Raw genomic sequence first — 72089 nt, forward strand, 5'->3', positions numbered from 1 at the left:
CAAGGCGTAGATTGAAATTAAATTTCCTCTTCCTTTATCTGCTGGGTCTTAGGTTGTTTCCACATGGGAACCTCTACCTGGTTTCCAAAAGCACCTGTTCACAGAAACTGAAGCTGATTGTAAATAAACAAAAATCCTTTCTAATTTGAAATGAGACATTGTTTGAATTCTAATATATAAAAGTCATTACTCTAAATGCATTCATAGTGAAAATAGGAAAACATACAATCACTACTTTTTTCACCAACTTATCACATACTGAACATTTTGTTTTACAGCCATGTTTGTAGAAATAGACAAACAAATGTAAATGAGTGTCCTATATGTTAGTGTGCGTGCTTGGACGTGTGTGTTTCTATTATTTCTAACTTAGAGCTGCCAACAGTAGATGCGAATGCTGTTGAGGATTTGTATGTACCAGCAAGATTGTCCCATCCACGCAACTCCAGGACATGGGGCACACTGTAACTCCATCTGACAAGTGAGAAAATTAAGGCACAGAGAGTTCAAGATTTACACCCAGACACTTGGGATTCAGAGTCCAAGAACTTAACCCTCCACAACCCTAACTTCCCAGTGTTAGTTACCTCTCCTGTGGTTTATGTGAAATCAGGAAACATGGCACCTATGACACACATGACACACTGGAATAGGTCTGAGCACACCCAACAGTCATGCGACTTGTTACACTATCGCCACCAGAGTGTCTTAAACCAAATGAGTCTGAATCTGCTAATCTTTGAAGGAGAAATAACCTGGGCATCTTCACTGGCTGTGGCTCCCCTGGGGCTCGTGCCCCAAAGAAGGCGTCATAAGGACGATCTCAGGGAAAGAAGTAGAAATGTGGAATTGACCATTATTACAATCACTGCTGGATGGGAAGGCTCAGGTGTCATGCTGTCCCTTACCCTGGGCTCTCAGTTAGATTGCAGCAAATGAAAGAACACAGAGGCCGAAGTAGACTTTTCATTCCTTTTATTGTGCCTATTTTGAAAGACACTACGAATTGCAGGTGGCAAGGATGGCGGCTTCCAGGCAGTCATCTGGTGAAAGAGCCCCAGTAGAAGCTGCATGCTGGCTGTGCGCAGAGGCAATGGGGACCGCGTGGCTGAGGAGCTGGTGGACATTAAAGAGAGAGCGGTGCTGAAGCCCCTGTGGATGGTCCCCTAGCCCCACCCCCGAGTCATTTGTTCTTGCTGCAGAGTGAAAATTTCTGTTTGCCCAGTGGTGTGTAAACTCATTCTTCAGTAATGACACAATAGAAAAAGACACATGTGAACTGGAATAACCCAGTCTCAGAAAGAAGTCCCACTAGATCCTCAACAGAAAATTTTAGCGACAATAGCCAATGGAAAAAAGTGGACCCTTCGTGCCACCACGTGTTAGGAACTCTTCCCATTGCCACAGAGCGCGGGTCTCCCAAGCAGACAGATGGCAATGATGGCAGAGTAGACCAGGGTCTTCACAAGGAGAAGGAGGTAGGTGTAGTAGGCAGACGTGTTCGTGAGCTGCAGCTGCAGGGTGTCTAAAAGAAGCATTTTATTAACTTCATGTGTTGTTTTGAAAGGCTAGGACTTATTAATGGGAGAGAGGTGACAGTATGCATTTCTGATGACTTGGTTGAAGTGACACTCTCACACCAGCAAAACCAGATAGTAAACACCACCACCACCACCACCACCACCGAGACAACTCAGAACCGAGTTTGCAGGTCAAGTCAGTCAAACACCTGTGAAATTCACCTAGAATTTTCCAAAGTATTAAAAGTAACGTTGTGTTTATAATGAATGAATCCAATGGGAAAAAAGCATTGGTGATAAATAGCTCTTAGCATTTCTTCATCCCTGCCATGCCTCTAAGTACGAATAAGGGGCAATATCCATTAAGTACAAATTAAATGTCATTTATTTTGAGAACTTTGTGTGCAAAGCTTAAATCTTATTTAATTTTCAATAACCTATGAAATTATTATTTCATTCCCATTTTACAAATAAACTGAGGACAGAGAGAGAAGCCATTTGCCTGATTTCATGCAACTAGTAAGTACTAGAAACCAGGGTTCAATCCCAGCAACACGGCATTTAAAGACACTTTCTCAGCTGCTCTGAGATGTAATTCTGCATCTCCATGTGCAATAAATACCCAAGGCATCAAAATGATTAAACAACAATGTAAAGTCGGGTAATGATGATATTGAAGATGATGGAGATGATGATGATAATTAGAGTCCATAAGTCCCTGATATTGAACATGGAGAGTGGATCACCAGGGCTAGAACCAATGATCCTCATCATTTCCTTTCTACATATGTGGGGAGAAGAGCCAGGAGCTAGTACTTATCAGGTAACCACTAAATGAGATATCACGTATGTCACGTTATATGTTAGATGTTATTGTTAGGTGTTATTTGTGTCATTTTTGGTGGGTTCAGAAAATGTAAATACTTTATCCATATCCATGCAACTGATAATTAAAAGAGTAGAGTTTAAGTCCAGTCTGGGGCACCAGAAGCCTTGCACTCACACCCCCTCCCCACGTGTGCACCTGTCACAGGGTCTTGGCTTTGGGAATTAGAGGAAGAATAAAAACTGAGTAAGTACATGAACTCTCGATTCAGATGGTCTGAGTTGAAGATGTAGACCTCACTGTGTGGCATGGAGACTTAAATAATTTTAGCTCATTGCCTTCATGTGTAAAACGGGAATAAAATCCTTCACAGTGAGTATTAAGAGAATTAAACAAAATGTACTCACAGTGCAGCACAACGCCTTCTGTACACAAAGCTCTCAGTGTCGGTTCATGTTATCAAATATGAGCAAAAACAGAAACTTAAAAAAATCTACAAGGAACTTGGTATCATGTTTCCTCAGTCAGTGGAAACAAAGGTCACAGAAATGAATGAAGCTCATTGTTGGAAGAATTCAGAGCACATCACTGCAGCCCTAATTTATAGTCCTCTCCCACCCAAACCAGCATTTCCTGTGTGAAGATGACTCTTGAGAAATGATGGATTGGCCTCAAATATCACTCAGTCTATTTTGCAAGCTCCAGCCATTCTGAGCTTTCCCCTGTGGCTACAAAAGCTCAAAGGTTAAGTTGACCAGATGGAAAAAATGCTGTAGCATAACATAGAGGCAAACATAGCAAAGACTTACCGTTTTCATCAGTCAGAGAAGCGTGTGTGGAGTTAATAGCAGTGAGCTCTGAAAGAAATGAGAGCAAGTATTATTCAATTGTTCATAACCATTCTTTGACATGTGTCTGTGTTGTGGATACATGGATGGACGAATAGATAGATGATAGATAGATAGATAGATAGATAGATAGATAGATAGATAGATAGATAGATGATGGATGGATAGATAGATAGAGAGATGATAGATAGATGATAGAATTTGTAAACAAAGAGGAGAGAGCCATTACTAAAATGCCCCACGAGTCCAGAAATGATTGTTCTGAGTCTATGAAATTCAGCAGATCAATTCACATAATATATTTCTGTACATGAAGTTGCTGAAGTTCATGAAAGATGTATTTTTTTTTCTTTTTTCTCACGACTGGAGGGTAAGTGCCTAACACCATCTTGTTTTGCTTCTGTGATCATAGCTCCTATCACAGTGCCTACTGCAAAATAGGTGATCTATAAATACTTGTTGAAAGGAAAAATAACCAGAAACAGTGGCTGATCGACAGTCCCCAGCACCCACTGCTGACATGAAGGGTTGCTACCAAAATAAATTCGTCCATCCCTAGAATCCACAGCAGAATCGTACATGTTTGAAGGAGTTTGGTTTAGGTAAATTTCCCATCTAAGCAAAAGAAAGCAGTCCTTTGTTTCAAATCGCACATGCCCCAGTATTCTCAACCTGCACATGTTTCTCTGGAGTGGTGGGTGGTGTTTGAAGTCATGACAATAATACTAATGAAAGCCAAAATCTATTGAGTGGTTACTACTGTGCCAGGCACTATGGGAAAGTTCACAGGCATGATCTCATCTGATCTCTCTGTTACACTGATACGAGCTATATTTGGAGGACTTCATATACACGGAATGAAGTAAGATTTACGATTCCAAGTACCTTGCCAAGAATCGTACCGGTGATTGTCAGAGCCCACGCTCAGAGCGTGGTTGTGGGCGTTTAAATGAATTAGAGCAGGTGGAAAGCACCTTATAAAACAACCCATTGAAATCAAACATAACTCCCCCACTGTGGCCTCTCAGACATCATCTCTTCCAGATATCTTCATTAGTCTTAGCAAATGACCTTTTTATTACAGAAGCTCAGCATTTGAGCAGGGATAGAATGACAGGCCAAGGCACACTGATAGCCGTCTAAATACATAAAACCTGGGGTGAGAGTGTATTTACCTACAGTGTAGAAAGACAAAACAAACAAAACAAAACAAATCACCCAACATACATACAAAGACAAAAATCCTTAAAATGATCATTGACCATTGGATGCGGGAAGAGAGAGTTGCCAGGTTGTTTTGGTCTGTCCTTTTTCTGGTCCGTGTGTCCTTGTCCACACAGACATGGTTCTGGTGTGCAATTTTATGCACGCCACACAATCTTATTTTTGTGTGCTCTTGAAGAAATGGGTTTGAGGTATAGGCCTTGGGGTAAATCCCAAGAAGAAAAATATTAGTATAATTATGTTAAATGTTAAACTATCCCAAAAGGCTGACTTCAAATTGTATTAAATGTCACTTTCTTTTTCATACAGTGACTTTATTCATCGTATTGTACACCTGAAACTAATATAACACTATATGTTTACTAACTGGAATTTAAATAAAAACTTCAAAAAAAGATAAATAAAAAATATCTTCTCATCATGCATCGATTCACTTAAAGCCAGTGAGGTAACAATTTTCAGAATAAAAGTAGAATGTGTGTCCTAGGTGCCCTTTCTCAATCAAGGTCGGTCAAAAACGTGGACAAGATAAATTTTATCTCTTTTCGGAATCACTTCATTGGTCTGTGCTTTCATGTATATACAAACATATATACAAGCTTTCATCAAAAACCAAAAACAACCAAAAACTTCCATGACCAGGACTAGAAATCTGCTGCAGAATTGTATTAACGAAATGCCCTCATTAGCTTAATTGCTATAAGAAGACCTTGGGAGAAATTCGTTTCAGAAATAAGTGCCAAGTAAAACCTATCATAAGCAAGAACTTCTCTCTTACCATAATCATCACCATGGAACTTACTACACGTTTCACTTTTCTCTGCACACTAGAAATCAACACCTAACAGGATACTTCAGCCCAGGGGTTACATTAAATTTATGCCTTGCTCATTTGCTTTCTTCTCTGTCAACTGTAGAAATAAAAAATTAGGGCTATATGTGTAATGTTATTTTAGTTAGTTTTAGGAAAGGATTAAATAAATACAATGTGTATAGAAATAAATTCATCCATGTTAGGTTTTCAACAGCAAGCATTTTTACTGACAAAATTTCATTTGCTCTTCATCACAGGTCAGGTGAAAGCAAAGGTAAATGTTTAACTCAATTGTGATCATTGGACAAACTAGGACTGTGAAATAACAAAAATTCAATTGAGTAAATTTTAGAGATCTAATTGGCTGTATTTATCAACCTGTTCATGAGTTGGGCATCATCCTATCTAGCAAGTAGAGGGGACCCCCAAAGGGTTACAAGAGATTTTTCAAGATAGAGAGGGTGTGAAAAAGAAATTATTAACAAAGAATCCATTGTTTTAGGCAAGGTCACCCTCCTAAGGGGAACAGAACGGGTCAGTGAGTAGACTTCCTAGTGCTGACCAGGAAATTCCCACCTGGACTGGTTACACGTTACAGTTCTGGGTGTTCAAACTGCAGCTGGGGAGCTATGAAGACTTGGTTACTGACTTGTGATCTTAAGATAAGTGAGTACATTTTGAGCCTGTGGTTTTCCTTTTTTTTTTTTTTTTTAAGATTTTATTTATTTATTTGACAGAGAGAAAGACAGCCAGTGAGGGAGAGAACACAAGCAGGGGGAGTGGGAGAGGAAGAAGCAGGCTCCCAGTGGGGCAGGGAGCCCAACACAGGGCTTGATCCCAGGACCCTGGGATCATGCCCTGAGCAGAAGACAGACGCTTAACGACTGAGCCACCCAGGCGCCCCTGTGGTTTTCCTTTTTAACAACCCCGTCTTTTGATCAGATTCTCAGCTTAACTGAGTGATGGGATCAAAATTGAGGCATTACCACCACTCTCAGCAACTGCTCTGAAGTTCTCACAGTATTTGTTGTTCCTCTGGGTGATATTCACAGGTCTTGACCTTTTTACTTAACCCTTGTGACATTCACAGGTTACCACTTCAGCTTTAAGGTTTTTGAGTTGGTCATTCTCTTCATTCTTTTGTGATGTTCCAGACTTAGAAAGATCATTTGCCTGAGAGTTACTGGCTTTGAATTTGCATATCAAGCTTCTGAGAGAACATAACACACCAAGCAGGTTGCTATGATGCCTCTAAGCAGGATAACCCCCCGCGTTTGGAGTGCCATTTGATGCCATGGTCCCCAAGACTCAACGCAATTGAAATCACATAAGCAAGAAAGACCCTGCTGAAGGAGTCATTCTTTTAAGCCAAGTGGCTTGGCACTGTGATCTGATCTTACTGGGTTTTAACTACCCTGGTAGTGTTCATCTGGGTATAGCACATGGTGTTGCTGACAGCACAGATCCAGCCTTGCTCAGCTGAGTCATAATCAAGGGCTATCTGACTTTCAAGCACTGCTTTGGCCAGAGTCTAAGGACTTTTGTTGGGCAGCCATTGCTTTAGAAAGGATTCTGCAACAATTTCAAGAATGAAGGAGAAAGTCTTCATCATACCTCATTTACATTTATTCCTAACCAGGGAAGTAGGGCCAGCCGAAGGAGTGAATCCTGGTGGAATAAGCGAATCCTGGCGGCTTCTTGGTAGTCCCTATTAACTCTGGATGTAAATTTAGGGGAGTCATCCAATGAGGTGTCTTATTTACCTTGAGAAAATTTAGGACCAGGGTTAGATTTTTCTTCTAGCCTGAAATAATAGGTTGCTCTAAATTCCAGAAGGTAACCCCCTTGGCAAAGACCTGGGAGATACAGGCCGTTGCCAGAGTAAAGGAAATGAAAAGAGGTAGAAAGGATTTCATATTTAGTTCAAGTATGACGTCTTGAACCCCTGTTTAGGTGAAAGCAGTCTGTTTGGATGTCAGCTACTTCTCTGTCTCTCCATTTGATTCAGAAACTCCGGTGTCTGGACAGACCCAGGTGTCAGGTGGAGACTTCCCTAGGTGTGTGATGCGTACAAGGCTCAACCTTTAGTTTTACAGCAGGAGCACTAGGTAAGGTCCCTCTTCTACTGGGGTTTGAAGGCTGTCTTCCTCTGATGGTGTGTCCAAAGTACGTAATCATCAGGCTGTAACCTGTGACCGACAGGATCTTTTTAATTGTGATTTAGGGAAGGTTTCTCTAACCTGGTGATGACAGGCTGAGCATCAGACACTGCAGACTTACTCTAGCTGGTCAGACTAGCAGGCCACACAAAACACTGACACATTCCAGGAAGTTAGTGAGGTTTTCTTAAAGGCTCCTGTGATTTGCCCAGTGAAGTAGGAGCCTTAGTCACCGGAGATCACTGAAGGTGTGGCCCAAGGGGGAAACCCGTTTTCAACAGTGTTTTCCCACAGTGAGAACATCAGTTTCTTGGCAGGGAAAGGCTGTAAACCATCCAGAAAATATACAAACAATGACAAGGGTACATTGACCTCCCATACTAAGCTACAGTGGAATGAAGTCCGCGCAGGTGTTCAACGGGTCCAGAGGGAGGAAGCAAGAAGCCTCTGAAGAAAGAACAATTTTTCCAGGATTAGGGACATTGATGGAAATCCATTTTGTACTATTATAGAGGTCTCCCCACTGACGTCAATTTATAATTTGAATCATTGTAAATGCCCTATGGTGGGTAGAGAAATGAAAAAACCAAAAACCAAGAGAAATGGGGTTTGTCAGGGAGCTTGGAAGAACCAAGTGGCTGCCTTGGCTTTCCCTTAGCCCTGAGTTTTTCTTTACTACACTGCCATATATGCCCTCTTTACTTTCTCTGATTCAGAAGCAGACCGGTGCTGTGTTACAAGGACATCAGGACAGCCCAAGTCTGGCAATAAGGTCCATTTTTTTCTAGAACCAGAATAACTTTATCTACATGTGCTGCAATCTTACAAATACAACATAAAGAAACCTTAGTATGAAGTTTTCTTTGACAATGCTTCCCATGTAATTTAACATACAAAATAAGCGAACTAGTTTAATAAATCCTTGGGAATGTTCCAGGTCAAAGAGACTTAAACAGACCAAAATGCTAAAGAAAACAAACAAGCAAAACCCCATCAAAACCATTTGTCTTTTGGCAGAGAGAAAACCAGATTCTAAATCTGCACCAGTTTACTTTTCATATGAAAATTCTTTATTCCAATCTTAGTCCCTGTCCTAAGATCCCCTCTGTATAAACCTCTTCAATTTTCTCTTTTACACTCAGATTGTTGTCCTGAGTTTGCCCTCTTTTTTTTTAATAAAGATTTTATTTATTTGAGAGAGAGAGAGGGCACAAGAGTGGGGGCAGGGGAAGAGGGAGAAGCAAACTCCCTGCTGAGCAGGGAGCCTGATGTGAGACTCGATCCCAGGACCCTGAGATCATGACCTGAGCCAAAGGCAGACATTTATCAGTCACCCAAGTTTACCCTCTTTGGATGACCAGCCTCCCTTTAGGGAAAATCCTTTTTTCCCATCAAAAAATATATTTCCATTCCTCACAGTTTTTCTTACTAAAAACACACATCTTACTTTCCTTATATTCTGGGTTGTTTCCCATATTATTTCTGCATTTCCCATATTTTTAAAATAATTTTTATTTTGTTATATTGGTCACCATACAGTACATCCCCAGTTTTTGATGCAATGTTCCATGATTCATTATTTGCATATAACACCCAGTGCACCATGCAATATGTGCCCTCCTTAATACCCATCATGGGCCCATTTCCCATACTATTACTACATTTAATATACTAGAATTCTTAACCCCTAGAAACCTTCACTTTTAAAGAGATCCAGTAAGCAAGCAGTTGTGAACTGTCTTTAACCAGCATTCTTAAAGATTGGCAAACTTATGAACACATTTCATAATTTCTAGAAATGTGTGCTTCTTCCTAAAACAATCTTTCAGTAAAGCACAAAATACTTTTATGACCAGGCCCACATTTATCTTCAGTTTCTCTGCAATAAGGAACCCAAAAGTAGATAAACCTATGTTTATTCACTAACACGTGAGTATTTTATCTTGCTTGGAAATGATCTAGGTGTTTAATGAATACAATTTAATTTAGCAGTTGACCTATCTCAGCAAAGCCTTAAGGTTTAAAGCTCCCTGAAACATTTGGGAGACAATTTAAAATTTTGTTATTAACAGATGTATTGTTATAAGAGATGATTTGTTATAAGAGATGTATTTTTTTACATCTCTTCAGTGTACTTGTTCTTAACAGTTTAGCTGAGATTACCTATAAAACCTTAATGAGACATGGGGAGGGATGAGTGAAATTGGTGATGGGAATTAAGGAGGGCTCTTGTCCTAGAGTCCATAGTCTCTCATGGTTCAAACTGAGACTGAGGGCTTCAGAGGGGAGAAGGAGTGGGGGCCTGGGATAGGCCGGTGATAGGTATTAAGGAGGGCACATATTGCATGGAGCACTGGGTGTTATACGCAAATAATGAATCATGGAACACTACATCAAAAACTAAGGATGTCGTGTATGGTGACTAACATAACATAATAAGAAAATTATTATTTAAAAAAAAAAAGGAGGGCTCTTGTCCTGATGCATACAAGTGATGTATGGAAGTGTTGAATCATTATACTGTGCACATGAAATTAATATAATACAGTGTGTTAATTAACTGGAATTAAAATAAAAAAAAATTTAAAAACCTTATGAAGCATCAAAGTCCATCTTTCTCCCAAGCTATTTCCTGTAACATTTTGTAACAGAGATCACATCTATTTACTTGACTTTTAGTACACCCAGACACCTGAAATTACTAATTTTAGTGCTGACAAAGCAATCAAGATATGCCCATTTTACTTAAACCCACAACCAATATTTGATCAGATCATGTGAGGCTGAAATACATGTGGGTCAGTTTCAAACTTTCTGAGAGTTTTAGAATGCCCAGTCCATATAAGTGTTTATGTTCAGACCAAGGAAATAGAACTCTTTACAAATTAATTTTGGCAAAACCATCCAGAGAGAAAAATATCACACATTGACAATGTATACTTACGGACACACAGACTGGTGCAAAGACCCTAGAGTCACTAATATTCATGGAGAAAATGTTAAGATTTGCATTTGTCTCTGGAATTATTAAGGACACTGTGCTAGAGGTTAGGTACAAGAGCCCTTTAAGCAGCTTGTATTTTAAAAAGGCCTCTTTCCCTGGTTTCCCTCAGTCTCGGGCATTTGTGGGCTGTGTTTACATTTCAAAGACATGATAAGATGTATAACCTTTAAGGACAGAGAAAGGAAGCAAGTTCCTCCAAGAAGGACTTTGCTTTCCTGAAGCTCATCATTTATAAGCCCTTTTCCATAAATAGGAGAAGTTTGGGGAAGGGTAAAGGAATAGGGGAACTTTGAATTGCCTCAAGACCTGCGTTTCTCTAACAAAATAAAAATTATTAAAAAAAAAATAAAACACACACACACACACACACACACACACACAAGACCTGCATTTCTCGTTCTATTAAGATATTTCATACCGTTGCTCTCAGTTACTCAAAGCCTTGGATTTACATGAAATGACAACATACGTTGATCCAACCTACCCAAGCACACGAGCCTCAATGTGCTTCCTTCCCTCTGGGTGCATAGTTTTAACTTTAAGGATTTCTGGCAGATGGAACAATATCCATGCTCCCAGGATTCCCAAAGAAGGTGCAAAGGATATCACCCTCCCGAGATCCAGAGTCAGTCGCAGTGAGAGCCAAAGGAAGAACCAACAAGCCGCACGTCCTCGGCAGACAGAAAGCTAAGAGCAGTCATGCGGGATGCCACCAGCAGGAAGACAATAGCCATCTCCGCCAGAGAAATGATCAGTCTGGATTTGGAAAGGATGGGACAAGGTGAAATTTTATTCTCCTCTCTGGACCAGGCACTGCGGACAGAGATTCAGAAGGAGCTGATTCCTCTGAGGGTTTCCACCCATTCCTGGCTTCTGTCAGTTTTTTCAGGACCCCTTCTGCAGGCCCTGGAATTTACCAGAATTTCCACTCGGCTGTTTAAGGGAACAATGTGCCAGTTTGCCAGAAACCAGCCAGTTTCAACAACTCTGGAAGGGGCTCATTTGGGGGCCGTACTATGGAAGTAGATATGAGGGTGTCTGTAAGGCCATGAACTTGGCAGACTTCTGTTTCCACTTCAGACTAGAATGAGAGCTCCAAGGAGCAAAGAGGGGAGCAGGAGTTCCATTAGTCTTAGAGTCTTTTGTTTTGGGTTCCTCTTCCACGGTTAATTTTTCATTACCCTTTTGCAATAAGTCTGTCCATGAAACAACCTTGGAATATTGAACCTTTTGGAGACTTCTGTTTAATTGGAGAACCCTTGCTTTTAAGTTCACTTCTTAACGATCTTATCTAATTGGGAAGTTCCGTGTTGTGGCCCTTGTATCTAGGTTGTCGTTGCCCTGAGGTCTGGCAACAGTTTGCTTGGACACTCGCCTCAAATAAAGTTAACCCACACCCCAGTCCCACCATATCTGGCCACAAATGAGTTGTACCCCACATTTCTCTCCAGCATTATTTTGGGGTCTTCAACCCAATGGTTACCAAGCCAGTTCCCAAGGACATATAGCAAACTTGATTTTGCAATTTTACTAGATATATGTCATCTGGGAATATAGTTCTTAGGTGAAAAATAAACACGTATACCAGAAAGTTTTGTGCTTGACCCTGTAGAATGTAAGGATCCCATTAGCTAAGACATGGGCTTCTCAGAGCCAAACTAACCCCTGAAAGGGGTGTGTCATGGAATTGGGGACTGTGTGTGTTTTAGTGTGGCTCCTTGCACAGAAGTTTTCTTGAGGTTGATGCGTGACCTAGTGCTGATCCAACGCATTTCCTGACCAACTCATACTGTCAGGGGAATGTTCTTGAAATAGCAAATGCTCTTACAGCCTCTAATGCTTGACTCATGCCCACCAATTTTTGTGGCTTTTTCCACCTTCCTCTGTTAGCAGTAACTTTATATACATGAATAAAGACAAACAATTATGTGCACATTAGTGTATGGACAGTAAGAGATGTTACCGTGTTCTGGCCACAAGAAGATCGTGTACGCCACCAACGATTCTAGAAACTTGCTGAAATTTCTACCTGGGAATTTGATCTAAAAGGTTAGGGGCTTGGCTCTGGGTAGGCTTTGGCTTCTGCCCCTTCAGTTGTCTCTGTGTAAATATGCCAGACCGACAGGGCTCTAAAGCTTCTAGCTCAGCTTAACACTGACATGACACTCTGCCAGCCGGAAGCTGACCTGCCCTGTAAAGCAAAGCCAATTAGATGAGGATTCAAGCACAAAGAGAATGGAGCTTAGAACCAAGAACTCACCCACAGCCCTTGGAACAGGAGAGAAAGATCCTGAACTCGAAGGGCTCGCAGTTACCACATCTGTGTTTTGCTTTGTCTCTGAATGCCCCTTGGAGTCTGCTTCGGATTCCATCGCTGCCATCAAATCTGTTAAAGAACAGAAATTCAACAAAGTAAATGTTAAAGATCTAATAGCGCTATTAATTGATCAATTTATGAATCACACCACATCCCATTATCAAATAGAGGGGGCTCCAAAGGACTACACAAAAGGAAAAGGTTTTAACAATAGGGAGTGGAAAAAAGGAAATAATTGTCAAAGAATCCATTGTTCTAGGCAAGGTCACCCTCCCAAAGGGAAAGAAGGGGTCAATCAGGAAACCTCCTGGGGCTGACCAGGGTATTTCCAGGTTGACTGGTTAAAAGTTACTCTTTTGGGGGATTGAAACTACACTTGGGTTAGGTATTAAGTCTTGGTTTAGTGACTTGGGGCCATAAGCTAAGTGTTGCCCTTATGGGTCTGTGGATTTTTTTTTTTTTAACACTCCAAGAACACAAAGGCTTACTTCAGAAATTCAGACTTGTATATAGACAGTTCTTCACACATCTTGTCATGTGCTTGTTGCCCACTGCTTAAAAAGTTCTTGTGAACCACAGGGAAAGTACAAACTGGTTCCTTCTTAGGGGCCCTTTGTGGCCTTGGTCTTGATGTTAATGCCAGGATTTAACTTCTGAGTCTAGTGAGTTACTGGATCACAGCGGGGCCAGGGCACATTCTGCTGTCTGCCCACACTGTCTGAATACGACCAGTGTCTACACCAGCGGGGCTCCTTTGGGTCACCATGCCTGAATCATGAGTGACCCAGAGTGGTTAGGAAAAGTATATTCTCTCTACTGTAGGGCTCCTCCTTGGGACAGTCGTTCATCCTGCATCCCTTCCAGGCCCGGCACACACTAGGACCGCAATAGTGTTTGCTGAGCAGCTTTACCAGTGGTAAGAAAGACATTCACTGTGTAGAATGGAAGAATGTTTGTGCATATTAGCCTCACCCAATCTTTATTTACCAAATTTCACCTTATGCTGGTATATAAAATTCAAATCTAAAAATTCAAGACCATACTATAACCTCAGTAGCCAAATTACTATTTCTGGTTGAGCCGTGATCTGGCTCCCTCAAATGAGCAGCATTTTGTCCCCTGTAACTCATTGTTTGCGGGCTATACTCTGCATAGAGCAAGATTGAAGTGAGAAGGACTTTGACTGCTGAGTAGAACATTGTGGAAAGATGTATAATTGTTCTTATTTCCCAATCAAGTAAAATCATCAAAAGCAGACTCTCTGAGCATTTCTTATGTGCAAGGTTGCTAGGTGCTTTCCTGTATATTATTTCATTTAATCCATGAAACGATTATAAAAAACATCACTGTGACATTAATATCTTGGATGATGAAACTGAGGTGAGAAAGGCTAAGTGAATTATTCTTTCTCTTCTTCTCTGTATGTCCAAAGCCCATACTATTTTTTATTTTTATTTTTTTTAAGATTTTATTTATTTATTTGTCAGAGAGAAAGAGAGATCAAGAAGGGAGAATGGCAGGTAGAAGGAGAAGCAGGCTCCCTGCAGAGCACGGAGTCCGGTGCAGGACTCAATCCCAGAACCCTGGGATCATGAACTAAGCTGAAGGCAGATGCTTAACCGACTGAGCCACCCAGGCATCCTAAAGCCCCTGCTATTTTTTTTAAAGATTTATTTATTTATTTATTTATTTACTTATTTAGAGAGACAGCATGATCCCACTCGGGGGACAGGGTAGAGAGATAGAAACTCAAGCAGACTCCGTGCTGAGCACGAAGCCCAAAACTGGGCTTGATCTCACAAACCCGAGATCATGACCTGAGCTGAATGAAGAGTCAGAGGCTCAACCATCTGAGCCATCCAGGCACCCCCAAAGCCCATACAATTTGAATTCTATGAGTAAAAAGCAGTATATTTATGCTACCATTAAAGGCAACAGCATCAAAGAAAAAATTTATATTTGCTTGTTTTCATTAATACTTGACAGAAAAAGTAGGGGTTTCCCTTTAAAACAAAGAGTTCTGGGAGGTTATATTCATGTTTATATGCACATACCTTTGTCTATTGAAGGAAAAAGAATCTCTTGATCAACCCCTTTTTTATTTTTATCATGTTTGACGATACATTTGTGTTCTTTATCCAGTGATGCTTCAGTCACGGTCAGCCAGCTGAATTTCATGTATGTGTCCTTAGTCTTCATGGTGTCTCCCTGCTGGGATGTCAGAATTGTTTTGCCATCCTTTTCTTTCCAATCTATCTTGATAACATCAGGGAAAAAGTCCTCAAGAAGACAAAGATATGTTCCAGCATTCTGGACTTTTATTTCAGCAATTGAAGGAAGAAAAATTGTGGGCTTGGGGGAAATGTCTTCATCAGGGCTTTTATCTGTGGGAGAAAATAGAATAACAATTAAAATGTAATTAGAGAAACACAGACATTGTGTGGTTTGGAACCACCCAGCACACAGCAAAAGGAAGGGAAGATTTCCATGGAATGAGTGCCTACCATGGCCTTTCACCCACAGTGGATTATGAGGTGCTTATTTTCTCAGTTTCCATGGGAAGGGAAGTTCTAGAAGTTATGTAACTTCCCCAAAGTCACAGCTATTAAGGGAAAAGGCCTGAATCAAAATGTGGAATATTTTTACACAATACACAGTCACTTGTTTGAATGGGAATCTATTGAGTTGACCTTTTAGTTACAAATATGGATCCCATGCCCACCTCCGAGTACGAGAATTCTGTTCTCCTTGATTTCTGATTTTATAGAACATCTCCTTCTCACATCTGAACAATGCCAGGATTTTGAGTAGGGCAATGTTTAATGCTGCACCTCCCAATTATTTACAATGCCTGAAATTTAGAAACAAAATGGACATTGTTCCAAAACTTCTATTTTAAGAAACTTACTGATTATTTTCAGAAAATGTTCTTATAATAACCTAATCAAGTAAGCAGTGGTCAGAATTTTGTTTTGCTTCAGGAAATGTTCACTAAAAGTATATTTTACCCTGGAATTTCATTTGAAGTTGAAGTTTGACTAAGAAGACACCATATTTGACTCTTGACATCTCCCTTCAAATTTGAATCTGTCCTACAAGCCTGCTGAACTTGGTGTAGGACCCTTCAATTTTCTTTCATTTCATCTGCTGAATAAAGTCAGATCTAATGGTATAATGTTAACAGTCATCATCCAGTTTCTTGTAAACATAATGTCAAATTATATAATAAAGCATCATGGTTTTCAAGGGCATGTCACTTGAAGGCTTGCATATTCCTTGGTTATACATTTATTATTAATTAATAATTTAAATTATAAATGTAGAACCCTTTCCAATTTGAGTTTCAACTGAAACACAAATGCTTTACTGATTTTCTCTTTTAACTAGTTTGGAGTTAGAATAAGAATTTCACGGGCAACTTCCTATGAAAAGAAGAATTGGATTTCTCTGTTGAAATGAAAGGAAAAAAAAATTCTCCAGAATTTTTGCCTATGCACCAAAGCTCCTAATTTTTATACTAAATGAGTAAGCAAACAATGATGAGTATTTTAATTCATGCTGTAAATAGGTATTAGGTCATAATGTACTCGTTCTAATTTTGTACGTCTTCCTTATAGTGCCAATAGTATTTTACTGATTGTAATTGTAAGACACTGTATATTTCCTCAACTATATATTTTGTTTTTAATTTTAAAAGCATGTTATATAAAGCAAGATTTATTTTTCAAAGGACATGGTATTTACCTAATTTTTGCCTCTAGTCAATACATTAGAGAATCTAGTTTTCATCTTAAAAAGTTCGGTTTTTGATAGGAATGCCTCTGATTCATCATAGTAAAGAACTTGAAAATCAAATCATAAACGTGGAAAATTTCTGAATGGTAAGACACTATGTTTACCTCCTGTCAGTTTTCCTTAGCTAGACTCCTGAAGTTTCATTCTTTTCAGGACAGTAGGAATCTTGAACTTCCATAACTATTTCAGTGTGATAGCTAACTGAGCACTAGTATTCTTGATTATATATGGTCAGTGCCTATGTTTTACATAATCAAATTACATAGTTTTTCTTTCAACATTCTTTTTTTTTTAAAGATTTTATTTATTTATTTTAGAGAGAGACAGAGTGTGCAGGGTGGGGGGTGGTGGGAAGAGCAAGAGGGAGTGAAAATACAGAGCAGATACCACGTTCAACCTGGAGCCCAACACGGGGCTCAGGGCTGGATCCCACAAACCTCAGATCCTAACCAGATGCTTAACCAAATGGGTCACCCAGGTGCCCCTCAATATTATTTATTAAACTTATTAAGAGTGTTTCTTATGGCCACAATCACTTGATGTAGAAACCAGTTTACAAAATAAATAAATTTTTCCAATATGTTTATATATATTCACAATAAAAATTTTTCAACTTAATTTCCTGAATTGTATATATTTGATGAATATGAAACAGTATGAATTCTATATAAACTGACCAAATGCAATGACATTTTCAATTAAGTATGGTATTTCAGAACGGCATATTAATATTGTTTCAAAATTCCTCTATTTTATTCTTCTCATTCATCTTTTATTAAATAAATAATTAAAGCTATGTCATATGTAAATATGAATTTCAGATTTATCACATTTTAAAGTATATTTAAAAGTACTAATTGTACCTCTAACCATATTTCCAAGTATATTCTAAATAAAATTTCAAATTTTAATTGTTTTTCTACTAAATACCAGTATGAAGCCCAAACTTGGTACTAGACATGGTATCAATTAAGACAAAGGATTAAGATTTAAGTACATAGGACAACTACAAAAATACAAAAACACCTGACATTTTAACGTCATTTTTGTGCCAAGTGATGGAAAAGTCCATTAAACAGATACCTCTAAATTCAAGGGCTTTTTTAAAAACATTTTTCAAAGATTTTATTTATTCATTTGAGAGAGAGAGAGAGCGAGGGAGAGAGAAAGAGACAGAGAGGATGAGCGGGGGGCGGGGGGTGGGGAGGAGGCAGAGGAAGAGGAGAAGCAGACACCCAGCTGAGCAGGGAAAGGATGTGGGGACTCAATTCCAGGACCCTGGGGTCATGACCTGAGCTGAAGGCAGACCCTTGACCGACTGAGCCACCCAGGTGACCCAAGAAGTTATAAAATATTACAAGTGAATATGTGAGGAGCGCCTGGATGGCTCAGTCTGTTAAGCATCTGCTTTTGGCTCAGGTCATGATCTCAGGGTCCCGGGATGCCTTGGGCACCCTGCTCAGTGGGAAGTCTGCTTCCCCTCTGCCCCTCCCCTCAGTTCCTACACAGGCTCTCTCACTCTCTCTCTATCTCTCAAATAAATAAAAAATAATACTCCTTTAAAAAAAAAAGTGAATATTTGACTTGAGGTAATGCCTCCTACATTCTACTCATTTTTATTTTATTTTTTTTTAAAGATTTTATTTATTTATTTGACAGAGATAGAGACAGCCAGCGAGAGAGGGAACACAAGCAGGGGGAGTGGGAGAGGAAGAAGCAGGCTCATAGCGGAAGAGCCTGATGTGGGGCTCGATCCCATAACGCCGGGATCACGCCCTGAGCCGAAGGCAGACGCTTAACCGCTGTGCCACCCAGGCGCCCCTCTACTCATTTTTAGAAACATGTAACAGTGAGTCCTAGAAATTGAAATTACTCTGCAAATACTGACCAATTGTTCTAAAGTGACCTGTAAACTAGATCTTAATTAATACATTTTTTCTGTACTCCTGATTTAAAAAGAACTCCACTAGGTGATAATTTGATTTTGTAGAACTGACTTTGTTAATGAATTACCACGTCCCAACCTAAGCGGTAGCTATTTCCATATTTAATTTCATTTAGTTCCACGATACCCACTTGAGATGGTTGTTGCATTGACAGAATGAATGGCTGGAAATACAGCAATGTTAACAGAATAAGTGTCATTATAAATTTTTAATATTTTATTTTTTTCTCTTTTCTAATTTTTACATAATGGGCATATATTCTTTTTATACTGTTAAGAAAGTAATAACCAGCGAATCAAAATTTTTTTGCTGAAGGATGATTATAAAGAAAGAGATAGATCCAGAATCATGGTCCACATTTTTCTCTGCACCTCGCTCTCCTAAAAATTTCTTTTCAACCTCGTGAATTACATCTGTGTCACCGTTATTTAATTAGATTGTTAGAATTTATATTGCCGTCAGTTGGAAAAAAGGGGACTAGAAAGTTGCTTTTCAATGTATGAACTCATCTGTGCCTATGATCACAACCAGAAAGACACCAAAATATATCATTTCTTTCCCTTTTCCAATGTTTTACCAGCCTTGTGAAAACTCCTTGAAAACATTTATTTGCCTATATCGAATAGGCTAGAAGCATCCCTGTGAGATGTTCTCCCTCATCCAGGCAAAATTTTATCTCTAAGTCTAACGAAGGACGGACAAATTCACAAGACTGAAATTGGAAAAAACCAAACCCAGCTTATGACATTCTTGGATACGTTTGTGCAGTTAAATATGTCGATACCTGATACAAATCGCCTTCAGACAAAATGGCAACTTTCTCAATTTTTTGTTCTTTTTTCTTTTCCTTTGGTATTTTTGGAATCTAATAAATAAGATACACAAATTTCTTTACGAGTCTTTCAACACAGAAATCCCTAAGGGACCTCACATCTGCACCCTGTAGGGACCCCAGTTGCTCTAGCTGGTTAGCTCCTTGTTAATGTCCTCCAGGCTAGCTCAGGCAGCAACTACGCCCAAGGACTGGGACGGAGTCACCTACTTCTCCAAGGATCCTGCTGCTGTTTATGACCAAACTGGGACCAAATCCTAGAATTCTGGGCCAGCACCAGCACCTAGCCTGCCCCCACTGCATCACTGCCTCCCCTACCTTATAGGGAAGAATTAAACAATATCTTACCTGTAACCCTGAGAGTTGTGCCGGGACCAAACACTTTTGCTGCTCTTCCACCTATTCCAGTTACACCGTCTGAAAAGCTTTTACAGAAACATCCCTGTGTGCCTCTTTTAAAATTCTGCCCATATTTTTTCAATATTTATATAAATCTATTAAATAAATAGGCACCGCTGACATTAAACAAAGACGAATCTCAAGCAAAGTCACATTGGATACGAACATAGTCAAGAATGGATGAATTGACCCTTCTCTGCCTGGACAGCTTGGCTCTGTCTTTCCCATCTCACTCACACGTCTTGGAGAGTCTGATTTTACCTTTCCTTCTCATTTTCCTGATCCTTCCAAATCTTTTTTTTAAACAGTCTTCATGTGGCCAAAAGCATGGGGTCCAGTCAAACCACCATCTAGAACATGTATCCACTAGGCTGCAAGCATGTAAGTGTTGGGACTGTGTCTTGGGCACCACTCACCTCTAGCGTCCAGAATAGAAACTGTCCTTCAGTAACTATTTGCTGAGACAATAAGTGAACCAACAAGGATGTAAAGCCATGCTGACAGCCTCTTTGCATGGACACTGGAACAGAAATGGTTTGCTGAGCTCACAAATTCCATTAAACTGGACCATCTCTAGGCAATATCACAAGAGTCACAAATTCTGACCACTAAGAAGCTAGAATAAAAAGAATATGGTGATTTATTGATGTTGTATAGTCATCCACTCTAAGCGTTAATTTTTTTGCACGGCTCTTAAAGATGAGATCGAAAGCAATCACAGAGTTTTTTCAGGTTATTAGAGAAAGGAGCACAATTGACTAATAAAGGAGCAGTGTTAATACTACAGCTGCTTCATGGGGCGCCTGGGTGCCTCCGTCCTTAAGCGTCTGCCTTCGGCTCAGGGCCTGATGCCAGGGTCCTGGGATCGAGTCCCGCATCGGGCTCCCTGCTCTGCTGGGAGCCTGCTTCTTCCTCTCCCACTCCCCCTGCTTGTGTTCCCTCTCTCGCTGGCTGTTTCTCTCCCTGTCAAATAAATAAATAAAATCTTTAAAAAAAAATACTACAGCTGCTTCATCAAAGTATTTCTCACTTAAAAGAGCATCTACAATAAAAACAACTTGAGCCAATATCTTACACAAATAGTTCACAGACATGGTCACAGAAATATTTTAATATCAAGCCTGCATCTATACTTTTGTGTGTGTATTTTCTAAAAGTAGAATTTCAATCTGCTTGCAAATAGGCCGGTGAAAAAACTCTTTATGAAGTAGTTTTATTTCCATGCATGGTGACCAGTAGTTGCGTAATTATTCTCAAAATGCTGAGGGGATCCTACATTATTTTTTCTAAAAACATATATCAGTTTTTCATTCACAGGATCTAAAAGGAACAAAGTTACTTACCAGGAGGCGTTACTGTGAGCTTAGCTCCTTCTGCAAATATCTTGATCCAGCCTGGTTAGAGGTTCTCACACTGGTTCGAGCTTCTACAAAAATGCCAGCCTTCTCCTGAGCTTCATGGCAGGGCCAGCAGGTAGAAACCTTGTACTGGCAATCTGATCTTCAGTGGTCATTGAAAGTCCTTGAATGTAGGCTTCATGGCATCTGATATTTTATACACTTTTCTCACAATAACTGACCCATATGTCTGTTTTGATGGAGGCAGTAATCACAGAAAAGTGTTGATAGAAAATGGAGACAATGAGAATAAGAAAGAAAGAAAGAAAGAAAGAAAGAAAGAAAGAAAGAAAGAAAGAAAGAAAGAAAGAAAGAAAAGGGAATGAGAGAGAGAAGAAAGGGAGAAAGAGAGAGGATAAAAGAAAGAAAAAGAAGAGATAGTGATCAAGTGGTAAGCGAACTACTTTTCTAAATTACCAGAATCAATGTTCAGAGAATTAACAGGTTTTGATTCCCAGGTGTTGAGGTGTGTGAAACTGCTCAGAGATGCATCAAAGGAAAAGCCCTTCTGTTCTCATGCACACCAGACCTGCTGTTTCAGCAATCTGGGACTGTATTTCTGAAAGAGGATATGCCTCAGTAACTGAAAAATTGAACATACCAACAGAAATATACTTGAAAAATGTGAACGATGGTCTCTATTTTTTAGTAAGCCACTTTTACCATTTGGAAACGCTAATCCTTACCAGGCAAAGGAAAATGAGAAAATAATTTCCTTGATGAGAATATTTTCCTGGAATGAAAAGAAATTAATAGAATTCTAGCTCCCCTAGAAAAATAGATCTCTTATTAAAACTCAAACTGGGAAATAAACCCAGTTCTCTGATACGTTGAATGAAGAAACCTCTTGGAAGCTCTTCTGTGATCTTCAGAAATGCATCTATAGCCTGCCTCTGTGGATAACTAGCTTTGGACAAGGCATTTGCCATCCCTGGGTTCCCGTGTCCCATTTGCTCTGCGGGCATTGGGTTATGAATGTCCAAAGGGCCTTTCCTGTTCCAGCAGCTGATGAACCCGTGACGAAGAGCAGGAAAGGGTCTGCTGTGGTTGCTCAAGTGAGAAAGGAGTTGAGGGTTAGTAATGGAGAAGGTTTTCCTACAAGTCCTTTCTGACTTTGTGACATTGTGAGATGCCAGCAGGCACAATAGCAGGTGGTTTTATCAGACTTGGGGACATTAAGGATTATCAGGGAAAAGACTACATTTCCAAACTCTGTCCAAGCAGGAATTGGGCTGGTATTGCTTGTAATCTTGCATGAGCCATCCAGGGTTCATTTCAGCAGCCCTCCTTCTTTTTGATGGTACCACAGCACACTGGCCTTCTCCAGGGAAACCTTAGAGAGAAATCAGAGGCACTTGAACAACTTGACAGTGGGCATAAAAACAGTGAATAGAGAAAAATGGAATATAGGGACCCTGGAAATCCAAGCCGAAAACACATGTCCATCCAGGGGGTTGGCATTGTCCCTGGCTAGTAAGAATTTTCTCCAAGAGGGGGCATGCATCAGGACTGGGGAGGCGGTTACAGCCCTGTTCTTCAGAGGCCAGGACAGGAGAGGAAGGTTTGCTTTAGAACCCAGGAAAGACCTTCTCAGTAAGATGTCTCAGTGTTATTTTATTATCTCCTGGTGTAAAGAACTCACAGATCCCAGAGGACCTTACCAACATACCCAGGTTATAATAATTCATTGTTATCTTCCTTCTGGTTGTGTTCCCTCTCTCTCGCTGGCTGTTTCTCTCCCTGTCAAATAAATAAATAAAATCTTAAAAAAAAAATACTACAGCTGCTTCATCAAAGTATTTCTCACTTAAAAGAGCATCTACAATAAAAACAACTTGAGCCAATATCTTACACAAATAGTTCACAGAAATGCATCTATAGCCTGCCTTTGTGGATAACTAGCTTTGGACAAGGCATTTGCCATCCCTGGGTTCCCATTCACAGTTTTCCTTTAGGTTTTGCTTCAAACACACCTATCCTTGAGCTCTTTTTCTAAATTATGGATTTCTCACCATATTTGGCTAGAGTGTGGGGAACTATAAGGCTATCATGAAAATTGGCAGAAAAGACTTACTACTATGAGATAATAATCCCACACCTTTATGAAGAAATACATACGTTTTATAGATCAGTAGTTTGAAGAAAGTTCACGTATTTGGGGGAATGTTAACAATTGCTGTAGTTTTTGCTTTAGATGCTATGATGCTATTATACTCTGCTGTGAATGAAGACAAATCTTGGAGGAAAAAAATCCTTTGTGTTATTACCCTGGACTCTTTTCCTATTCACAGTTCTTAGCTTTTCAAGATGAAGCAAACCTTACTGTTGTTTGGAGGACAATGTAAGGTGTAACTTAAAGAGTCTCTGAGTTGCTGTGTTAGCTGGGATGGCTCAGTGAAGCAGTTTAGTTGTGATGGGAAAGGACACTGTGATGTGTTGACCCTGTGCTAGACTGTCCTCTATGGAACCTCCTTCCGTCCCCAGCAACGCTATGAAAAAGGTTATGTAACTTGCTTGGATGGTGCTGTCCATTAAGTGGCTAAGCAGGTATTCAAACCTAGTTCTCAACCACTCCAAAGGCCTTGTACTTTCCATCATTCATTCATTCATTCATTCATTCACTCATTCGTTGTGAGTCAGCATACCATTGTGCACACTGGTATAGCTTCCTTCCAAGGAAACTTCTTACAGATGGAGAAGCAGAGAAAATTCACACTTTCAGAAGCCAGTCTTGTCCCCAGAGAGGTAAGTATAGAAGATAAAGTGACCTTGGGTCACGTGGGCTTGGGTTAGGTAGTCAGGGGTTAGACTGGAATTGAAGTTTATTATTTCTATGTTATCAGGGTTGAAACTTGTTGTTGTCAGAACTGAGACACTTAAAAATCCTCTAGTTCTGCTTTGTCTTTGTCTCTTCACTTGTCTTTGAGTCTTCTCCTTGTTCTGCTCCCCAGAGAGAGTCTGTCTTTTGAAGCGCTCTTATCTCTATTCCACTGTTAATTTTATTTAGGGTTTGCCAGCATGGCAGTGAAAGGTCAGGAATGGAGACATTCTCTGGTATTTTTATTAAGTCTCAATTTTAAGAAGATACAGTGAAAGTCGGTCTTAAGGATGTGGCCTCACAAGTGTTCCTGCCTCCAGAGGCGGAGCATTTTCAACCCTCGTTCCTCCCCCAGGTACAGGAGGTTCCCACCTACTTCAGGCCAAAGTTTTGATGCCCATCCTTCTGCAGATGTGTACCTGTTACTTTTGGACACAGGGGAGATGTTCTGGGCAAGGTTTCAGTGGCTGCCTCCTTTGCCTTCCCTCAGCTGCAGCGGGATTCCACCAGCACCTTCCCCTGCAAGGAAGTCACTTGTTTCTACAGTGGTGATGGTGTAGATTAGGTCTGGGTGGATTTAGCAGTAGCTGTTGTTCCCCTCCTGTAGCACCAAGGGAAGCTCTCTCTGGATTGTCCTTGATCTTCCCTGCAAGAATTTTGTGTGGTGTTGGAGAAGAAGCTTAAAAGGTGCTGGAAAATACCCTCTGTATGTTTCCAAGGGGTCACCCTCTCCCACCAGTATACTGAGCTCTTATAATTTCATTAACAGATTGTACTTTAATCTTGTGACCAGGTGAATGTGTTTGACAGTATCTGTCCAAGGTGAACAAATGCTCACCTCCTGTTTCTCCCTGCAAGTGCTTGTCTGTCTCCAGTTTTTATATAAATCACATACCCTGCAACATTGGTTCTCTGATGGACTCAAATAAATTATTAAATTTCATTTCTGCTTTTATGGATATTATTGTAAATTTCAGCTGTGCCTTTTCCAGCTCTCTACCTCTCTGAGCACATGTGAGTCCTCTGCCATTAGTTTTGTTTTTGCATTTTCCTTACTCGAAAATTCTACGAAAAACTGAAGAAAAGTAAATGTCAGGTGACTTCTGCCTAAATTCTACTGGTTCTCTTTCCCATTCTTTAATTGGGTTTCCTTTCTTATTATTGAGTAGTGATATTTCTCTCAATACTCTGAACACCAGTCCTTTCCCCGACTTGTCTTTTGAAAATATGTTCTTCTAATCTGTGGCTCTCCCTTCCGTTTTCCTGACATTTCCATTTTCCTTGTTTTTTCAGTCTCGCAAGAACAGAAATGCTAGTTTTAGGAAGTGTAGTTTATCAAATATTTCTTTTGCGATCTTGCTTTTGGTGTCTTATATGAGCAATCTTGGCCTAACCCAAGGTCACAAAGATCTTCTGTATTTTTATCCAGAACTTTTATTTTTTAGGTAATTCATTTATGAGCTAGGAAACATTTTTAGTTAGTTTGTATATACGATGTTTGGTATCAATTGAGTTGTTCTTGTTTTGTTTTGTTTTGTTTTTTTCACGTAGATGAACAATTGTTCCAATACCATTTGTTGAAAAGTCTGTTTTTTGTTCGTTGGATTTCCTTAGCAACGTGTTAGAGGTTAGTTAACCACTTATGTGTTGCCCTAGTTCTGAGTTCTTTTCCTCTTATCTATGCATCTATGAATTCACCAGTACTCCACTGTCTTGATCATTGAGGCTTCATATTAAGTGTTAAAACTCTTTAAAACTGTTTTGGCAATGGCATGTCCTTTACCTTTCCATATGAATTTCACAACCAGTTTATTGATTTCTATGGAAATTCCTCCTGGGATTTTCACTGGGGTTATATTGAATCTACTTACTCTTTTGGGGAACTTTTGACATCTTAAATATATTGAGGCTTCCAATCTATGAACAAGGTATACCTGCCCATTTATTTAGTTCTTCTTCAACTTCTGTCATTAAAGTTTTATTGTTTTAGGCCTACAAATCCTTCGTATTTTTGAAAATTTTTTCCCTTAGCATCCTAAAGTTTTTTTGATATTGTACTTGTTGCTATTATAAATGGTACTCCAACTTGCATTCCCACCAACAATGTAGGAGGGATCCCCTTTCTCCACATCTTCTCCAGCAATTGTTGTTTCTTGCCTTGTCAATTTTTGCCATTCTAACTGGCATAAGGTGGTATCTTAGTGTGGTTTTGATTTGAATTTCCCTGATGGCTAATGATTTTGAACATTTTTTCATGTGTCTGTTAGCCATTTGTATGTCTTCATTGGAAAAGTGTCTGTTCATATCTTCTGCCCATTTTTTGATTTGTTTATTTGTTTCTCATGTATTGAGTTTGAGAAGTTCTTTGTAGATCTTGGATACCAGTCTTTTATCTACAAAGCTGTGATCACAAAGACAGCATGGTACTGGCACAAAAACAGACACATAGACCAATGGAACAGAATAGAGAACCCAGAAATGGACCCTCGGCTCTTTGGGCAACTAATCTTTGATAAAGCAGGAAAAAACATCCGGTGGGAAAAAGACAGTCTCTTCAATAAATGGTGCTGGGAAAATTGGACAGCTACATGCAGAAGAATGAAACTTGACCACTCACTCACACCATACACAAAAATAAACTCCAAATGGATGAAAGACCTCGATGTGAGACAGGAATCCATCAAAATCCTAGAGGAGAACATAGGCAGTAACCTATACGACATCAGCCAAAGTAACCTTTTTCATGACACATCTCCAAAGGTAAGAGAAAGACAATTATCATATGATTTCTCTCATCTATGGAACATAAGAACTAGGAAGATCGGTAGGGGAAGAAAGGGATAAAGAAAGGGGGGTAATCAGAAGTGGGAATGAAGCATGAGAGATTATGGACTCTGAGAAACAAACTGAGGGCCTCAGAGGGGAGGGGGGTGGGGGAATGGGACAGACCAGTGATGGGTAGTAAGGAGGGCACGTATTGCATGGTGCACTGGGTGTTATACGCAACTAATGAATCATCGAACTTTACATCGGAAACCGGGGATGTACTGTATGGTGACTAACATAATATAATAAAAAAAATCAAAAAAATGAATTGATTTCAGAGGGCTAAATAAATAAATAAATAAATGGTACTATTTTTAAATTTAAATTTCCAATTGTGAATTGTTGGTATATAATTTACAAATGATTTTGCATCTCACATCTATTTTACAGTGTATAGTCCTCCATTGTGTCATGTGCCATCGTTTATTCAACCAATCTCTTATGTCTGGATATTTATGTAATTTCATATTTAACAGTTACCCAATAAATACCTTTGTGCTTATATATTTACATCGTGTTAAAATTGTGCCTTCAGAGTAAATTTCTGAAAGTATTTTGGCTAGGTTGGAAAGTAAATGCATGTTAACATTTATTAGATATTTCTAAATCCCCCTACGAAATGGTTGTATTTTGCATCCTTACCAGAAATGTATGAGGGCCTGTTTTCTGTCACAGTTTTACCAACAGAGAGTATTGTCAAACTTACATTCTTGCCAGTATTATGAGTGAAAAATCGCACCTCAGTAGTTTTAATTGAACTTTATCCTCTTATAAGTGAAGTTCATCAACTCTGTATAATTTTAAGATGTATTTGTATGTTTCTTTTCGTGAGTAAATTTTTCATGTCTTTTGTCATTTTCCTACAGGATATTTTAAATGTGTTACTCCATTTTTAAAATGTATTTTTATTTTGGGGACAGTTGACCTTTACGTGCTATAAAGGTGGTAAATATTTCCTTGGGATTTGTCATGTGTCCTGCGATGTAACCCATGCTGCTTTCTGCCGTGCAAATTTTGTTTTCATTTTCATGGAGTAAACTTCACCAGTATTTTCTCTTTTTACATCTTGAATTTTAGGTATAGTTATAAACTCATTCCCTTACACAGGAAGGGCTGTCAAATTTTTTCTGCAGGGCCAGATAACAAATATTTTATTTAGGCTTTTGGCCCTACATCTCTGTTGTGATTCATTACCTCTCCTTTTAGCTCAAAAGCAGTCATAGACAGTTAGGAAATGCATAGGCGTGGCTGTGCCCCCCGGAATGTCAACGGTAGGCGTTCTATTAGAAATGTCTGAAAAGAGAAGTTTTTTTTTTTAAAGATTTTATTTATTTATTCGATAGAGATAGAGACAGCCAGCGAGAGAGGGAACACAAGCAGGGGGAGTGGGAGAGGAAGAAGCAGGCTCATAGCGGAAGAGCCTGATGTGGGGCTTGATCCCATAACGCCGGGATCACGCCCTGAGCCGAAGGCAGATGCTTAACCGCTGTACCACCCAGGCGCCCCTGAAAAGAGAAGTTTTCTATTCTCACTTATTTCTATTATTTAAAATAAGAAAGAAAAGAAAAGAAAAGGTTATGGTTTCTGTTTCATATGTTGCTATATTATGTTCAAATATGCCCTGATCAACCATAAAACAATGTAAAACCTGAGTATAGTGAGCATTAGACATGTTCCAAGCACGTGTAAGAAGTTTATATGTATTATTTAATTTGCTCCTCTCAACAGTTTCTCCAGCTAAACATAGTTGTATTTTCCATTTTAAATGAGGAAATTGAATTAAAAATATGTTCAGCAATTTATCCAGAGTAAGAAAGTTAATGCGGGGAAGGATGGATCTATAACAAAGGTTCCCCGAGGAAACACAGAGAAATAGGGAAACATAAAATAAAAATAAATATAACTCTCAGTATATCGTTCTAAGGAGTAATTGACAAACGTGTTCTGAGGAGGGCCAAATGGTCAACATTTTGGGCTTTGTGGGTCACTCTTGCAACTCTCAACTCTGTCTCTGTAGTACAAAGCAGCTACAGACAATTTGTAAGCATATATTCAAGGTTGTGTTTCAATAAAACTTTATTTACAAAATTGCGGCTTGCCTGGCATGGGCATAGTTAGTGAAATCCTTGGTCCATGGTAACTACTGTCACCGTTATGGTTAATTGTAGCTTTTTAGCTTTTATTTTTTCAGGGAGTTATAAAGTAGTAATAGTATTAGATGGGAAAATAAAAATACATAACCATTTCAAGTGTCGTATATACAGTTATATTTTACATTCTTACATAAACAATCTTATTACTAAAAGTAAAAACAAAAAAAAAATATTGACCTCAGGAGTGCTGAAAATACTGACTCCACCTGTGGCCCTCCATCTTGTTCAAGTCCTCTCGTGGGGTGACATGTTCTGGGCCCCTTGGAGCTTAATATTCACATCTTAGAAATGCCCACCAAGGCCCAAATCTGAGGAAATTTGCTCTGTCCCTTAGTAAATTTTTAAGCTTTACACATAATTCTTCTAAAGACAGGTTATTGATGGCTACATAGTATCTTGTCACTTCAAAGCCACATGGATAAGGCCGTCCTTTCCCTCCTGTTCATAGTGTTTCATGGCTGTCGTGTGTTAAAAGTCAGGGCGGCCCCATCTCCTCATGTGGCCAATTCAGTCCATTCTGCTGCTCTTTTGAGGATTAAATAAAATAATTGGTGTAAAATATTTAGCACAGATAGTGTGAGAAGCTTAATCCGTCTTTTCATTCACTTCTTTCTAGAAAGTGTTCATGTCCTCTGACTCCATATTTCATTCAGGGGTCTTCTTACTTTTGTTTCTGTAGACATGTTAGGAGACAAGTGAGGTCCCTTTGACACCCAGGCTCTCAGGTTCCTCCCCCTGGAACCCAGCCCAGTCAGGAATCACAGCGGACAGGGTGTGGGACACATGATCCTGAGGTTGCCCTGGGAAGGGCTGACACGGCTGGGGGAGGAATTCATTCTGCTTCCATAGCGTCTCTGCACTTGATAGCACCTCCTGATTCTTAGAAGGAGAAACAGAATGAAGGTGTTGTCATGGTCTCAGGAAACAGAGGTGAACCGCATGCATGGTGACTATGTGCTCAGATATCCAAGTTACCAAAAGCATCGAGTTTTTCTGAAGTAAAGATGTTACCTCAACATTTGAAAGTGGACGCTCAGGAGGTGGGGTGGGGGTTTTGTAATTTCACACATGGCTTGTGTGTAACATTATTTGCTGAAAACTGGTGACCATCCAGCTACTAATTACAGAATTTTATTCTCACTCATTATTTTTAATTTTATTCATCTGTGAAAGACTTTTGCCATCTTTTCTTAACCGATAAAGGGAGCATGTGTTATCCTTCTTTTTAACCATCTGATCCGTATTCAGGTTTCAGAGCCATATCCACCATGTTGCAGGCACCTGTTGCTCTCAGGAGTCTGTTCCAACACAGAGTGTTCCTTTGTCCTGGTGTTGACCCCGAATGTGGAGTGAGGTGCTGCTTCTTCCTCTAGGATACAGGATGTACACCTTGGTGTCTCCCATACCCAAGTAACTGCCATATACTTAGGGATAGAACAGTCAGTAGATTCCTTCGGTATGGCCACAGGATGGTGATAAAGGAATGGGATTTTTATTTGACAGATCATTCCACCTCTGAAAAACTGTAATGCCAATGAATAAAACTGGAAGTAATAATAAGAAATAATGACGTAATCTTTATATCCCTTTCCTGTCTTCATTCTGAACCATGAGGCTACTAGAAATCTCTCTACAGTGTATTAACTGACAAATGGATTTTCCTTTGCACCATTCACTGTGTATCTTCAGAGTTCCCAGATAGCCTCATTTGGTGGGATATTGGTTCAAACTGTTTTGATTTGCACCATAATTGCTGATACCATACGGGGCTCACTGTGTGAGCAGAATCTAAGATGTCTGCCTGCCAAGCTCAGGAAATACCGCAGAGGGAGCTGGTCAGGCTGCCACCCAGCTGCGCAGCCTCTGTGGTCGCCCGTATGGAGCAGGATGTGGGTGGGTCAGACCTGAGGACGGTTCTTGTGCAGCTTCTCTTGACAACTCTGACGCTGTGGGTCCAAATCCAGCAGCCACAGTAGTACACGGCCTCGTCTTGTTTCCTTAAGAAATTTATTTTCAAGGTTGAAGTAGAAATTTGTTGTGCTTCCCACTTAAGTGACCATAAGTAAGCTTTGTAGAAACAAACGTGAGATATTCTCTGCCTGATCTGGTTTCTGCCAGTCCCGGTGTATGGCTCCTTTGTTAAAGTCTTCAGTGGACACTTTCTAAGATATTTGGTCATGCTCATCCCTTGCTCTAGAAAATGACATTGCAGGATGCTTCATCTTTACCTGCCCTGGGTCAACTGCAAGCAAAGAAGAGAAATTTGCATGAGCAAATGGTATGGGAAAAGGCAATCACATGATATGGATGCTTATAGTTTTCCTTTTATAGGTCAGGACAGTGAGATACAGAAGAGTGACGGGTGACTCAACAAAAGTCATGGGGCTGCTAAGTAGGACATGTAGGTAAAGAACTTCCTTGAAGAAACTTAGAGAAAATGGATAAAGAGGAAGATAAAAATGCCCTACGAGCATCTCACCACGAGCAACAACTCGCTCCATTATGGTGTGTGGAGTTCTAGATTTCTTCTTTGCAGATACATGGCCATAAATATTATTTGGGGGACTACAGAGACATCAATGAGTCACAGGTGCATCTGCACAGGGTTTTGTACTCTTCTTGTTTCTGTTCACTTCATATTCTGAGCATGTCCCCATGTCACTGGAGCAGTTTTTCATATCTGAGGCTATGAACTGTTTATGTCTGTCGCTCAGAAGCTGCCTGAAACTGTGCACATTTCATAATCTCTTTCTGTCTTGAAATCTTCACCTGAAAACGGATGAGACAACACTTCTATGTCAGAAGTTAGTGCACATTAAATACTGAGAGTATTCAGTCTTAATTTAACAGTTAGCACACGTTCTGGAATATAGTAAATTTTTAATAATAATTATATATTATTATTACTACTATCATGTCTCAAATTTAACATTCCCATACCCTCAACTATTATTGTTTGCATCAACTTTCATTGTGAAAACTCTTTAGTGACCATTTTGAAGTCATAACCTGGAAAATCAGCCACACGTATTATTTGTATTTTATTTTTCTACATTTATTTTTCCACGTTCCTCTTTCCTCCGTCCTTTCTTCAGCAAAGATTTTTGCTTGCCATTTATAATTACCAAATGGTTTTCTCTAGATGTTTGCATGTATTAAAACATGAAGCAGTTCTGCCTAAAACTCACATACCATGTGGAGCTGATAGAAACACTGGTTTGGGTCCTGCCTGAGGAGAAAAGAGAGGAAGAAGCCAAGATGGCTGGATTTTCCTCCGAAGGCAGCTGCCCCATTGTCCCTGCTTTCCAATAAATACTATTTCTGAAGTGATCCACACAGGTCAGTTGAAGGTTGGGGAGGCGGAGGGCAGTAGACCAGAAGGCCAGTGGCCTACAACTAAGAGGACTGACTGTTTTCTGCAGGAAGGTGCCTCCTGGGAATGTAAAGGAGGAGGAGAAGAAGAGACATAGGGCCACTCCGGAAGGAGGCCCCTGCTTCACCATTGCTGCTAAGCATTTCCTTCCAGACCTGTGTGGTTATGTGTGTGTGTGTGTGTGTGTGTGTGTCCCCCTATGTGAGTGAGTGTGCTTGTGTGTGTGTGCATATGTGTGTGTCTGTGTATGTGTTGTATGAAGAAGGGCTGGCACTTGTGTGAGTGTGTCTAATTGGGGGAGCCCACGCTTTCTACATGACTTTACCTCAAGGAAGGCTGAGAAACAGTATCTGACATTTTTCTTTCCTATCGTGGGGATGAATCCATTCTTTCACTAAGACTCATAAGGTGGGGAATTTCCTGGATATAGACGAGGGTTTCAGATGCTAGAAGCCAAGAAGGGAGAAAAATGGCCACTTCAGATACATTCATGGAAAAAATGTGTTTTCTTTTCGTTAATTATTTCGAAGAGGGAAGTGAACAAGCAGAATTTATCTTGTATTCATTATTTTAAACACTTCTAGAAAACGGAGATGCTATTTTCTTTATTTTTCATAACATTAATAGCTCACAATAGTGAAGGCATTTCCACGTGGTAGGTGCTGTGCTACAAACTTGTTGGTTCCATTATCTCAGTTAATCTTCACAAAATGGGTGATTTTATTATTGTTCCCATCTTTCAGATGAGAAAATGGAGGATTTTGACACACCAACCATTTTTTCAGAGCTCTGATGGGAGTAAGTGACAGATAGTAATTTGCACCCGAGAATCTATGTTTGTAACCCACATTCTTAAACAAAATACTTTATTTCTTCCATATATACTTATTATAACAGAAGATAGTATATACTATTATGTAATAAGAATATGTATACATGTATATATGTATATAGGTGTCTGTGTATATATATTTCTCTCAAGGTTCTAGAATGCCTGTTTAGGATTTGTTACAGGAAATACTCTAAATCTGCTTCCTCAATAATGCTTCCTAAGACTCATTTATCAACCCATCAATTCAGCAAGAGGCTGCCCTAGAGACGCGGATTGTGTGGATCCTGGCAGGGTCAGGCACCAGAGACAAGGGTCTTACTTGGGAGCGCTTGTATCCCAGCAGCACTTGCATTCATCTTCCTTCATTTGGCACCGCACCTGTTCCTCACAGTCAGGTCTATGACCTCAGTCATATGCCCTCCCTCCATTTCAAACCCCTTGTTATGAAGCCAATGTCATCCATACTGGAAAATTAGGACAAAGAACTGATTGTTCCTGACTCAGGCTGTTCTCAATAACCCCAAACAGCAGCTCTCATCAGGACGCAATCAGGTCCTTGGGAAGTTGGAGCTGGAAGGCTGGCATCCTGCAGGCGCAACTACTAACTGTCTGCTCTTTCCCCCGTGTTGTAGGACCGAGGTACCTGTCAGGGAGCACAGGGTGGGGGCTGAGCTTGAGGCTGGGTCTAGGGCTGAGGTTGTCCACGTGGAAAGGGTGAGAGTCCAGAACCGAAGGAATCCAGAGATTCCTGGGCTTGACTGTCTGGCTCCTCTAAGACTTTATACATTTGTACGTGGCTTCATCTACTCTGTTCTGTGGACTGTATAGAAAGAATCCCAGTGGCGGAGACAGGATGTCTCAGTGCTGCCTGTTTACTGTTCTCATCTTGTTGTCTCTGAGCAAGTGTTATAAGAGACCAGATATATATCAGATACCCAAAGCCTGATTCTTTTTTTTTTTTTTTTGATACCAATAAATGACTAAGGGGCAGGTGCAATGTTGAGTATGGTACATAAATGCAATTATGCTCTTTTTCTACAATGGATATAGATATTTCTGGTTGTGTCATTTTGGCTACTAACTGGAAAGAGGGAGAGAGTGAGAGAGACACAGAGAGAGAGAACAGAATATTCCTCAAAATATTCAGAGCAGGTGTTAAGGAATTTCTTAATGTTCTCATATAATTTGAAGAGATGGAAGCATGAATTTATTAACTCAGAGAAAAATGATGGATGGTTGTTGTAACTGGCCATCTTGTCTACCCAGGCTTTGCCTCCATGGACAAGGTGGAGACCTGAGAACCCCGACAGCCAGAGGATCAGATCAGTGTTAGTGCTTCCGATCAGTGTGTGTGACCGCTGGTGTCAGGAAGGAAATGGTGGGTCAAGCAGAGGCCACCATTTCATGCAATTCCTATTGAGATTTCTGATTTGTTTGGAGAATATTGGTCAGGTTTTGGCAAAAACAATCCCACCAGTCCATTTCAGGATAGTTAGACGGGAGTAAGTGTATACAGACATAAATGATAGAAACAGAGGTGGAGACAGAGACTGACAGATAAGTAGACACAGGCATATCTAGTGCAGATAGAAATATTGCAAATGTGACTCAGGGAAGACTTCTCTAAATTATTGTCCCAATTATTTCATGCTAAGGATATATAGAGACATGTGAAATTTAAAGGAAGTACTGATGATAATATTGAGTTCTCCTCCGGGCTGGATGCTATGCATCTTGGATTTCTCATCTCATAGTCCTCACACCAGTCACTGGGGTGGGAGCACCACTGCTCCCCAGAAGACAACTCTGGAGATGCCCCAGCTAACCTCCTCCTCTGACCCCACAGTCGGGGGCCCCCGGGGTCTATGCAAACCCCGGCTTTTGTTGTTGTTGCCATTTTACCGCATTTCTCATGACTGTCAGTTTCTCTCAAGGCTTTGAATTGTGAAATTTGGTTCCTAGATTCAAACAATAGTACTTTCCTTGGTTCTTTGATAACACTTTTTGTGGATTAGTTTATCTTTTTTTTAGAGTCAGGAAGCTTCATAGATTAAGTTTTTTAAAACCCTGTATCTTATCTACATAACTCTATGTAGTTACTAATGGCTGAACAAAGTCTCTGTAGCACAGAAGTCTCCTTTTTAACTAATTCAAAAAGGCATAGACTTGGCAGAATAATAAGAAAAAGGCACTTTTTCTCCAGGCTGACCCAGCCCTGCTCAGGATACAGAGGGGGGTGGACATGGGATGGATTCTGGCCCCCCTGTGACCCTCATGTGGACACCTTCGAGCAAAGCACACTGGTTAGACCAAACAGAGGCTACAACTCCGGGTGTGTTGCAGGGGAGGGAAGGGTCATTATTGTTGAGAACATATATGTCATCTCTTCCTCATTCTGATATGGGAAGGAGGTGCTAACCTTACCAGTTGAAAACAGTTTCTCCTTTGTCATGTTCCTTATCCTTTCTGTTTGTTTCTCTGTCTCCTGTTCATCCTGAGGATGACATCACTACTCATGGGAGGAGAGTAAGCTCTTACAGTCTAGGATGAATGTTGCCCTGTCGGTCTTTAGGATTCGGCCTCTTTGTTAGAACTCTTGAGCAATTATCAGCCCTGACCCCACAGCTACTGACTCACACACACCACACCATGGAATAGAAAGTTTCCGCCCTGCACCTTCTCCTCTAAATCCCAGGCAATGCCTGCTCTTGTACCCTCCAGCACCCTGACTGGCCCTCTTAGAGACCCAGAGACATCCCACATGTGAAGCCTGTGTGGAAAGTCAGTGCTGGTTTGGGCTGGTATTTGCAAGTGTCACCATTGCCCTATTGCAGAAGGTCGACATCAGCCAGATATTCTCAGAGTCTCCCTCCATGTGTTTTGGGTTTCTGTTGAAGAAGTTTTTACCCTTTCTGGGTTATGACCCTCACAGACAAGGGAACCAGAAAGGTCCTTGCTCTCTCCCTAGCATCTCACACTACATCCCAGCCTTGAGTATTAGTCTTCTTCTGGGGTGCATGCTAATTTGGCTTACACCACACCCCCACTTTTCTGCATCTAGAATCTCCAGTGAAATTCTGTGTTCCTAATTTGCCAGGCTTGCCTGACAATATATAAGAAGGAGATTTGGAAATTTAGAAAATCCCATTCTTTTCAATTAAATCCGACTTTCAAGCTCAGTATCTCATGATTAACTAGAGAAATGAGCTTGTTCTGGGCACAGCTACTGTCTCCTTTCATGGGTGGTATTTCTCATGGCTTAGCTGAAACAGAGGAAGAGCTCCGGGTGACATGACGTATGTGGAGAGTAAAACTATGCCAGCTACGAATTTCCAAAACATCCTCATTGAACGTTTTGATCATTTACTTAAGTCTGTCTGTGGGGTTTTGAGCACAACTATATATTTGACCTATGATACTTTCCACTAAATGAATTTCACAAGACAGAGACAATAGGTGATATTTTTAGCCTATTTCATTCCACTAGCAGGGAGAGTTCTGGAGCAAACTGTCTAGAAAGGGAACTCTTCCAGATGTGTGCCCACTGTGACCCTTTAGGAATGGCTTCTTGAGTGACCACTCACACGGTCCTGACCAGGATCTGCTGTGCTGCGGGGCAGGCCTGGGACAACCCGTATTTGCTCACAAATACCAGAGTATTTTCCTGTCAAGTTAACAAACACTAAGGGAATTGAAAGTGCCCCCATAGAGTATTGAAACTGCATGAACTATTTGTTTGGAAACATTTCTGTTCCTGTCTAAGCATCAATTCTTTCTTCCCTGAAATAGGTGTATTGGCAGGATTTTTAAGGTAAGCACATGATTTCCTCAAGAGACTCAACGTCTAGCACGTTATCTGGCAGCTAAGTGGATTTTAATCCATTTGTTCATTGTCACCCCCTTCAGGTTGAGCTTTTCACAATTACTGAAAATCTCTGAGCACGTTACCTCTCTCTGAGATACCCAGACCATTTCAAGATACAGTCTTTAAGAAGGAATGCAAGTCAATAGGAAATTATGTCAACCAGACATTTAGGGCAGGATTAGTGATGTCTGTGGAGGTACCTCGATGGCCGTCAGACTCCCTTCCTTTTTCCTCTGATACTGAGGCATTACATAAGCATATTAAGTGCTTAATACAACCCCTACCTAGTACAGAAGGAGTTCTCAGTAAAAAATAGCTATTATTAAAATCTTATCAGAACAATGTATTTATTAAATTTCAAAAAGAACTTAATTCTTTGTCTTTGACAGAGCAAAGGAAAGCAACCAAAGAAATCTGTTGACCTGTGGACTACAAATGCTAATTCTACCACTTTGAGAATATAACTACAGATTTTTGGTAACTATTTGGTAACTTCAATTTAGAAGTTAAAAAAAATCAAGGCAACAGAACTTACAGTAGATAAGAATGGTAAGTTTGTGATTAAAACAGTTAAATGTTGACTCATAGATGGCAGGAAACTAGATGGAGGAAGGACAGAAAAAATACATCAATTATAACAAATGCGAGAGGCTGGATTTTAGTTGACATTATGAAAGTGGCAGACATCTATCTACTTTCTTTGCAGCAAAATTAGGATTGGTTCACTACTGCACACTTGTTTATTGTATTAAAGAACATAAAAAACACAGGACTGGATTCATCGTAATACTGGTTCATAAAGCCCCATAATCATTTACCTACACAGAGATCTCTTTACGTATTTTGTTCTACTTAGGTGGTAATGACTTACTCAATAACTGGGCAAATACCTCAGAATCCCTGATTCAAATGAAGAACAAAAGCGTTACAAATAATCCACAGTCTCCTCTCTACTAAGTTTATCAACTAGAAAAGCACAGATGTTACTGATCATCTCTCAACACTTGTCCAGTTTCCTGTTTTGTTATTGAAGGAACAGAGCACATCCTGTTCTGTTAGAGATGGGGCTTTGGTGGCTTTGTGGAAAGAGAAATGAAAGGAATTAGGTAAGATCTCCCAACTCTGCCACTTGTTTTATTTATTTGGGGGCAAATATACCCCATTTCTGTGCCCGTCTACTTGAGGTTTATTCTCTTGCTCCTCCAGATGGACAGTCCACCTCTCGTTACCGTGCGCTGGGCATGACGAGGTGGGCACGCGGGGACGGCACACATGGTTTCCTTAGTTACTGGTTACTGTTCGGGAGCAGCTAATGGAAGCATCAGCAGAGACTGGGAAGTGGGAGAGAGTGAGCTTCGGGTTCCCTCCCTGAAGGGGGCCTGCATCCTCACAGCGGCCAAATACAGGTGCAAGTGGGAGAGGCCATTTCCTTTTATATGAACCAACACAGTAGAGGACTGTGTTTCTTTTTCCCAGGGCTCTGAATCTACAGGCTTGGAAATCTACTGCCAAGAAGAAATGCTTTTGTCAGGTGACATGGTGATGGTTCTCTGAGCTTCAATTTCCACTGGCCAACTTTCCATTGGAAATCAGAGCAAAGAGTCCCATTACTGTAATCCACAGGAGTTAAGTTCCTGGGGCGCAGAGCAATGGGGAGAAAAGTGGAGCATTGATCCTGAGAAGGAAACAGAAGATTTCACAGAATCCGCCCTTTGTGCCCCTCAGCGTCCATGCTTGTTCTTTGGGGGAGAAATCCATGCCCCCACAGCAGGGGACACAGAGGGTTCTAGTTGGAAGTCTGTTGTCTTCTCAGCCTCCAGATAAACATGTGAGGCTGATTTTCTAGCAACTTCCATGAACAGTAGCAGATCATGTTTTCAGGAAATAAAAGTGCCAAACAACTATGCTGAACAAAACTATGGTTGTGAGCAATTCTGCTGGAGGTGATCTCATACCTGCCTCTGCATCTGGAGAAAAGAGACATAAAGAAACCGAAGAACTTGTAATATAATATTAACAAGAAGTCTATGGATTTGTGCCCCTCTCTGTAGTACTTGGTACCTGTCCTACACAGGGGAAAAGACACATTCTGCCCAAGAAGCTGCTCTGAGCTCTCCAAGCAGGAACCTTGTCTCTAGCTTGGCAGACAGAGTCAGTAGGAATCAGCAGAGAAAACAAGATTTTGTTTTGTAAATGAAGCAAAGGTTGCTGGAGAAGAGGGGAGAAATAGTGGCCAAGACAGAGGCTATTATACGCATTTCTAATCATCAGATCTTACACAGTATGTCTACGTGCTCAATAATATGCAAGAATTTTAATACTAAGTAACACGTGAATTCTTTTTAACAATAAATTTTAAAATAAAAATCAAAACGATACAGGTTTTCTATGAAACAATAAGGGTATGGAAGTGACATAGTAAAAGCTCTCCTGGTTCCAATGTTTAGAAGCGACCTCTCCAAGTTGTGCCCTTTCCTCTACCAGAGACTGTGTCCCTGACGCATTCTGGGGGTGGGACACTAAGAACACCCAACACAAAACAGTCTGCAAAGATTTCCAGGTGTGCCCAGAAATTTTCAGAATTGTGTTTTTTAGAAGATGACACTGAGGGAATAGACACGACTTTTCCACAGTACTGGTGTGTGTGATCGGTGGGGAATGGATAATATAACTATGGAAACAATGATTTTTTGAGATGTTCGTAGACTTTACTCACCATTAATTTCATAATATACTGTTGCTTCTATTACTCAAAACCATTGTGTCTCACCCACCTCAGGAATGAAATAAATGAGTTGAGCCCAAATCATCAGGATATTTCAACCATCCCCCTATGCAAAATCCCCCACCCATGAGGTACTGGGAGCCCCTCTCTCATAGTCAAAATGTCAATCTCACTTCAACCGACATTAATGGAGTCACCACTGTACCGGGGCCTGTACATTCTAACAAGATGCTTTCAGGGTTGTTAGAATCTGCCATGTAAACAGCCATTTAATTAGCAAACATTTACTTAGGACGGGAGGGCTGGTTGGTCTCTGGCTGGTTTGGCTTTACTGCGTGTGGTCAAAGTATCTTTGGTGACGCTCACCCTAGCCACAAGGAGAAGGGTAAGAGGGAAGAAATGACTCCAGATATGGACTTATTTCCCCCCCACATAGCGGTTGTTAACTACTTGTACAGGTCACTGTCCTCTCAGGATGTAACTCAAAGGCACGATGGACCCATGTTGAAAACTGTGATTTACATTGACTTGGGATGACTTCTCATGACGGTGTTTTCATATTTAGCTGATTTCTCTCTAACCAAACTACAGTAGTCAGGTCTCAGTCACGCCTCTGTGGAGTCAGGCACTGAGAGGAAAGGGTTCAGGTGTACTGGGAAATGGGGAAGACAAATGAAGGAAAATCCCCAAAACAGAGCAAAGGTAAGTTTCTGCCCCTCCTCCCCCACCCTTTCCTGCACCTGCTGGAGGTCTTAGCCTTGACCCAGCCTTCAGTAGAGGCTAGGGGTGTTGGTTGGTCTCTTTCTCTGTGCTGCATGTCTTAAATACAAATCTTTCACCCCAAAAACAGAAGCTCAGGGAGATAGATGAAGAGTTAATGAATCTGAGCAACCAATTTCCTTCAGGTCATGTAGACTTCCCTTTCAGTAATCATGTTTACCAATGGTATTAACTTGTACATAGAATTTGAATTTTCGATTGAAAATGCATTTAATTCAGCTTAGGTCTCCTTAGAGAGCTTTTTCTTCTTGCCCACATAGGACAGCAAGGGGTTTCCTGGTTGGGGCTGGAAGATCAGTAACGTAGCTTTTCTTTTCTCTTTCTTCTCTTTTCTTTCTTTCTTTCTTTCTTTCTTTCTTTCTTTCTTTCTTTCTTTCTTTCTTTCTTTCCTTCCTTCCTTCCTTCCTTCCTTCCTTCCTTCTTTCTTTCTTTCTTTCTTTCTTTCTTTCTTTCTTTCTTTCTTTCGTCAAGAAGTTGACTAGCTTTATAAGATGTCAGTGTGATATCCTATTGGTGTAATTTTGCTTTAATACAGAAATCATGTATTAAATAATGTCCCATTATTGTGACAGTTAAACCACCTCATTTTATAGAGGAGAGAACAGAGGTCCAGGGAATCTGGTCACAGAATCCCATATGGAGTAGCATTCGGGGAGAAGCAGAGGGCTGAGGCCCCAGTCTCACCCAGGGCTGATGCGTCAACCTGCGTGAGGGCCAGGTCCCCCCACCAGCGTTAAGTGCCAGGCATGCCAGTGCACGAGGGTGCTGGGAAGTTAGCGAGATTGTTCTCTGTGCTTCTGCTCACTGAGTTTCCACTGCAGAGTAACCAGCAGTGGGTGGATCAGCAGCTTAGACCCCAGAATCAGGAGGTGACTTCCAATCTCAGCTTTCAAACATTTTATGTTAAATCTCCAGAGAGTCCTTCACCCTTGACTTCATTTGCACAATATTTTATTCTACATTCTTCACCGGAGATGGCCAGATTCTTCAATCACTGGCCTGTCACAGCTCTGTTCAGTAGAAATAAATATAAGTCACAAAGATATCCAAATAGTATTTCAACATGTAATTAATAAAGAAATCACTTAAGGTATTTTATCTTTTTTTTTTAATAGTCTCCAGAATGTGACTTGTATATCACAAGCAGCCCATCTCCGCTTGGACTAGTGGACTAACTACATTTCACGTGCTCAGGAGCCACATGTGGCTAGTGGCTCGTGGCTCCTGCTGTGAGCAGCACAGATTCTGCTCCAGATGCTTCAGAAATGCCGCGCTGGACGATCTTCAGAGAAGTCCCTCCAGACAGGACAGCTCCCTGGGTCTGCGCCAGCCTGGGCACCAGGACTCCTGAGCCTCCAGGGTTCTGTGCAGTCGCCCCGTGGAGGGGGCATTAGCGAGAGTCCTGGGTGCTGAGGGCTGACCCCAGGGCAACCCCAGAGACCCAGAGGCAGTGGAAGATGCTAGGCACGGAGTATCCTGGGAGACAGAGACCTTTTTGCTCAGGGAGCTGGTCCCAGCTCAGGGCTGTGAGCTTCCCAGGCAGCGCAGTAGTACACGCCCTCGTCGCTCTTCTCCAGCTTCAGCATCAACAGGTTACAGTTGTAGCTATCCCTGCCTTTCTTGGCGTTGACTTTGTCCGCTTTCAGGACCAAATCCCTCCTTACAAATGACCCAGACACGTCGAAGTAGAGGAGCCTCTGTGCGGCACTACCCTCCTGGTAGCGGTACCAGTGGATGTAGCTGACCCGGGTGTCGACTTTGCATGGCAGGCTGGCCGTCTTGCCCAAGCGCTCCACGACCACATCTGGCTGCTCCAGCTTGAGCCCTGATCCACTGCCTGAAGGGGGAGAGGGAGACAGTGGTGAGACAGGGATGGCAGGGGGACTCAGGGCCTCCCCTGTACCCTGCACGGAGGAACGAGCCGGGACTTACCAGGAAACAGGAGGGCGCACAGGAGGACAAGGGGACCCAGCATGTTTCTGCTTCCGACCTGGTGGAGAGAAGCCCAGGGTGACCCCGGGACTGCACCTGCTGGGAGGAGACTGGCTGGCTGGTGGCAGAGGGCAGATTAAGATCTGAGCCTCTGCTTCCCCGAGGCCCCTGCAGGTACTGGTGAGAGAGAGGCTGGAGGGAGGGGCCAGAAGGCTGGGACAAGTCTGACCACAAGGGGCGGGTAAGGGACCATCAATGGTCAAGATGCTAGAAACACTGAAGAATGTTAGTGCAACGAGAGCACCAGCGATAACAGCAATAACAGATTGGAGAATTGAGCACTGCACTAACTGGTTTTTGCTCCTTGTTTGATCACATTCTGAAAATCACCCTGTGGAATGAATGGTAATACCCTCAATTTAGAAATGGGGAAAGCCTGGCTGGTATTTTAAGTAAACCTTCCAAGGCAGCATGCCTACAGGGAATTAGGCGATGGGGATGTGAGCCAGGTCTGCCTGGAGACAAATCTCAAGCCTCAAAGGGCCACTCAGTACTGACAGAGCACCGGGTGTGCAGGCTGCTCGAACGCAGGGACAGCACAGAGCAGAGATCCTGCTGGAAAGGCAGCAGCCCCCTGAGCTAGCATTGCAGCATTTCTCCCGGCGGTCTCCTCGGAAGATGGCAATGCCCTAACGTGCATGATAGCTGTGTCATCTTGGGCCAGATATTTCTCCTCCTTGTCCTCACATGTCAGAGCGAGCTCATTAGGTTGCATGCGGAGTAAGCAGGGAGTGTGAGCATAGCATGTGTCCTGTCCCAGATGCATAGAATAAGCTCAGGAAATGCTGGGCATTGGTGTTTCATCTTAAAACTGGACTGGTTGTAGTAGATGATTTTTGGGGTCCTCATAGTGTAGAATTATAGGGAATATTACAGTTATGGGAAATCAGGTCTGTGTGTGTGTGTGTGTGTGTGTGTGTGTGTGTGTGTGTAGACAGAGAGACAGAACGAGTTTCTGTCAAGCTCTAAAGAGTAAGGGGCCATGAGGAAACTTTCAGACAGTTTGTAGAACTCAAGAATGTCTCACATGCCAGGGAGCAAGGAGTATAAGCTGTTCTTGGAAAGCAGTCATTCAGGTAAAGTGAGAGACATCTGAACGTAGTAGAAATTCTTCTAGTACTCCTGAATTAATAGTTGCTTGTCTTTCCTGAGAGACTATTTTTTCTAAGGTTATAAAAAGATATCAACAGACTTTTCTTAAAGGTTATAATAGAACATATATATAACATATATAATATATATTACATAATAATATAACAGATTATTATTAAATAATAACAAAGACACTTAATCGAATATCAAACATCGTGCATACTGATTCCTTCCCTGCAAGCATAAAGCAGGTGATATTCATCCCATTCTGCAGATGAGACAGAGGCTTAGGGAGGTTGAGTAACTTACTTAAGATTGCCCAGCTAAGAGCACACCAAGAACGTCAAGTCAGCCAGGCTTGTGGCCTATATAACCTGCTGGGATGTTTGTAATTCAAGAATCAATTTTGTCCTCTTTGAGCTGCTGCTTTGAATGCAAATTGTGATCTTGATTTCAATAATGAGCTTCCTGCTTAAAAACTCTATTTTGCTTCTTCCTTACACTGACTTCTTGCTCCCCCTGCTGGCCACTGCAGGTATCTCATGCACCTGATTGTCCTCTATTGCTCCCCAGTGAGCCTATTACAGCAAAGATCAGCTTAGTGAGTAGAAGGACCCAGAAATACTAGGCAGGAAACTTGTTTTTCCAATTGTGTACTCGGTGTGCTTGGTAGTTTTAGGTCAGTGGCTCGTCCTTGCAAGGCCCCCATTGCCCCAGCTTCAAATGAGAGAATTGACTGATATGCTTGGTGTCCTATGTACCTGAGAAAACTAGAGAGATTTGCTTATGAATAGTGCATATTTACGTTTATATAAATGACACACCAATTCCGTCAATCCATGTCTGCCCATCAGTCTGTCCCCCAGTTCACTGCTCCTCGGTGCTGCTCCTGGTGTCACTGGCCGCACCCACTGCATGAATTCATCCACCGACAGTGACAGACATTCGTTTGGCTCCCAGACTGGCTGTCACCAGCAAGGCTGTCGCCCACAGCTCAGGGCTCTGCATGCGGGCAGCAAGCAGCTCCCTGGGAATCTCATCCCAGGGGTGTGGGTCCCGGCATCACACACACAGGTTCACCATAAACACGGCCCGTGCTGTGTTATCCGACAGCGACGTGTTTACCAGCCTGACGGCTCCCACGCGGGATCACGTTGTTCGAGGAGGGTATGGGGTCCTGGGTGATGAGGAGGAAGCCGAGGGTCTCTGTGTATCCCTGCTGTCCATGGAGGGTCTCCCTCAGAGACGAGCTTCTCCGTGGGCTGCAGGTGCAGCGATGGGAGGCCGGCTCGCAGAGGCTCGAGCGCACCGCAGAGCCAGGACCCCCGCACTGTGGCCGGGCCCCCATGTCCTGCCTGGGAGCCCTGGAGTCAGCGCTCCCGCCGCTGTTTCTCAGCTCCTCGTCTGCAGACAGGAAAACCCGCAGCTGCCGCACAGGCTCATGAACATGAACTAACATACCACGTGCAGAACAGTAAGGCGCGGGCCCTGCTGATAAAGTCTGTTAGTTATTATTATCTTTACTAGCAACGGTAATTGATTACTATTATATATGAATACAAATACAGATACAATGACATAAACATTAAATTATTAAAATTAATTAAGTTTATAGTAATCAATTTTGATGTCACTTGAATGAATTTTTGTCTCTTAGGTATTTATCCTTTCTGAGTTTTAGTTATTACAAATATCCTCAGCTAATCTATTATCTGAACTTTGTCTAAAGCACTTTCATTAACTAGAGATTCTCAATTTTGTAGTCAATCTCTTGTGGACAGTATACTTTGCGTACTATGGAGTCCTGTTTAGGAAACGTGCCCCTCTCCTGCCCCATGGAAGCATTCTCCATTCCTCGTGATATTCAGGTTGAGATTGGAGTCCGGGCCGATCCTGCATCAGCGTGTGTGGACTTCTGTGAACCCATCATCCCTCAGTCTGTCCTTTATTTGCTCCTTGCACGTGTACAGACGATCCCTGCAGCCGACTCAGAACACGGAACAGCTCGGTAGAGACTTTATCAGTTACTGGGGAAACGAAGAAGGGAGTTGTATGGATTTTACACGGAATTCAGTAAAAATCTGAGGGGGTGCTGGCGGAGAAGGGAACGGGTGGAGAACGCTAGTGATGTTCCTTCCTGATGAGCTTACACTGAGTACAGAGTTATGGGGGGGGGGGTAATCCAATGAAAGATATTAAGGATTCTCTTGTATAAACATTGGGGCAGTGACTGGACTTTTCTACTCTGATGATCTATTAATTTTATGTTCCTATAAAGATAAACATGTCAGAAAGAAAAGTGACTCAAAAATGTGCCTACTTTGAGAAGAAATTGCTGATTATGAACATTGTCAGACTTCTGGAGACGCATGGACGTTAGGACTACATTGCATTTATTGTCAGCCTGTGAACTTAATGAGTATCAGAATACAAAATGCCTCCTCTTCCAGGAATCTCACCGTGGCTGTGGTGTGTGGTGCGTGTGTGTGTCTGCGTGTGTGTGTGTGTGCATGTCCGCGCCCGCTGTGATCTGCTAACAAATGCTGACTCTGCAGCTGTGTTAATACTTACAGAGCTTCACACCCAGTGTCCCCTGACCCCCATGCTGTCAGTCAGGCTACTGTTGGCATCACTCTGGACAGGTGTCATGTTGCTGGGAATCCTAGTTGGGGGATGAGGGACAAGGCCCAGGTCCTGTGGGATGATCTCTGGGCTCCCCAACCACTAGGGGGAGCCCCGCCTCTGCATTTCAGAGGTCCCTGTGTGGGGACAGTGCCTTAGTCTGTTGCACCTTGTGGGGACAAAACTTAGTTTCCTAGCACACTAGCCTGCTAGACCCTGGGAGGAGGGAGAGCAGCAGCAGCCGGGGAGGGATCAGGCACCACGGAGAAGCCCACGCTGGCCCCGTGCGCGTTCAAGGGCTGGAGACAGAGTGACATGGGCAGGAGCTGGCCTGGCAGAGCTTTTCCAGGCAGTAGGAGCTTCTGGCTCAGACGGGTGTCTTTTGGGAGCAGGTGCCCTCCCAACGTAAAATATGTGATTCGAATGGTGCTGGATTATGTATCTGTCAGCTGACGACAGCAGTGACCAGTGCCTTTTACTCCCAAAGTGATCCTGTCACAGGTCCAGCCTCCCCCGTGTCCTGTACCATCACCGTCTATAATGGCGAAGCTTTGTTTTCCAGTGTGAGCTCCTGGGAACTGCATTTCCCTCTCCTGGTCACGTCTGTCCTTCCAGCTTTTCTCTCAAGGGCTTTCGGCTGCGAGCTCCCCATCATCTCATTCCTGCTTGCCTGGATGGAGACATGGTTCCTGGATACCAAAGTGTCACCTCTGGAGGCAGAATCGGAACCAGTAAGTGTGTCCCCAAGTTAGGCTCCTGAGAGCAGCTAGGGACCGAGCTGAAGGAAGACCCTGGAAGTCCTGATTGGAACGGAGTCGCACTCAGGGGAGGTGACGTGGGTCTCGGGCTCCATCCTCAGTGGGCCCAGCAGACATCCAGAGCAGGTGGAGGACAGGATGGGGAGAGAACGTGGCTCCTCTCTCGAGCTGTCAGGCCAGGCTTCCCTAGAAGCCAGTGTGAGCCCCGGGAGGAAAGGACATTCCAACCGCGGAAACACCAGCCCCGCTGTGTCCCTGGGATCGCAGTCCTAGGACACTCAGCACTGTGTGTGTCTGAACAGCCCTGTTCTTCAGGGACAGAGATGGAAACCAGTCGGCAGCTCTGAGAGTCAGCGACCCTCCAGCATCTCCCGTGGCTGCCATAGAGCAGGGGGCGGCTTTGAGGGGCCACCGTCAGCACAGATGGTGCCTGGAGGGGACAATCGGTGGGTGAGGGAGGAACACGGAGGGCGGGAGGAGGGAGAAGCCGGCCAGACACTTGCTCAGTCACTCAGGCTTCCCCCATCTGCTGTGAGGAGCGGAGGGATTCCCCGCGCTGTGGGATCCTGAGCCCTGCCAGGCGGTTACCGTCCCCTGCGGGCTTTGAGACCCCGGACACTGACTAGGAAGCCCCGTGACAGGCTGAGCCGCATGGGGCGTTATTGGGCTGGAATTCTTCTCTGCACGATGGCCGGCCGGAGTGGAAGCCCAGGGGCCACCCCGCCCTCTTGCTGGTGACAGGATCGAGACTCAGCGCAGAGACCCAGGCTGTTTCCACACACGCTGTGACTGTGCTCTGTCAGCACGGGGCTCGGTTTGCCCTGCTTAATAGGAACAGAAGGGCTCATGGACTAGAGAAAGTTAAGTCTCATTATAACCTCCGGAAACAGTGGAGGAAAAATAACCTTGTAAAGGGTTTTATTTTGGGTAACCGCATTTATAGAGCAGAAAGTTCAAGAGTAATTTTAAATGCCCTGAATCAGATCAAGATAGGTCTTCTATCCTCTGCTCTCTCTTCTTCTATGGACACCTATCCTGGAGCAGCGGCAGAGAGAGCTAATGGAAGTCGGTTTTGCAATTGTGTGTAAACATCAAATTGAGCTTGATTAAAGGCATATCAACTATTAATGTTGAGTCATGCTTGAATGCTTATGTGATTCCACCAAATTCGAATGCACTAATACAGCAGAACACAGGATAAATGCCATACCAGTAGCACCTGTGTTCTCAGGCTCATAACAGGTGGTACACACACCTGGCCCCTGGGCTGAGGCTGGTGCTTCCTCCAGCTTCTCCCAGTGTTACCTCCCCTGGGGTCATGATGGTCCCTCTCTTCGTGTACTGAGCTCCCTCGTTGGGCTTCCTCCTCTTTTCTGGCCTCTTGTGATTCCCTCCTTTTGGGGGAGGACCATTTTATTGAATAAATGCTTCTTTGCCATCTTAATAACACTATATATTTACTATGCTTTACAATGGACATTTCTCTAACAAAGTGCATACTTCAGGCCATTTGTCCTACCTAATCAGGGATTTTGATTTGCTATGTGCTTTGGTTTTGATGACGTTGTTGATTTCTGCTGGGAGGAGATATTCCCCAGGGAAAGATGCCATAAATACTGAGTATTGAATCACTGAGGAATTCATATAATTGTTGATTTATTATATTGTACACCTGAAACTAATATAACACTATATGTTAATTATACTTTAATTTTTTTAAAAAGAGCTTGTTTCTCCCTATTTTCACTGACACATGCTAGAGGGTGTCTGTTTGATGACACACATTGTAGCAGGTGTGCAGTGGTGTCTCCTTGTGGGTTGCATTTGCCCCCATGGACTGAATGTTGAAAATATTTTCATGTGCTATTTGTTATTCATATATCTTCTTTGGTAAAATGTGTATTTTAAGCCTTTTATCATTGTTTAAAATTATGTTAAGTCTTACTGAGTTGTGGGAGTTCTTTTACACTCTAGATAAAAGTCCTTTATAAGTTGCACAAATTTTTCTCCTAGGCTGTATTCATTTTCTTCATGGAGCCTTTTGAAACACAGTTTTGATAAAATCCAGTTTACCAAAAATTATTTTATGGACAATGTGTTTGGGGTCATGATGAACTTTTTGCCTTAATCCTATATGAAAGATTCTCTCCTATGTTTTCTTCTAGGAGATTTTATAGTCTTAGCTCTACCAATAAGTTTATGGTCCATCATGAATTAATTTTCATGTAGGGAGGAGGTAAAGAATGAAATTTATTCTTCTGCTCCTGGTTATGCAGTTGTACCTGAGCCATTGTTGAAAAGATTATCCCATCTTGCACTGAATTAACTCAGCACATTTACCAAAATCCAATTGGCCATAAACACAAGATATTATTTCTGGCCTCTCAGTTGCCTTCCAGTGACCTCTATGTTTCTTTGCCGGAACAGCACTCTGGCTAAATTACAAAACTTAATCTTTCTTTATCTTTGAAATCAAGTGCTGTAAGGCCTTGCTTGAAAGGCTCGCCCTGCTGTCCCCAGGACCTCGAGTGTCAGTGAAAAAGCTTTCCACACCCTCTGTGGCGCGGCATCATCAGTCTCATCATCCAAACCAGATTGTGGGTATGCCCCTCCCCCACTGCTTCTTCAGGGTGACCATTACCAGTCCTCCAACTTTGTTCTCTTTCCAAATTATTATGTCTACTCTAGGTCTTTCGGGTTTTCATGTTAATTTCAATGCAAGCTTGTTGATTTGTGTCCAGAAAGCCCGCTACATTGAATGTTTAATGAATTTGGTAAGAATTGTCATCGTGGCAATATTGACATGAACATGGACCCTCTCTGCATTTATTGAGATAGTCTTTAAATTTTCTCTGCATTGTTTTGTAATTTTCAACATACAAGATTTGCTCTCCTTTTATTAAATTAATTCCTAAATGTTTTATTCTTTTTGGTACCATTGTAAATGAAATTATTTCTTAAATTTCAATTTCAAGTTGTTCGTGCTAGTATATAGAAATCCAACTGATATTTTGTACATCGAATGTGTACCTTGTGACGATGCTGACCTTGTTTATGAGTTCTAGTTTTGGTTTTGTGTGCGGGTAGATTCCGTGGAATTTTCTATACACAGGATCATGTCATCTGTGGAAGAAGACATTCTTACTTTTCCTTTTCAGTCAGCTAGAGATCTTCACATTTTTTCTAGTTCCACCGTCTAGAACTTTTAATACCATGTTGAATAGAAGGGTCAAGAGCAGACATCCCTGTCTTGTTCCTGGTCTTTGGGGAAAAGCATTCAGTCTTTCAACATTAAAGTATGATGTCGGCTGTGGGTTTTCACAGGTGCCCTTTATCAGGTTGAAGAAGTTCTCTTGTATTGAGATTGTTTCTTCTGCCAACAGGAATATTCTCTTAAAGCCCTCTAGTGAATATTTCACTTCAGGTTAAAAACTTTTCTATTCTAGATTTTATTTTTTTAAATATATGTTGTGTTTTGTAATTTTGGTATCCTTCATTAGAATATCTATTTGTTGATGTTTTGTTGTCGTATTTTCCTTTAGTATTTTAAAATGGTTTCCTATATTTTTTTAACATATTTGTTATAGACAGTTCAAAGTATTTGTCTGCTAAAGACAGTATCTGCACACCTCAAGGACAGTTTATATTGAGTTGTAGGGGGGTTTTCCCCTAAGAATAGTCACAATTTTGTGATTTTTTCCCTTGTTATTTTTATTGAAAAATATTTTGTAAATATATCGGAGCAACTCTAGTTTGTGACTTTCCCCCAAAGTTTGCTTTCATTGCTATTTAGATGCTGAGAAAGTTGCTTGGACTTGATCTGTGATATTATATCTCCTGCCATATGTGGCCACCTTTGACCCTTGTGTTTTCTTTTTAAATTGTTTTCTTTTTAAATTGTTTTCTTTTTCAGCCCAGCTTCCTGGGGATCACCCTGTGTCTACATAGCCTCACGGTCGCCAAGGTCACTTAGCGATTTTGTACGAGCAACTTGATGAAGACTTCCTCTCTGCCAAATGGTTCTGTTATAGGTATTGGGGAGCACATTCATATTTTAGGCAATTAACACCTACACTGTGTGTAGAAGTCTTCCCAGTTTATACTTTTTCTGAGTCTTTTCATGGCTCCTCTTCATATGCCAGTCACCTCAAGGTTGACCGGAAGTGCTTGGCTAGCTCGGGCTCGTTTGGGTTTCTGCTCAGCATGCACTCAACTTCAGCCAAACACACGCTTGCTGCAGCCATGACCCCAACCGCAGACCAGCAGAGCCTGGCCTTCCTGCCTGCACACCACACAGCTTGTCAGCTCACCTTCACGTCCCTCCCCACCCCCAATTAACTCAGCTCCTTCACTGTGTCACTCTGCTGCCTTGTGGCCTGTCCTATATTGAAAGAACCTTCATGCTCATGGAGCTGAGTGTCGGGAGGTAGGAGAGGAATTGGAACCACTCTAGGCAAGAGCACCGCTGTCGTGCCCTGATCGGAAACTTTTCAAGCATAAACAATTCTCAGACTGTTGCATGCATTTGGACATTTTCCAACCACTGAAGTGCTTAGTTTTGTTGCTCTAATCCAGTTTCACAGCTGGCATCCATGAGAAGGTTTGTTGACCATAGCGACAGGGCCTTGCTAACTTTCACTTTTAAATCGTGCAAAGCATACATGTTATTATGTTTTGATTAAATGTTTGGCTTTATTTAGGACTCCCAAATAATTCCAAGACACGTCAGCTTCATGTGGCTCAAATGACTTTATCTTGACAGGTGGAAGTATGTCCAGAAACAGGAAGACTTGGTATGATCTTCCTCAGACTCAATTCCAAGTGAGGAGGCATTTAATCTGCCCCAGTGTCTCTACAGCAGGTGAATAAGCTGGAAAGTGAAGCCTTCCGACAGTGCTACCTTTATCTATGTATTTTACCACAAACTTCATCTGAACTCTGTGACACTTACGAGGTTAGGTTGTGGGACACATCTTTTCTTAAGATTCTCTGTTATTATCCTGTACCAGATAGGTTCTTGGCTATAATGCAGGCGGACATGCTCAGGAGCAGAAAATGTCCTATTTGAGGTGTATCATCTGAAAAGATTAAAGCACCTGCGAGGCAGGCAGCTTCCTCTGTGTGCGAGTAGGTTCTGTCCCTCACCTGCTACCTTGGTCTACCTGTGGCTCCTCTTTTTTATGTTCCTTCCCTGATTGTGAGAGTAATACATGCTTTTTATGAAAATGTGCATAGAACTATAATCACAGAACCTGTCCTTCAAACTCTGCGGCCACATCACTGTGGACAGTTTCCTTGGTCTCTTGCTCAGTTTGTGTTTGTATGTTCACATAATTGCGTCATATGGCCAATATTATTCATACCCTATTTTAAATTTTAATGTAAAAGTAACAAAGTCATTTTGTGGTAGAAATTTTGGAAGATCCAGAAATGATTGAAGTTACCTGGTTATTTTCTTCTTGTCTCTCTGATTTGCAAATATGTATTTAGCTTTTTAGTTTTATAAATATGGCCTTGTTATGGGTTATACAGTTTTTCATTACATACTTATTTTTGCTTGATAGCACGAGTATTTACTGAGGTGTTGTATACTACGTAAATATAATTTCAAGTGGATGCAAAATATTTTGTGGAAAGAAAATAATTATTTAACTTTTCTTCTAATCTCATTTAGATTTTTTTCTGATTTTAGAGAAAAAATATACATAATGGAAAATAAGTATTTTCTCAGAGATATTTCCTGAAGAAATAATTACAGATTTTAATGACTGGATCAAATGTGCATTTCTACAAGTCAGATGAGTTCCATCTGTGCTGTTCTGAGAATGGACCAAATAACAGAAGTGACACCAGAAGCTCTGTGGGAGACTAAGGCTTCACCAGAAGGGTGTCTTAAGGTGGAGAAAGGGGCAAAGAGGGTCTGCAGATTCTGGCCCTTGGACCCAAATCTCAAGAACTCATTGTGTTGGTCACAGTTAGAATATCCTGTGTCAGGAGGGGAGTCACGTATATATACCAGGCCCACAGATGACGCCTAAGCCAGACGTGAATTTATAATTGACCCTGAGGAAGAGCTCTCTCGCACACACGCTGGGCTGAGCCTGTAGCATGGGGTGCATGCTCACGGAAGCCAAGGCTCAGCCAGAAGTTGGCTTTTGAGCACAAACCAGGAGAAGTGAAGTCTATGGTGAGAATGTGCTGTGAAGTCAGACTACAAAAGCCTAAAGCAGTGATCTCAGCAGTAGAGTTTTGTTTCCCCAAGGCCTGAAAAGATTGGGTCCCCAGACTAGGTCCCCTCTCTGTTCTGTGCTTGGATGGGGTGGGGGCGGGGACACTTGCTCTTTGTGCTCACATCCCTGAACAGCCCTCCTCTGCCCCACCCCCCTCACACTTATCTGATGTGCATGTCTTCTATTGAGCCTTGCTCAGCTGGACTCTGCAGTCATTTGTCCTTTTATAAACAGGGAATTAGGTGACTTAGTCTATGACATTCAATGTTCTTGTGAGGAAAGAAGCACCTGCTGTGTGCCGTCTGCGGTCTACCTGTGCTGGTAGCTTCACGGGCGCGGGTCTCATGTCACCCTGTCTACACTGACACAATGAAACCGAAAGTCTGAGCCTCAGTAAATCACCTGCCGTGGAAAAGCGCAGATCCGGGTGGAATGTCGGGGATCACCGAGTGCTACAAGCCTGCGGGCTGTTTCCTTCAGAACAGTGTCATCGGAGTGGCCTGAGGGTGCGGCGTCTCCATGGTCCTGGTCATACGACCCCAACTCACGTAGCAGCTGCTGGAATGAACTTGGTATAAATAGGGGGACCCTCACCCACAGCTGACAGGATGTTTGACAGCAGGAGCGTGCGTGTGCAGATGGAAATGTTCTTCCCATTAGCTGTGGCCTTTGGGAAGTGAGCAAAGCTGGCTGTGGTTTAACTGTCCTTATTTCATCTTACAACACCCGAGTCACTGCTTGCAGAGCCCCAACCAGCAGGGGTCGGTTTGACTTCAAGCATTTTCCACGAATCAACCACATTTGACAGAGCATATAGATAAAACAAGCCTGAAAAAATAAAACACCATGACCACACCAGCGCCCTCCTGCCCCCCACACTGTCTCCTGCACCACCACCCTCCCCCCTCTCTGCACCTCCCAGTCCAGGGTTGTCCAGGTCCAGTTGGGGAAGGAAGGTGCTAAGGAGTTGGAAGCCACAGGAGACACTGCCCGGGAGCCCCAGAAGTGACATCAGCCCACACAGCTGTCGGTCATCTGCGACTTTCCCCTCTATGCCTCCATGATTTCCACGTGCAGAAACAGGTCCAGATCGCTAAGTAGAGGCCCAGACATTTGTCCAAACAGATGTGAACAAATTATTGAGAATCAAGGAGTAGGTCAAAATCAAATTTCCTCTTCCTTTATCTGCTGGGTCTTATGTTGTTTCCACATGGGAACCTCCACTTGGTTTCCACAGCACCTGTTTCACAGAAACTGAAGCTGATGGTAAATAAACCAATAATCCTTCACCATTTTATTTTATTTTATTTTATTTTATTTTTAAAGATTTTATTTATTTGAGAGAGAGAGAGCATGATAGAGAGAGCACAAGCGGGGAGGGGGGTAGAGGGAGAAGCAGATTCTCTGTGAGCAGGAAGACCAATGTGGGGCTTGATCTCAGGACCCTGGGATCATGACCTAAGCTGAAGACAGAGGCTTAATAAACTGAGCCAACCAGGCACCCAATCCTTCCCAATTTTAAACGAGACATTGTTTGAATTCTAAAATGTAAACGTCATTACTCTAAATGCATTCATAGTGAAAATAGAAAATGCGCAATTATTAAATTTTTCACCAACTTATCTCACACTGAACATTTTGTTTTACACCCATGTTTGTAGAAATAGACACACACCTAGAAATGAGTGTCATACTTAGTGTGCGTGCGTTGCGTGTGTTATCTATTACCTAACTTAGAGCTGCCAACAGCAGATGCTAACGGTGTTGAGAACTCGCATGTACCCACATAATTAGCTCCTCTCACGCACACGACTCCAGGGACAGGGCCCACTATAACTCCATTTGACAAATGAGAAAATTATGCCACAGAGGGTTCAAATAGCTATAGTCCCAAGATTTAAATCCAGGCATTCTGGTTCAGAGTCCAAGCATTTAATCCCTCAGCCACTCTACTTTTCTAGTATTAGTACAGCTCTCATGGGGTTCTTGTGAGATCAGGAAACATGGTGCCCGTGCAACACTGGAATAGGTCTGAGCACATCCACCAGTCATGTGACAGGTTACACTGTCACCACCAGAGCATCTTCAACCAAACGAGTGAATCTGCTGAACTTTGAAGGAGAAATAGCTTGGGCACCTTTACTGGCTGTGGCTCCCCTGGGGCCAGTGCCCCAAAGAAGGCGTCATAAGGAGTATCTCAGGGAAAGAATTAGAAATGTGGAATTGACCATTATTACAACCAATGCTTAAGAGGAAGGCTCAGTTGTCATGTTGTCCCTTACCTAGAACTCTCAGTTAGATTGCACGAAATGAAAGTACATAGAGGCCAAAGCAGACTTTTGATTGCTTTTATTGTGCCTATGATGAAAAACAGTATAAGCTTCAGCTAGCAAGGATGGCGGCTTCCGGGTATGTAAACTAAAAGGCTTCCTGGCAGTCATCTGGTGAAAGAGTCCAGGATGCTGGCTCTACTCAGAGGCATGGGGACTGGGTGTCCAAGGAGCTGGGGGACACTAAGCAGAGAGTGGTGCTGAGGCCCCTGTGGATGGTCCTCCGGCCCCACTCCTGAGTCATGGCAGCATTTGTTCTTGCTGCAGAGTGAAAGTTTCTGTTTGCCCAGCGGTTTGTAAACCCGTTCTACAATAATGACACAAGAGAAAAAGACACATATGAATGGAAATAACCCAATCCCAGAAAGAAAGCCCCACTAGATCCTCACCAGACATTTTTAGGGACAATAGGATGGGGGAAAGTGGAACCTTGTGCCACCATGTGTTAGGAACTCTTCCCGTTGCCATAGAGCGCTGGTCCCCCGAGCAGACAGACGGCCATGATAGTGGAGTAGACCAGGCTCTTCACAAGGAGGAGGACGTAGGTGTAGTAGGCAGACGTGTTCCTGAGCTGCAGCTGTAGGATGTCTGAAAGAAGCATTTTATTAATTTCACATGCTGTTTTGAAAGGCTAAGACTTATTAATGGGTGAGGGGTGACTATATATTTCTGATGACCTAGGTTGAAGTGACACTCTCACACCAGCACAACTGGTAAACACCAACACCACCATCATCACCACCACCACCAAGATAACTCAGAACCCAGTTTGCAGGTCAAGGCAGTCAAAAATCTAAATTTCCAAATTCACCTAGAATTTCCAAAGTATAATAAGTTCCCAAGTAAGGTTGTATTGGTCATGAATGAATCCAGTGGGGAAAAAGAGATTGGTGATAAATAGCTTTTAGCATTTCTTCATCCCCACAGTGTCCCTAAGTACAAGTAAGAGGCAATATCCATTAAGTACAAACTAAATGTCACTTATTTTGAGAACTTTGCGTGCAGAGCTTAATTCTTATTTAATTTTTCAATAACCTATGAGATTATTATTTTCATTCCCATTTTACAGATAAACCGAGGACAGAGAGAGAAGCCATTTGCCTGATTTCATGCAACTAGAAGTACTAGAATCCAGGTTTCAATCCCAGCAACATGGCATTTAAGAACACTTTCTTAACTGCTCTTTAATTGTGCACCTCCACGTGCAATAAATACCCAAGACATCAACATGATTAAGCAAAACTATAAAGTTGGATGATGATGAAGATGATTAGAAGTCCCTTGATAATGAACGTGGAGGGTGGATCGGCAGGGCTAGAACCAATGATCCTCATCACTGCCTTTGTTCATATGTGGGGAGAAAGGGCCAGGAGCTAGTACTTGTGACGTAGCAGCTAAGTGATGACCTAGGCTAGACGTTCCACTTATGCCACGTTATAGTTTCTATAACTGAATTATGTGGTGTTTGTGTAGCTTTTGGTGGGCTTAAAAAATGTAAATCGTTTACTCATATTCACGCAACTGATCATTAAAAGAGTGGAGTTTAAATCCAGTCTGCGGCCCCAGAAGCCTTGAGTTCACACCCCCTCCCCACGTGTGCACCCGCCTCGGGGCGTTGGATTTGGGATTTAAAGGAAGACAAAAAACTGGGTAAGTTTGTGAACTCCTGATTCAGATGGGATGGGTTGAAGCCCAAGAGGAAGCTGTGTGGTATGGAGACTGAATTAATTTTAGTTCATCGCCTTAAGTGCGTAAAATGGGAATAAAATCCTTCACAGTGAGCATTAAGAGAATGAAACAAAATGCACTCACAGCGCAGCACAACGCCTTCTGCATGAGAAGCTCTCAGTGCCAGTTCATGTTATCAAATATGAACAAGAACAGAGGCGTAAAAAATCTAGAAGCAACTTGATAACATGTTTTCCTCAGTCAGTAGAAACAAAGGCCACAGAAGTGAAGTCTTATTTTTGAAAGACTTCAGAACACATCACTGCAGCCCTAATTTATAGTCTTCTCACACCCAAACCAGCATTTACGGTGTGAAGGCAACTCCTGAGAAATGATGGATTGACTTAAAATATCACTCAGTCAGGGCGCCTGGGTGGCACAGCGGTTAAGCGTCTGCCTTCGGCTCAGGGCGTGATCCTGGCGTTATGGGATCGAGCCCCACATCAGGCTCTTCTGCTATGAGCCTGCTTCTTCCTCTCCCACTCCTCCTGCTTGTGTTCCCTCTCTCGCTGGCTGTCTCTATCTCTGTCAAATAAATAAATAAAATCTTAAAAAAAAAATATCACTCAGTCTATTTTGCAAGATCCAACCATTCTGTGGTTTCTCCTTGAAGCCAGGGAAGGTCAAAGGTTATTTGATCAGTAGAAAAAATGCTGTAGCATAATTTAAAGGCAAGCAGACAAAAACTTACCATTTTCATCATTCAGAGCAGCTTTTGTGGAGTTAATGGCAGTGAGCTCTGAAATAATGAGAGCAAGTATTATTCAAGTGTTCATATCCATTCTTTGACATGTGTCTGTGTTGTGGATACATGGATGGATAATCGATAGATAGATGGTAGACAGATAGATAGATGATAAATTGATCAATAGATACAATTTGTCAACAGAGAGGAGAGAGACATCACAAATATTAGCCCCACAAGTCCAGAAATGGTTGGTCTGATTTTATGTAATTCATACATTGTATTTCTGCACATGAAGATGTTGAAATTCATGAATGATGCATTTTTTTCTATTTTTGCCCCACAATTGGAGGGTAAATGCCTAAGACTATCTTGTTTTCCTTCTGTGCTCCCAGCTCCTCGCTCAGACCCTGCTGCACAGTGGGTGATCTATAAATGCTTGCTGAATGGAAAAATAGCCAGAAACAGTGGCTGCTGTATATAGTCCTCGGCACCCACTGCTGACATGAAGGGTTGCTACTAAAATGAATTCATCCAAAGCTAGAATCCACAGCAGAATCTTACATGTTGGAAGGAGTCTGGTTTAGATCAATTTCCCATCTAAGCAAAAGAGAGAGTCCTTACCTTTCCAAAGTGTGCATATTCCCAATATCATCAACTCCCGCACGTGGTTTTCTGGAGTGGTGGGTGGTGTTTGTGGACAGGACAACAATATGAATAAAAGCCAATACCTATTGATTGATTATTACTGTGCCAGGTGCTCTATTAAAGGTTCAAATGTATTATCTCATCTGATCTCCTAGTTACACTGATATGAGCTGAATTTGAAGGGCTCCATGTTACCCAGAAGGAAATAAGATTTCGAGAGTCTAATACCTTGCAGAGAATTATACCAGTGACTGGCAGAGCCAGCACTCAATGGATGGTGGCGGGGGTTTAGATGAGCGAGAGCGTTGGAAAGCACCTTGTAAAACACCTCATAGAAATCGAACGTAACTCCACCATCGTGGACAATCAGACATCATCTCTTCTAGATAGCATAATCTTAGCAAATGACCATTTTATTTTGGAATCTCAGCATTTTTTAAAATTAATTTATTTATTTGAGAGAGAGAGAGCGCGAGCAGGGGGAAGGGGCACAGGGAGAGGGAGAAGCAGAGTCCCCACTGAGCAGAGAGCCCAAAGCAGGACTCAATCCCATGACCCGGGGATCATGACCCGAGCCGCAGGCAGGTGCTTAACCAACTGAGCTACCCATAGCCCCCTAAAACCTTAGCATTACAGTGCCCTTAAAATTGCAGGGATAGAAGGATAGGCCAAGTCACATTGATAGTTGTCTGAATATATAAAGCCTGAGGTGAAAGTTGTATTTATCTACAATGTAGAAACACAAAACAAACAAACAAACAAAAAACACCCAACAAACATACAAAGACAAAATTATTTAAATGATCATTGACCAATGGATACAGAAAGGGAGAGTTGCAAGTTTCTTTTGGTTTGTCTTTTTTTCCGGTCCATGTGTTCTTGTCCACACAGACATGGTTCCGGTGTACAATTTTATGCACGCCACACAATCTTATTTTGGTCTGCCCCTGAAGAAATGGGTTTGAGGTATAAGCTTTGGGGTAAATCCCAAGAAGGAAAACGTTAGTATAAATACGTTCAACGTTAAAAGATCCTCAAGAGCTCACTTGAAAGTGCATTAAATGTCTCTTTCTTTTCCATACAGTGACTGTATTTATCACATTTGAACCTGAAACTAATATAACTCTGTATGTTTACTAACTGGAACTAAAATAAAAATGTAAAAAAAAAAAAGATAAATAACAATCTCTTGTCAGCATGCATTGAATGATGTAAACACAGCAAAGTAACAATTTTCATAATAAAACCTGTATGTGTGCCTAGGTGCCCTTTCTCAATCGAGGTTGGTCAAAAATGTGGACAAGATGAGTTTTATCTCTCTTCAGAATTGCTCCATTGTTCTGTGCTTTCATGTATATACACACATATATACAAGCTTTTGTCAAAAACAAAAGCAACAGAAAACTCCCATGACCAGCGCTAGAAATCTGCTGCAGAATTGCATTAACAGAAATGCCCTTATTAGGGGCGCCTGGGTAGCGCAGTCGTTAAAGCGTCTGCCTTCGGCTCAGGGCGTGATCCCGGCGTACCGGGATCGAGTCCCACATCGGGCTCCTCTGCTATGAGCCTGCTTCTTCCTCTCCCACTCCCCCTGCTTGTGTTCCCTCTCTCGCTGGCTGTCTCTCTCTGTCGAATAAATAAATAAAATCTTTAAAAAAAAAAAATGCCCTTATTAGCTTCGTTGCTATGAGAAGACCTTGGGAGACATTGCTTTCAGAAATAAGTGCCACGTAAAACACATCATATACACAGGAACTTCTCCCTTACCATAATCATCACCATGGAACCTACTATACTTTTTACATTTCCCTGCACACTAGAAAAATCAAAACCTAACAGGATACTTCAGCCCAGTGGTTGCATTAAATTTATGACTTGCTCATTCGCGTCCTCTCTGTTAGCTGTAGAAATAAAAAAAAAAAAAAAACTGGGGCTGTCTGTCTCATCTTACCTTAGTTTTAGGAAAGGATATAAGTAAATACAATAAGTATAAGAATAAATTCATCTATGTTATGTTTTTAACAGCAAGCATTTTCACTGACATAATTTCATTTGCTCTTCATCACAGGTCAGGAGAAACACAGGTAACTGTTTAATCCTAATTTGATCATTGGACAAACTAAGAATCTGGGAAATAAGAAAATATTTAAATGAGTAAATTCTAAAGACCTAATTGGCTATATTTATCAACATATTCATGAATCGGGCATCATCCTATCTAACAAGTAGAGGGGAACTCCAAAGGGCTACAAGAAAGAGGTTTTTCAAGATGGAGAGGGAGTGAAAACAAATTATTAGCAACCATATGATAATTGTCTTTCTCTGCTTGACTTATTTCACTTAGCGTAATTTCCTCCGGTTCCATGCATGTTGATGCAAACAATTATCATATGGTTTCACTTATTTGTGGAACATAAGGAATAGCAGGGAGATCATTAGGAAAAGGAAGGGGGAAAGGAAGGGGGGGAAGCAGAGGGGAAGATGAACCATGAGAGACTATGGACTCTGGGAAACAAACTGAGGGTCTTAGAGCGGAGGGGGTTCGGGGGATGGGCTAGCCCGGTGATGGGTATTAAGGAGGGCACATATTGCATGGAGCACTGGGTGTTATATGCAAACAATGAATCACTACATCAGAAACTAATGAAGTACTGTATGGTGACTAACATATAATAATAATAATAATAATAATAATAATAATAATAATAATAATAATAATAAAGGAGTGCACTTGTGATGAGCATTGGGTGTGTATGGAAGTGTTGAATCACCACATTGTACACCTGAAACTAATATAACACTGTGTTACTAACTGAAATTTAAATAAAAACTTAAAAAAATAAAAATAAAAAAATTATTAGCAAAGAATCCATTGTTTTTAGGCAAGGTCATACTCCTAAGGAGAATGGAGGAGTCAGTCAGTAAGTTCCTAGCGTTGATCAGGAAATTCCCATGTCCACTGGTTACAGGTTCCAGTTCTGGGTGTTGAAACTGCAGCTGGGGAGCTATGAAGCCTTGGTTTACTGACTTGTGGTCTTAAGCTAAGCGAGTATATTTTGAGCCTGTGGTTTTCCTTGTTAACAGCCCTGCCTTTTGATCAGCTTCTCAGCTTAACTGAGCGCTGGGATCAAAATTGAGGCATTACCACCACTCTCAGCAACTGCTCTGAAGTTCTCACAGTATTTGTTGTTCCTCTGGGTGATATTCACAGGTCTTGACCTTTTTGCTTAACCCTTGTGACATTCACGGGTTACCACTTCACCTTTACAGTTTTTGAGTTGGTCATTCTCTTCATTCTTTTGTGATGTTCCAGACTTAGAAAGATCATATGCTTGGAGATTACTGGCTTTGAATTTGCATGTCAAGCTTCTGAGAGAACATAACACACCAAGCAGGTTGTTATGATGCCTCTAAACAGGATAACTCCCCGTGTTTGGAGTGCCATTTGATGCCATGGTCCCCAAGACTCAACGCAATTAAAATCACATAAGCAAGAAATACCCTGCTGAAGGAGCCACTCTTTTAAGCCAAGTGGCTTGGCACCGTGATCTGATCTTACTGGGTTTTAACTTCCCCGGTAGTGTTCATCTGGGTATAGCACGTGGTGTTGCCGACAGCACAGATCCAGCCTTGCTCAGCTGAGTCATAATCCAGGGCTATCTGACTTTCAAGCACTGCTTTGGCCAGAGTCTAAGGACTTTTGTTGGGCAGCCATTGCTTTAGGAGGGATTCTGCAGTGATTTCAAGAACGAAGGAGAAAGTCTTCATCATACCTCATTTACATTTATTCCTAACCAGGGAAGTAGGACCAGGCAAATTAGTGAATCCTGGCGGCTTCTTGGTAGTCATACTAACTCAGGCTGTAGCTTTAGAGGAATCAACCAATGAGGTGTCTTATTTGCCTTGAGAAAACTTAGGAGCAGGTTGAGGTTTTTCTCCTAGCCTGAAATAATAGGTTTCTCTAATTCCAGAGGTTAGCCCCCTTGGCAATGACCTGGGAGATACAGGCCGTTGCCAGAGTAAAGGAAAAGGAAAGAGGGAGAAAGGATTTCATATTTAGTTCAAGTATGACGTCTTGAACCCCTGTTTAGGTGAAAGCAGTCTGTTTGGATGTCAGCTACTTTTCTGTCTCTCCATTTGATTCAGAAAGTCCAGTGTCTGGGCAGACCCAGGTGTCAGGTGGAGACTTCTCTAGGTGTGTGATACGTACAAGGCTCAACCTTTAGTTTTACAGCAGGAGCACTTGGTAAGGTCCCTCTTCTACTAGAAACTTCCAAGGGTATCTTCCTCTGATGATGTGTGTAAAATACCTACTCACCAGGCTGTAACTGTGACTGACAGGATCCTTTTAATTGTGATCTAGGAAGCCTTCCATAACCTGGTGATGACAGGCTTCAGCGTCAGACATTGGAGACTTACTCTAGCTGGTCAGACTAGCAGGCCACACAAAGGATCAGTGGAAGGTTGTACCCTGAGACAATTCCAAGAAATTTTCAAGGTTTTCCAAAAGGCTCCTGTGATTTGCCCAGTGAAGTAGGAGCCTTGGTCACTGAAGATCATAGAAAGCATGCCCCAAGGGGTAAACCCATGTTCAACAGTGTCTTTGGCACAATGAGGGTATCAGCCTCTCAGAAAGGGAAAGGCTTTCACCCATCCGGAAGATATACACATAATGACAAGCACATATTGACAACCCACACTAAGTGGCAGTGGAATGAATCGCAGCTGCAGGTTTTGAAAGGGTTCAGAGAGATGAGACATAAAGGCTCTGGAGAAAAAACAGTTTTTCCAGAATTATGGAACTGACAAATTAGACATTGATGGAAAACCATTTTGTACTTATAGAAGTCTTCCCAGTGATGACCATTTATAATTTGAGTCACTTAAAATGCCCTATGCTGGGTAAAGGATTGAAAAAACAAAAACAAAGAGAAATGGGGTTTGCCAAGGGATCCTGGAGGAACCAAGTGATTGTCCTAGCTTTTCCTTAGCCCTGACTCTTTGTTGAAAACACTGCCATGTTCCCCCACCTTCATTTCTCTGATTCAGAAGCTGACCAGTGCCATGTTACAAGGACATCAGGACAGCCCAAGTCTGGCAATGAGCGGCCATTTTTGTAGAACCAGAATGGACCTTTCCTACTTGTGCCACAATTTCACAAATCAGTATCAAGGAAACTTAGTACGAAGTTTTCTTTGACAATGGTTTCCATGAAATTCGACACACAAAATAAGCCAAACTAGTTTAGCAAATCCTTTGGAATGTTCCAGGTCAAAGATACTTAAGCAGACCAAAATTCCAAAGAAAACAAACAAACAAAAAACCCCAAAAACCATTTGTCCTTTTGGCAAGGAGAAAACCAAATTCTAATGCTGCACCACCTTACTTCTGATTTGAAAATTCTTCATTCCAATCTTAGTCAGCCCTGACCACACGTAACATTCCCGTCCTAACTTCGCCTTTGTATGAACCTCTCCATTTTTCCCTTTTATACTCAGATTTTGTCCCCAGTTCACCCTCTCTAGATGACCAGTCTCCCTTTTAGAACAAAATCCCACTTTCTCCCCTCAAAAAATATATTTCCATTCCTCATACTTTTTCATACTAAAAGCACACATCTTATTTTCTTTGCATTCCACGTTGTTTCCCATATTATTTCCAGTAGTCCGTACTACATATATTAGAATTCTTAACCATTAGAAACCTTCATTTTTATAAAAATCTAGTAAGCAAGCAGTTGTGAACTTTTGTTCACCAACATTTTTTATATGCCAAATTTATGAATACATTTCATAATTTCTAGAAAGGTGTGCTTCTTCCTAAAACAGTCTTTCAGTAAAGCACAAAATATGAATATGACCAGGCCCAGATTTATCTTCAGTTCCTCTGCAATAAGGAAACCAAAAGTAGATAAACTTTGTTTATTCCTTAATACTTTAGTATTTTATGTTGCTTGGAAATGATCTAGATACTTAATAAATATAACTTAATTTAACAAGTGACCTATCTCAGCAGGACCTTAAGGTTTTAAGTCCCGTCCCCCCAAATTTGGGAGATGATTTAAAATGTTAGCTAAAATTTTGTATTTTTTTTTACATCTCTTCAATGTACTTGTTCCTAACAGTTTAGCTGAGATTACCTATAAAAACTTGATGAGACATAGGAGGGATGGGTGAAACAGGTGATGGGGATTAAGGGGTGCACTTGTCCTGATACACACAGGTGATGCATGGAGGGGTTGAATCACTATATTGTGCACAGGAACCTAATATACCATGGTGTGTTAACTAGCTGGAATTAAAATTTAAAAAATCTAAACACCTTATGAAACATCAAAGTCCATGATTCTCCCAAGCTATTTCCTGTAACATTTTGTAACAGAGATCACACCTACTTACTTGAATTTTAGTAAATCCAGGCACCTGAAATTTCTAATTTCAGTGTTGATAAAGGAATAATGATATGCCTATTTTACTTAGTCCCACGAGGGAAATTTGCCCAGATCATGCAAAGTTGAAACACATGGGGGTCAGTTTCTATCTTCCTGAGCGTTTTAGAATGCCCAATCCTTATAACGGCTGATACTCAAACCAAGGAAATAGAGCTCTTTACAAATTAATTTTGGCAAAACCATCTAGAGAGAAAAATATCACACATTGACAATGTATATTTATTGACTCACAGACTGGTGCAAAGACTCTAGAGCCACTAATATTTATGGAGAAAATGTTAAGATCTGCATTTGTCTCTGGAATTATTAAGGAGACTGTGCTAGAGGTTAGGTACAAGAGCCCTTTAAGCTGTTTGTATTTTAAAAAGGCCTCTTTCCCTGGTTTCCCTCAGTCCCAGGCATTTGTGAGCTATGTTTACATTTCAAAGACATGATAAGATGTATAACCTTTAAGGACAGAGAAAGAAAGCAATTTCCTCCAAGAAGGACTTTGCTTTCCTAAAGCCAGTATTTATAAGCCCCCTTTGATAAACAGGAGAAGTTTGGGGATAGGTAAAGAAATAGGTGGACTTTGAATTGCCTCAAAGCTGCATTTCAGGTTCTATTAAGATTTGTGAGGACAGTTGCTCTCATTTTCTCAAAGACTTGGATTTACGTGAAATGACATCAGGTTGGTCCAATCTATCCGAGCACATGAGCCTCAATGTGCTTCCTTCCCTCTGGGTGCATAGTTTTAATTTTAAGTATTTCTGGCAGATGGAATAACCCCGCTTGGATATAAGATGGGTCCCCAAAGAGGGTGCAAAGGATATCACCCTCCCAAGATCCAGAGTCCCTCGCAGTGAGAGCCGAAGGAAGGAACCAACCAGCCGCAGGTCCTTGGCGGACAGAAAGTTAAGAGCAGTCATGCGGGACGTCACCAGAAGGAAGACAATAGCCATCTCTGCGAGAGAAAGGATCAATAGCAATGGGTCTGGATTTGGAAAGGATGGGACAATGTGAAATTTTATTTCCTCTCTGGACCAGGCACATCAGACAGGGATTCAGAAAGAGCTGATTCTGCTAAGGGTTTCCACCCTTCACTGGCTTCTGCCAATTATTTCAGGACCCCTTTTGCAGGCCCTGGAATTTACCAGAATTTCCACTCAGCTGTTTAAGGGAATAATGTACCAGTTTGCCAGAAACCACCCAGTTTCATCAGCTCTGGGAGGGGCTCATCTGGGGGCTCTCCTATGGAGGTAGATATGGGAGTGTCTGTAAGGCCATGAACTTGGCAGACTTCTGTTTATGGCTGTAGTCTTTTCAGAGTGGAAAACAATTCAGACTAGAATGAGAGCTCCAAGGAGCAAAGAGGGGAGCAGGAGGAGTTCCATCAGTCTTAGAGTCTTTTGTTTTAGGTTCCTCTTCCACGGTTAATTTTTCATTAGCCTTCTGCAGTGAGTCTTTCCATGAAACGACCTTGGAATGGTTAACCTTTTGGAGGCTTCTAATAGGGGAACCCTTGCTTTTTAGTGCACTTCTTAATGATCTCTAATTAAAAAATGCCCCATTATGGCCATTGTGTTTCTAGTTGTCATTGCCCTGAGGTCTGGGAGCAGTTGGGTAGGACACTAGCTTCAAATGGAGTTAACCCACAGCCCAGTGCAGCCCTATCCTGCTGCAAATGAGTTATATGCCACATTTCTAACCGGCATTATTTTGGGTTCTCCAACCTGATGGTTACCCAGCCAGTTCCCCAGAACACATAACAAGCTTTTAAGAATTTAAGGATCCCATTAGCTAAGACATGGGCTTCTCAGAGCCAAACTAACCCATGAAAGGGATGTGTCCTTGAATTGGGGGTTGTGTGTTTTATAGGGTAGCTCCTTGCACAGAAGTTTCCTTGAGGTTGATGGGTGACCTAGTGCTGATCCAACCCATTTCCTGACCAACTCATACTGTCAGGGGAGTGTTCTTGAAATAGCAAATGCTCTTACAGCCTCTAAATGCTTGACTTGTGCCTACCAATTTTTGTGGCTTTTTCCACCTTTCCCTATTAGCAGTAGCCTTTATCTACATGAATGAAGACAAACGTTTATGTGCACATTAGTCTATGGGCAGTAAGAGACGTTACTGAGTTCTGGCCACAAGAAGACTCTGTGTGTACTGCCAACAATTCTGGAAACTTGCCGATGTTTCCATCTGGGGAACTTGATCTGAAAGGTTAGGGCTTGGCTCTGGGCAGACCCTTCGGCCAGTTCAGTTGGACCTTGAGCAAATATGCCAGCTCAACAGGGCTCCAGACATACCTGCTAGCTCCCCTGAACACTGGCGTAACACTCTGCCAGCCCAGGCCGGCCTGCCCTGTAAAGTGAAGCCAATTAGATTAGGATTCAAGCACAAAGAGAGTGGAGCTTAGAACCAAAAAGAACTCACCCACAGCCCTTGGAACAGGTGAGAAAGATCGTGAATTCAAAGGGCTCGCAGTAACCACCTCTGTGTTTTGCTTTGTCTCTGAATGGCCCTCGGAGTCCACTTTGGATCCCATCACTGCCATCAAACCTGTTAAAGACCAAAAATTCAACCACGTAAATGTTAAAGATCTAAAGGCTGTATTAATCCATTTACGAATCACACAGCATCCCAGTTGGCAAGTAGAAGAGAGCTCCAGAGGACTATAGGAAAGGAAGAGGTTTTAACAATTGAGAGGGAGGGGAAAAAAGGAAAAAATGAGCAAAGAATCCATTGTTTTAGGCAAGGTCGCCCTCCCAAGGGGAAGGGAAGGTGTCAATCAGGAAACTTCCTGGGGCTGACTAGGAAATTCCCATGTGAACTGGTCAAAGTTTACTCTTCTGGGGGCCGAAATTGTCCTTGGGTTTGGTATTAAGTCTTGGTTTAGCGACTTGGGTCCATAAGCTAAGTGTTGCCATTTTGTGTCTGTGGTTTTCTTTTCAACAGACCCAAGAAGGTGAAGATTGACTTCAGATATTTAGACTTGTATATAGAAAGCTCTCCATGGGTCTTGTTATGTGCTTGTTCCCCACAGCTAAAAAGTGCTGTGAACCACAGGGAAAAGTACAAACTGGTTTCTTCTTATGGGCCCTCTGGGACCATAAGATATTAATGCCAGGACTTGACTTGACTTCTGAGTCTAGTGAGTTAATGGATGACAGTGGGACCCGGGTACATTCAGCTATCTGCCCACACTGTCTAAATACGTCCAGCATTTGCACCAGAGGGACTACTTTGGGACACCATGCCTGATCATGAGTGACCCTATGTGATTAGGAAAAGGATATTTGCTTTAAGTTAGTGACCCTCCTTGGGATAATAGTTCATCCTGCATCCCATCCAGCCTGGCACATGCTACCTCTGTAATATTTGCTGAGCAGCATTTGCCCGTGGTAAGAAATGCATTCACTGTGTAGGATGGAAGAATGTTTATACATGTGAACCTCACCCAAACTTTCCTTACCAAATTTCACCTTATGGTGGTATATAAAATTCAAATCTAAAAACTCGAGACCATATTAAAACCTCGGTAACCAAATTACTATTTCTGGTTGATCTGGGATCTGGCTCCCTCAAATGAACAGCATTTTTTTCCCGTATCTCTCATTGTTTGTGGGCTATACTCTGCATAGAGCAAGATTGAAGTGAGAAGGACTTTGACTGCTGAGTAGAACATTGTCAAAAGATGCATAATTGTTCTTATTTCTGAATCAAGTAAAATCATCAAAAGTGGACTCTCTTTTGAGCATTCACAGCATGTGAAGTTGCCAGGTGCTTTCACATGTATTGTTTCATTTAATCCATGAAATGACTGTAAAAAACATCACTGTGACATTAACATTTTGGATGATGAAACTGAGGGGAGAAAATCTAAGTGAATTGCTCTTTTTCTTTTTCTTTGTATGTTCCAAAACCCATACTATTTTTATAAAGAAGATTTATTTATTTTAAGAGAGTGAGAGAGCGAGCACGGGGAACGGGGCAGAGGGTGAGAAACTCAGACTCTGTGTTGAGTACGGAGCCAAACACCAGGTTCGATCTCAGGACCCTGAGATCATGACCTGAGCTGAATGAAGAGCCAAACACTCAACCAACCGAGCCCCATAGGCACCCCCAAATCCCATACTATTTGAATTCTATGGGAAAATTGCAGGGCATTGATGCTACCATGAAAGCAATATCATTAGAGAAAAATTTCGATTTGCTTGTTTTCATTAATACTTGTTAGAAAATACTTGATAGAAAAAGTTTTCCCTTTTGAAACAAAGGGTTCTGGTCATGTTTATATGTACATGGTTATAGTCATGTTTATATGTACATACCTTTATTTACTGGAGGAAAAAGAATCTCTTGATTAACCCCTCCTATATCACTCTCGTGGTTGACGATACATTTGTGGTCTTTATCCATTGACGCTCCAGTCACGGTCAGCCAGCTGAATTTCATGTATGTGTCGTTAGTCTTCATGGTGTCTCCCTGCTGGGATGTCAGAACTGTTTTGCCATTCTTTTCTTTCCAATCTATCTTAATAACATCAGGGAAAAAATCCTCAAGAAGACAAAGATATGTTCCAGCCTTATGGAGCACTCTCTCAGCAATCGAAGGAAGAAAAATTGTGGGCTTGGGGGAAATGTCTGCATCCGGACTTTTATCTGTTGGAGAAAATGGAATGACAATTAAAACATAATTGGGGGAAAACACAAACATGGTGTGGTTAGAACCACCCAGCACATAGTGAAAGGAAAGAATTCGTGCTATGGAATTAGTGCCTACCCTGGACTTTCAGCCACAGTGGGTTACGAGGTGCTTATTTTCTTAGTTTCCATGAGAAAAGAGGTTCTAGAGGTTATGTAATTTCCCCAAAATCACAGCTATTAAGTAGCAGAGCCTGGATTACTACGTGGAAGCTTTATAAACAATACATAGTCACTTGTTCAAATGTGAACCTATTTCCACGTATACTTGACAATCTATCAAGCTGACCTTAAGCTTCAAATACAGATCCCATGCCCACTTCTGATACTGGAGTTCTCCTCCCTGATTTCTGATTTTATAGAATATCTCCTTCTCACTTCTGAACCACTGCAGGGTTTTGAGTAGGCGAATGTTTAATGCTGCACCTCCAAATTATTTACAATGCCTGAAATTTAGAAACAAAATGGCCGTATTTCCAAAGCTTCTTTTTAAAAATATTATTGATTATTTACAGAAATGTTCTTATAGTAACATAATCAAGTAGTGCACAGGTCAAAATTTCATTTTGCTTTGGGAATGTTCACTAAAAGTACACTTTATATTGGAATTTCATTTGAAGTTGAAGCACAACTAAGAAGACACCATATTTGACCCTTAGCATCTCCCCCCAAATCTGAATCTGCCCTACAAGCCTGCTGAACTTGGTGTAGGACCCCTCAATTTTCTTTCATTTCACCTGCTGAATAAAGTCATATCTAGTGGTGTCATGTTAACAATTATGGTCAGAGTTCCTTGCAGACATAATGTCAAATTATATAATGAAACATCATGGTTTTCAAGAGCTTGTCACTTGAAGGCTGGAATGGTCCTTGGTTATATACTTATTATTAATTAATGATTTAAATTATAAACAGTAGAACTCTTTCCAATTTGAGTTCCAACTGAAACACAAATGCTGTACTGATTTTCTTTTTTAACTAATTTGGAGTTAGAAAAATAATTACATGCGCAACTTCCTAAGAAAAGAAGAATTGTATTTTTCCTTTGAGAAGAAAGGGGGAAAAATTCTTCAGACTTATTGCCTGTGCACCAAAATTCCTGATTTTATATGAGTAAGCAAACAATGATGAGTTTTTTTTATTCATTCTGTAAATAGATATTAGGTCATAATGTGCTTGTTTTAATTTTGTACATATTCCTTATAGTGCCAATAGTATTTTATTGATTATATTGAAAAGACACTGTATATTTCCTCAACCACATACTTTGTTTTTAATTTAAAAAGCATGTTATATAAAGCAAGATTTATTTTTCAAAGTACATGGTATTCACATAACTTTTGCTTCTAGTCAATACATGAAAGAATCTAGTTTTCATCTTAAAAAGTCGTTTTTGATAAGAATACTTCGGATTCATCATACTAAAGAACTTGAAAATCAAATGATGAACTTGGAAAATTCTGGATGGTAAGACACTATGCTTACTTTCTGTCCCTTTTCCTTAGCTAGAGCCCTGAAGTTTCATTCTTTTCAGGATAGAAGGTATCTTGAACTTGCATAACTTTCTCAATGTGATAGTTAACTAAGCATTAAATAGTATTCTTGATTATATATGGTTAGTGCCCATATTTTACATAATTATATTACACGGTTTTTCTTTCAACATTTTTTTTTTAAGATTTTATTTGTTTATTTTAGAGATAGAGAGAGCAGCGGGGAAAGCGCAGACGGATAGGGAGAGAGAAAATGCAGAAAAGTCTCTACGCTCAGCCTGGCATCAAACATGGGACTCAGGGCTCAGTCCCACAAACCTGAGGTCATGACCTGATGCTTAATGGAAATAGCCACCCAGGTGCTCCTCAACATTCTTCATTAAACTTATTAAAGTGTTATTTTTGGCCGCAAACATTTCATTGACGTGTAACATAGAAACCAGTTTACAAAATAAATAAATATTCTAATACAGATGTGTATGTTCATAAAAAATTCTCAGGTAAATTGCCTGAGTTGTATATATTTGGTGAATGTAAAGCACTATGACTTTTATGTAAATTAACCACAGCAACCACATTTTCAATTAAGTGTGGCATTTCAAACACCTGCAGTGGGCCTTCATGGTGGAGTGATTAGATCAATGGCTGGTGGCCTTGTCCTCCAAGCCTCCTATTGTCACATTAGATCACTAGACATGTCACCTGCCTGACCAGGTCTGCTGAAGGTCACCATCTGTGAATGACATTAAATGTCATGGAGCCCATAGTAATGGTGCAGTGGGAGCATGAAATGTGTTTGTTAAAGACCATTTCTTGCATTTTATAAAGTGAATGCAGAAGGCCTCTTGCCTTGGGCTCCCTGCTCAGTGGGGAGTCTACTTCTGCCTCTGCCCCTCCCCCCAGCTCCTGCAGGTGCACTCCC

At 41.6% G+C, this 72089-nt stretch overlaps 3 gene segments (V, D, J or C); all 3 read right to left on the reverse strand.

Moving 5' to 3' along the window:
• Positions 1-1110: 1110 nt before the first annotated feature.
• On the reverse strand, positions 1111-37196 carry LOC123789619 (T cell receptor gamma constant 1-like). The segment is given in 7 exon segments: positions 1111-1525; positions 3156-3203; positions 12656-12781; positions 14767-15096; positions 19634-19710; positions 36668-36747; positions 37149-37196. Coding segments are annotated over 7 exon segments (852 nt in total).
• A 4756-nt stretch (positions 37197-41952) lies between these two features.
• On the reverse strand, positions 41953-42505 carry LOC148110427 (T cell receptor gamma variable 4-like). The segment is given in 2 exon segments: positions 41953-42290; positions 42386-42505. Coding segments are annotated over 2 exon segments (381 nt in total).
• A 12985-nt stretch (positions 42506-55490) lies between these two features.
• Positions 55491-72089, reverse strand: part of LOC123789621 (T-cell receptor gamma chain C region C10.5-like) — a 23721-nt gene continuing 7122 nt past the window's right edge. Inside the window, 4 exon segments of the C gene segment in view lie at positions 55491-56065; positions 57897-57944; positions 67405-67530; positions 69303-69632. Coding sequence covers positions 55923-56065; positions 57897-57944; positions 67405-67530; positions 69303-69632 — 647 coding nt within the window.

This window comes from Ursus americanus, chromosome 3 (genome assembly GCF_024610735.1).
Source record: "Ursus americanus isolate L20-20 chromosome 3, mUrsAme1.1.p, whole genome shotgun sequence".
NCBI classification, from domain to species: domain Eukaryota; kingdom Metazoa; phylum Chordata; class Mammalia; order Carnivora; family Ursidae; genus Ursus; species Ursus americanus.